This window comes from Triticum urartu, chromosome 5, assembly GCF_003073215.2.
Source record: "Triticum urartu cultivar G1812 chromosome 5, Tu2.1, whole genome shotgun sequence".
NCBI classification, from domain to species: Eukaryota; Viridiplantae; Streptophyta; class Magnoliopsida; order Poales; family Poaceae; genus Triticum; species Triticum urartu.
The window spans coordinates 621,327,207-621,399,295 of NC_053026.1; the positions used below are offsets into that span (position 1 = coordinate 621,327,207).

The 72,089-nt window shown below is 47.4% G+C and overlaps 1 protein-coding gene across 1 annotated transcript; it reads right to left on the reverse strand.

The window, feature by feature from the left end:
• Positions 1-32,493: 32,493 nt before the first annotated feature.
• On the reverse strand, positions 32,494-39,338 carry LOC125511331 (actin cytoskeleton-regulatory complex protein pan1). Its single transcript, XM_048676677.1, has 13 exons — positions 39,093-39,338; positions 37,583-38,924; positions 37,082-37,300; positions 36,748-36,956; positions 35,952-36,023; positions 35,694-35,765; positions 35,427-35,525; positions 35,243-35,314; positions 35,030-35,144; positions 34,822-34,890; positions 33,941-34,256; positions 33,299-33,407; positions 32,494-33,225 (listed from the first exon to the last, which is right to left on the reverse strand). The coding sequence occupies exons 1-13, from the start codon at positions 39,219-39,221 to the stop codon at positions 32,794-32,796; spliced, it is 3,255 nt and encodes a 1,084-aa protein (XP_048532634.1). The 5' UTR covers positions 39,222-39,338; the 3' UTR covers positions 32,494-32,793.
• Positions 39,339-72,089: the final 32,751 nt, after the last annotated feature.

The following is a 72,089-nucleotide window of genomic DNA, read 5'->3' on the forward strand; positions in this document are numbered from 1 at the left end:
CATGCACCTTAAAAATGTCTTGAACAGCCATCTGAATGATTCTGCATCCTCATCTCTTATCAGGGCGAAACCAAAGAATGTAGTCTGGAAGTGGTTGTTAGTACCGACAAACACCCCAAGTGGCATATGGTACTTGTTGGTCTTATATGTGGTGTCAAATGTTACGCAGTCACCGAAGTCCTGATAGGCCCCTCGGCAGCTTGCATTCGCCCAGAATATGTTCTTAACTCTGTCAGACTCATCGAGTTGCATGTCACAGAAGAATTCCCTGTTTATAGCTTTCATCTCCCTAAAGAAGTTGACAGTCTTTAGGACATCGTCCACATCATCCATCCTTGAATTTTTTTTTTCTTTCCTGGATATTAAAAGTGAACAGTCATTCAAAAATGCATGTTGAACTGGCGTCAGGTCATGCATTGCGTAATATGTTTGTACTAACAGAGGAAAAAAGACATAGGCGGTTTATGGGAGGAGAACAAGTTTGTACTTACAGGTTAATCATGTCTTTGGCATTCATTTCGAGGAAGTAGCTACCAGGGTCATCACCGCCCAGTATGCTCATGATTTGCACGTGTTCAATGCCTTTGAACTGCAGGTACTTGACATACTCCAAGATTGTTTTGTCAAAGTTTTTGTGGGAGTGCAAGAAGACAAGCATTTGCGGAGTGAGCTGTAGCCTGTGGTTGTGTTCCCAGACTATCTCTTTTATGACAAGCGTTCCATCCTTTTCAATCTTCAGCCTCATTTTAGCACCGCAGTTAGTCCTGGATGTCGTTTTGTTCCGCTGTCTATTTGCTTCAGACACCTTCGAATGATAGACAACATAGCACGTGCAATAAAGGTAGGTTCTGGTCTTAAACTTGGAGCCTTCCCTGATAGCAAAACCCGCATGCTTTGCATAGAGGTTGTAGAAGTTCTTTGCTTCTTCAAAAGTTTCAAAGCGCATCTCTAGCCTTGGCAGAACATAAGCTTCAATGTTAGGTGGCTGTTGGGGATATTACTACTGGAGGTAAACCGGCCTTATGTAGCCGGGTTGACTCTTTGAAGATTAGAAGCCCATGAAGATGTGAGGATAATGGCGCTTTAAGGAAGGCCCAAGGCCCAAAGGCGGGTTACAGCCTGTAAATGTAAACCGACCTAGTCATATAACTTGTATGGTAAGATAGGGAGAGTAGAGACCGAACCGGACACATTTATGATCCGGCTTCAGGACTCTGTAGCCCGGCGGGCGTCAACCTATGTATATAAAGGGACGATCCGGTCGCGGTTTAGGGACAGACAACAACAACTCGAGAGCCAGACAAAGCGGATTCGCTTCCTGGCCTTCGAAACCCTAGAAATACCAATAACAACTAGACGTAGGCTTTTACCTTCCTCGAAGGGGCCGAACTAGTATAAAACTCCCCGTGTCCCCTTGTCCGGTTTAACCCCTTAAGCTAACCCGTAGCGATGGCTCCACGACTAAGTCCTTTCACAAGGACATCTGCCGTGACAAACCGACAGTTGGCGCCCACCGTGGGGCTATCGCACGATGGTTTTGAGTTCTTGAAGGGCAGCTTTGATGGACTTAAGGGATACGTTGCGGGCCGGATGACGAAGAGTCGTCGCGGCAAGCTCTACATCGACAATGCAGGATGGGGTCCCAAGGCCGATTCAATCGAATACGGGTACCGGGTCCCCTTTGGTGGGATTCACATCTTCATCAGCAAGATCGGCGAACCGGCCCCCGAGCCAGACATCTGCACCGACATCATTGAAACGGCTCGGCGTGCAAGTTCTTCGCCGGTTCCGCCCGAGACAAGGCATGTCTTCGTGGGTGTCATCCATGGATCGAGGTACGAGGACGAACCGGTGTCCGATGGAGAGACCGTGGTTCGTTCTGACGACGAGTCTTCTGGAGAGACAGAATCACTTTACCAGTTGCGGGACGACCGGATTGATGGAGGATCCGAGGGCAACAGTATTCCGGATTCCCCAGATCTGCCAAACCGGGCCGCCATCTTCATGGCCGGCACACAATCAGCGCCTCATTCATCTACCGCCGCAGCAATGCTCTCTGGTTCAACTACGGCCACACCGGCAGGGGCAGGAAGCTCACCGCCACCTCCGGCCCAAGTCCTGTCTGATTTGTTCGACGCTTTGGCAACGTTGATGGCCGCAGAGGTGGATGCAGCAGCCAGGGATCAACACAATGTGGAGATTGCAAAGGTGAAAGATCAGATAGCCCAGGCTAAAGCAGATCTGGCAACATAGAATGCTAGGATGGTCGCAGAGCGGGCTGAATTGGAAGCACAGGCCTACCGGATTAGGCTGGATCAGAATGCTTCAGAGGAAGTCATGAGAAGAAGATACCGATCGCATCTCCCGTCGGTTTATGAGCCGCAGAATCTCTTCAACACGCCAGGAGCAGGAGCTGGTAACCAACCCAGATCAAACTGGGTGGACGCACCGGGAACAGGAGCGCCGGTTCAACCGCGCATGATGGACCCGCCTCACTAGAACAACGTTGTGCCACAGTATGTGCTGACGCCTCCTGGGCATTATTCCAACCCGTTGGACAACATCATGGCCGCTGCTTCACGCCTAGCGGTCCTCCCAACCGACGGCGAGTCACCAGTTGCAGTGGAAGCACGTCAGGCCAGGGATCTCCTTCAAACAGCACTAAATCAACAGCAGGCGTACTCACACAGTCGTGAGAGGATTCATTCCACTCCCCGTCCAAGCTGGAGCTACAGCAGACACGTGGAGGATGAACCAGCCGTATCCAGTAGTGCACGTCGCCGAAATTCACCACGAGGAAACAACCCGGCAGGGGGAGGCGCTAATGCGCAGGATGTTGTGGACCATGGCCGCGCACGACGGGAGGCCGAGTTGGCAGCTCGACACGCAGCACGACAACATACTCCGGTTCACCCTACGGCCTCGGTGTAGCTAGGTGTGGTGTTCAGTTCTTTAGGGGTGCCGTGTCTTACCCCCGCTTTGCGTAATGTGAGACTGCCCAAGGATTTCAAGGGACCTCGTAAAGTACCAAATTACACCGCAGATTTGCAACCAGAGGTGTGGGTGGAGAGCTATGAGATGGCAATGGAAATGTTAGATGTGGATGAGGCAGTGTGTGCTAAATATTTCACCATGATGTTGGAAGGAACAACTCGCACTTGGTTGAAGAGCTTACCAACCAATTCTGTCGGATCATGGGCTGAGTTAAAGCACCGGTTTATCCAGAACTTCAAAGATACTTGTAAGCAGCCGATGTCAATCGTGGATCTGGCCGCTTGTGTCCAAGAGGAAGGGGAGTCTACAACCCATTGGGTCAAGCGGGTTTCAGCGATTTTGCATTCATCAGATCGTATCAATGCGGACACTACAGTGTTAACATTGGAGGGCAATTGCTGTTTCTTACCGCTCAAACAGAAGTTGGGAAGACTCAAACGTCACTGTAATGATATGTCAACGCTCATGGCCACTTTGGTTAAATACGCCGATTCAGATAATACCAAACACCCGGACTCAGAGGAGGATAAACTGGGGAAAGGTAAGAAGAACGGCAATACCAAGGGTTAGTAGCATAATCCGGCAGGCCATGGAAACGGCGGTAAGCGCAAGGCCGACAACAGCTTGGACTTTGTTGCAAATACCAACGCGCAGGAGAATGGCCAGCGCCGTAAGGGCAAGCAGCCCCAGAGGGGTGGAGGTTCAGGCCCCCATTTGGAGCGCTTGTTGAATCAGCCCTGTCCAAAGCATGGATCGAAGGAAAAACCGGCATCACATCTTTGGAAGGACTGTTATATCATGCGGGATTTCAAGAATTCCAGTATGTTCCAATATGACAATGGCCCGCCCGGCGGTTCAGGAGGAGGTTTCCACGGGCCGGGTTACGGAGGTGGTGGTTCCGATTTAGGGTTTCAAGGCAACCAAACCGGACACGTCAATCAAGGGCACCAAGGCAACCAGGGAGGTTACAACCATCAGGGGAATCAGCAGCAGCATGTCGGTGTACTAGAGTAGGGGTACCCTAGTATCCCGAACTTGTGCACGGGCAGTCGCAGCATCCCGCGGCAAGGCTTGCCGGGTGACCGCCAAGATCCTCCGTGGTTCCTTTGGAGCCATTCAAGAACAAAGTGTCCAAGTCAAGAAGACAAGACCCCAGCAAGAGGAGCTTGCCGGGAAGACCACTCAAGGCATTTCAAGGAACTTGCCGCGGCGCACCACGCGTTCCGGCAAGACCCGGTGAGCGACAAGCTCCCGGACGCGACAAGACGACGACCGCGGCAAGGCGCTTGCCGCGGTAAGCCACCTCTCCGCGCCCGCGCTCCAGCACATCCACCAACGTGTCGCTCTGGGGCCCTTCCAGGCGTACGTGGCGGAAGGCTGTGCAGCTAGGGACGTGCGGTGGCAAGCGGCGCTGACAAGATCGCCATCGTGGCGAACGGTGGCGTCCCTGGCGGTCCCTTTTCGCACTGTTTAGGCGACACAGACGGGCATTTAAGACCCTTGTCCCCTGCCGTCAGGGTTAGGTATGATACACTATAGCAGGTAGCTGTGCCTACCACAGCACCTTTCCATTTTTGCCCTTTACCTCCGTTGCCACCTATCGGTAGCCCCTTGAGCATATAAAAGGAGGCCCATGTGCAACGTAGAGGGGGGTTAGCCAGTTCGAACACTCACGCTCGGTCTTGCTAGCCGCTGGTGTGTACTGTAGCACTCCGCGCTCCCGAGCTAGAAATCAATACAAAACCACAAAGCAGGAGTAGGGTTTTACGCATCCGTGCGGCCCAAACCTGGGTAAATCGCTCGCGTGCTTCGCCTCGATTTGCTCTTTGCACGATCTCCGCCCCCGCCGAACCGAAAGGGACCCGGCCCGCCGGTCCCATAGGTGCCCGTGGATCAGTACCCCGGCATCTTTGGCGCGCCAGGTAGGGGGCGTCGAAGTTGTGTGAAGCAGATCCGGCGTTCTCGCGAGCTAGATCTTCATCATCTTCATCAACATGCCGCCGAAGAAGAAAGTTTCGGAGGCAGCTGCTCCGTCCGCGCCGAGCCAGCCACCGCCGGAGCAAATGGTTGGTGGGGCAGGCGCCGGCAGAAGGACACGCGTCGACGAGGGAACTCACGGTGCTGCCAGGTCCCAGGACAAGGCTGCGCTGCCCATCGGCGGCGTAGCCGGCTCCCACAATGACCGGGCGCACTCCAAGACCTCGGCGTCCGTGCATGCACCGCGCCCATCTCAGGAGGCGTGGGACCGGCAGCGTCATGGTACTCACGGTACCATGGGTTCGCTAGATCAAGATTGAGCTGGTGGATCTCGGAGTGCTCAGGACCACCATGCACGTCAACCTGCTGGCGCGAGCGAGACACGGTCGCCTGGACGAGATACTGCTCCTTCTAACGTAGTTAGAAGTCCGAGCATATCCCGCTCCTTGCACCGTTCGCCACCGCCACCCGCCACCGCAGCAGAAGCTCTGGCGCGAGCTCAGCTGCTCTTAGACTACCCTCCAGCGGCGGACAAGATCGACGACTGGAGGGCCACTATCCAGAGTCTCATCGGCTTCGCCAACGGCGACACTCCACGGCAGCCGAGCACGTCTCAGCCGCGGCAAGCCAGCCAGGCACGAGCCAGACACGACAAGACTGGTGGGGGTGCAACTACTGTGCACTCTCCACCCCGAAGGCCAAGATCGCCGACTCGCCGGGTCCACCTCGACAGCGACTCCACCGCGTCGTCAGATCCGCGAGCTCGTCGCGATCAGCGCCAAGTTCTTCAAGAACGACAACAAGAAGACGCTCGTACTCGCATCGAGCGCCGGAGAGAAGCGCGGCGTCAATCAGACCAGCGCGCTGGGCCCTCTGTTGACATGCATGCGCCAGGGGAACCAGGTGACTTGCCGTACGCGGTAGGTTGCCCTGCGTTCACTCGTGAGCTGTGGCAAGTCCAGTGGCCCAGTACGAAGAACTTCAAACCAGATGTACCAGAGAAGTACGATGGCAAGTCGCATCCGTCGGAGTTCCTCAGCATCTACACCATCGCGGTGCAGGCTGCTGGGGGCGGGACGACAAGATCCTTGCCAACTACTTCCCGTTGGTGCTCAAGCCCAACGTCAGGTCCTGGCTCATGCACTTGCCGGACAACTCCATATCCTCCTGGGCTGATCTATGCCATCAGTTTGTCGGCGCCTTTACAGGCGGCCACAAACCTCATGGCCAAGAGAGTGATCTTCATCTACTCGTCCAGAAGGAAGGAGAGCCCCTGCGCAAGTATATTCAGAGGTTCAGTCGTGTACAGTACAACATCCTAGACGTCCACCCCACCGCGGTCATCAGCGCGTTTCATCAGAACGTGCGTAACCGCAGGATGCGGGAGGAGATGGCGATGTGCAGGATCAGAGACGTCAGTGAGCTATATGCCCTGGCCGACAAGTGTGCACGCGCTGAGGAAGGGAGGAGACTCCCCGGAGAGAAGACGGGAGCAGAAGGATCTGACAGTGAGGATATTGCCCCGGCAAAGAAAAACCGGCGGCGGAACAGGAAGAAGAAAGGCAAAGAGGTGCTAGTCGTTGAGCAGCCCGGCAACGAAGGTGGCGCCAAGAAGGCCAAAGTTGGTAGCTCCGGCAAGGAGATTGCCGCGTGCGCCAACTGCCAGGCTGTGGCAGCCGCCAACAAGCAGGACGGCTCCGACAAGCAATACTACAAGATTCACCGCACCAAGGGCCATGACCTCCAGAGCTGCAAAAAGGTCGAATAGCTTGTACAGCAGCAAAAGGCTGAGTACGAGCGGCGAGACAAGGAGAGGGCCCAAGGTGGCGCTGCAGAATCTGGCAAGAAGCGCGCCGGCCGAGGAGGACGCCGCGGTAAGGCCAAGCAGCGGCAAGGAGACAGACCTCCCCGCGGCCGCGACAACGATGAAGACGACGACGATGACAAAGACATGGATGATGTCGAGACCAGTGAGCAGGAGTTTCAGAAAGCCACAGAGGTCTTGTGCGTTGACGGCGGCGCTTCCCTGCACACTTCACACCGCCAACTCAAGCAGTGGGTGCGGGAAGTCAATGCAGCGGAACCACCTGTCGAATCGCGCAAACTTCTGAAATGGTCCAGCACGCCTATCATCTTTGACATTGAGGACCACCCTGATCGCACAACTGCGGTCGGGTGTTTGCCGATGTTGGTTTCACCAACTATCCGCAACCTCAAGGTCACCAAGATGCTAGTTGACGGCGGGGCCGGCTTAAACCTGATCTCCTCCACTATACTCCAAAAACTCTAGATCCCCGACAGCGAGCTTGAAGAGACCGGCACATTCCAAGGAATCAATCCGGGAAGGAGCAAGCCGAAGGGGGAGGTCACGCTGCCGGTAACATTTGGCAGCGAGCTAAACTTCAGGACTGAGAAGGTCACATTCGACGTTGCCGATATTCCATTGCCTTACAATGGGATACTTGGCCGTCCAGCACTCCCCAAGTTCATGGCAGCCTCTCACTACGCATATAACATGCTGAAGATGCCAGGCCCGATAAGCGTCATTTCCGTCCCCGGCGACAAGAAGGATGCTCTTATCTGTGCCGACAAGATCTACCGGGAAGCAGCAGCCGCGGCAGATCGCGATCCACTTGCCGCTGAAGCTCCCGGGGGGAAGAAGACCAAGTCCGGCAAGAGTTCTGATGCCCACTCCGGCAAGCGCACCTCTTCGGAGTGTTGCGCTGCCGTCGAGGACGCACCATCGAGCTCCACCGGCAAGTGCAAGAAGACGATGGCAGCTCCGCCAGAGACGAAGAAAGTATCCGCCAAGGAGGACGGCACTGGTGGTACCTTCACCATCAGTGCCACGCTCGACCCTAAATAGGAAAGCGCGCTTGTTGCTTTCCTGCGGGTGAATGTCGACGTGTTTGCATGGCAACCGTCTGACATCCCCGGTGTTCCCAGGAAGGTCATTGAGCACCACCTTCCGTTTGTCCCCATGCGTGGCCCGTCAAGCAGAAAGTCAGGAAGCAGGTAGTGGAGCGCCAAGAATTCATTGCAGAAGAGATCAAGAAACTGGAAGCGACAGGCCTTGTCAGAGGAGTGCTCCATCCCACGTGGTTGGCCAATCCTGTAGTCGTGCGCAAGGCAAACGGGAAATGGAGACTTTGTATCGATTTCACCGATGTTAACAAAGCTTGTCCCAAAGACCCATTTCCTTTGCCGCGCATTGACCAGATTGTTGACTCCACCGCCGGATGTGATTTGCTTTCATTTCTTGACGCATACTCAGGATATCGTCAGATCTTCATGGCAGAAGAGGATGAGGAGAAGACTGCATTTATTACTCCATGTGGCACGTACTGTTTCGTACGGATGCCTTTCGGATTAAAAAATGCTGGTTCGACATTTGCAAGAGTAGTCCATGTTGCTCTTGAGCCACAAATACACAGAAATGTGGAAGCCTACATGGATGATATAGTAGTCAAGAGCAAGGATAGAGCAACCCTGATTCAAGATTTAGACGAGACCTTTGCAAATCTGCGCAAGATCAGCCTCAAGCTCAACCCAGAGAAGTGTGTGTTTGGAGTTCCCTCCGGCAAGCTTCTCGGGTTCTTCGTGTCTCAGCGGGGAATTGAAGCCAATCCCGACAAGATCAAGGCCATTGAGCAGATTGAAGCACCAAAGCGCGTCAAGGATGTACAGAAACTTGCCGGTTGCGTGGCTGCTCTCAGCAGGTTTATCTCTCGGTCTGCTGAGCGCGCCCTGCCGTTTTTCAGATTATTGAAAAAGGCAGGTCCAATGAAATGGACTCCAGAAGCGGAGGCTGCGCTGCAAGACCTGAAGAGATACCTGTCCTCCCCTCCAATACTTGTCGCACCTAAGCCACAAGAGAAGTTGCTGCTATACATAGCGGCAACCAATCAAGTGGTTAGTGCTGCGTTAGTAGCAGAGAGGGAGGCAGATGATGAGCCAACAACCGCGGCAAGCGCATCCAGCGACAAGCAGGGAGCCTCCCCGACAAGCTCTGGTCCCGACAAAGATGGATCTGCGCAGATACACGACGAGATACACAAGAAGATGGTGCAGCGCCCAGTTTACTTTGTCAGTTCCCTTCTGCAGGGGGCTAGGTCAAGGTACTCTGGTGTGCATAAATTGCTTTTCAGCCTTCTCATGGCCTCGAGAAAGCTGCGCCATTACTTCCAAGCACATGAGATCACAGTTGTCACTCGCTTTCCGCTGAAGAGGATACTGCAGAATCCAGAAGCGACAGGCAGGATTGTTGAGTGGGCACTGGAACTGTCAAGCTTTGGCCTCAAGTTTGAAAGCACTTCAACTATCCAGAGCAGAGCATTGGCAGAATTCATAGCAGAATGGACGCCAACACCAGATGAAGAAATTCCAGAAACGAGCATCCCCGACAAGGAAGCAAGCAAAGAGTGGCTGATGTACTTTGATGGTGCCTTTTCGCTGCAAGGCGCCGGCGCTGGTGTGCTGCTTGTCGCACCCACCGGTGAGCACCTCAAGTAAGTAGTCCAGATGCACTTCCCCAAGGAGCAAGCAACGAACAATACTGCAGAATATGAGGGCTTGCTTGCCGGTCTCCGGATCGCCGCAGACCTTGGGATCAAGAAGCTCATTGTCAGGGGTGACTCACAGCTTGTCGTCCGCCAAGTAAACAAGAGTTATCAGAGTCCGTTGATGGAAGCTTACGTCGACGAAGTGAGAAAGCTAGAAGAACACTTTGACAGCCTACAAATGGAGCATGTTCCAAGAGCTCAGAACGCCATTGCTGATGGCCTGTCAAAGTGTGCCGCACTTAAGTTACCTGTGGAACCAGGGATCTTTGTGCTCAATCTGACTCAGCCGTCCGTAACGCCATCAACTGGACAGAGCAAGAAGAGGAAGTTGGTTTCTGGTGACTATTTGCCGGCAGAGCTCCCCGAAGCCGCCGCCAAGAAGGTCCCCAAGATCAACGCCAAGAGTGCTGAGGAGCAGTCTGCTCCGGCAGACCCTAGGGTTTGTTCCGTTGAAGCAAGAGCTCCCGACAAGTTTTGCTCCGGCAAGCTTGCTGGGGAACGTCACGCTCCGGCAAAGCCGCAGGTTCTTGCCGTAGAAGCGGATATTCCCGCAGCAGTCTCCAAGATCAACACCAAGAGCGCTGAGGAGCAAGATGCTCCGGCAAGCCCTAGGGTTTGTTCCGTTGAAGCAGAAGCTCCCGACAAGTTTTGCTCCGGCAAGTTTGTCGGGGAACGTCAAGCTCCGGCAGAGCCGCAGGTTCTTGTCGTGGAAGCGGATGTTCCCGCAGCAGCAGATTTGCCTTTAGTCCTTGTTGTCGAGCCACAAGCTCCAACATGGGCACAGCAGATTGTCCATTTCCTTCAGACAGGAGGACTTCCCGAAGAGCAAGAAGAAGCGGAGAGAGTAGCCCGGCAGTCAAGTATGTACCAGTTTGTCGACAAGACACTGTACAGAAGAAGACTCAACGGTGTGAAATTGAAGTGTATTCCCCGGGAAGATGGACAAAAGCTGTTGGCAGAAATACATGGAGGCATATGTGGTCACCACATTGGCGCAAGAGCACTTGTCGGTAAAGCTTTCCGGCAAGGTTTCTTCTGGCCAACAGCCCTCCAGGATGCAACTGCACAAGTAACCAAGTGTGAAGCGTGTCAGTTTCATTCCAAGCAGATACACCAACCAGCTCAAGCTCTCCAGACGATCCCTTTATCCTGGCCATTCTCGGTCTGGGGGCTCGACATCCTCGGCCCCTTTCCCCGAGCTATTGGGGGCTTTGAGTACTTGTACGTTGCAATCGACAAGTTCACAAAGTGGCCGGAAGTGGAACCAGTGAGGAAGGTGACAGCACAGTCAGCAGTCAAGTTCTTCAGGTCAATTGTTTGCCGCTTCGGGATCCCTAACAGGATAATCACCGACAACGGCACGCAATTTACGAGCCGCACCTTCACGCAGTACGTCCAAGATCTTGGCGCCAAGGTCTGCTTCGCTTCTGTTGCTCACCCGAGAAGCAACGGTCAAGCGGAGAGGGCAAATGCTGAAGTGCTGCGCGGGCTCAAGACCAGAAGTTTCGACAGGCTGCACAAGTGCGGAAGAAACTGGATCGAGGAGCTTCCGGTGGTTCTTTGGTCGATCAGAACGACGCCAAATTGAGCCACTGGATAGACACCTTTTGCTCTAGTCTATGGAGCAGAGGCAGTTATCCCCACGGAACTCTTATACGGGTCACCTCGAGTGCTCGCTTATGATGAGCTCGAGCAAGAGCGGCTGCGACAAGATGACGCGCTGCTCCTTGAGGAAGACCGTCTTCAGGCTGCTGTGCGAGTTGCTCGCTACCAGCAAGCTTTGCGCCGCTACCATAGCCGCAAAGTTAACGCCAGAAGTCTCGAGGAAGGCGACCTTGTTCTTCGGCGCGTTCAGTCCGCCAAGAATTCCAACAAGTTGACGCCGAAGTGGGAAGGCCCTTACCGGGTGAAACGAGTCACTAGGCCTAGCGCTGTCCGCCTTGAGACCGAAGATGGCATTCCGGTGAGCAACTCCTGGAACATTGAGCATCTTCGTAAGTTTTACCCGTAAGGCGCGGTTGTCGGAACCTGTTCCGACAACCACCTTTTGTACAAGTCTTGCCGCTGTTGCATGTAATCCTTTGTACAAAGCCGGGCGCAGATCCCGTGCATAAGTAAAGCTCATGTGCTCCACACATTTTGTCAATTTTATGCTTTCTATTTTCTGGCATATATGATCTGACACTTTGTGCAGCACCTACTCCACGGTAAGCAATAACGAGCCATAAAGCTCCATATCTGTATCGTCTCTTCTTCCTTTTGGAAGCAAGGTTCCCCTCGCCCACAAGTTTGCCAGGGGGGAAAGGAGAAGACGATGGATGGTATGGGCCAGGCGTCGTTCAAGAAAGTTTCGCCTTGCCGGGAAGCAAACAACAGAAAAGCTAAGCTGCCAAAGTTTGAGCAATCAAATTTTTTAAATTTTAAGTTATCTCCCTTGAACGTCCACACTTTGTATGGGAAATCTGTGCGTGGAGGAACCAACTCATAGCTAGTTGCGCCCCTACTTTGTTTCGAGTCCGCTCAACAACTTAAGTGAGCTGCTAGCGCCCTTACTTTGCTTCGAGTCCGCTCAGCAACTTAAGTGAGCCGCTAGCGCCCTTACTTTGTTTCGAGTTCGCTCAGCAACTTAAGTGAGCTGCAACTAGTTGCGACAAGGTTTCTTGCCGGTAGCAGCACCGCCAGCAGGCTGCTGACGTTCCGCACTCAGCGCTCGCGGCTCAGGTGCCTGCACCGGCAAGTTCCCTAAAAGCATAGGGCAAAAACATACAAAGGGAGGAATCAAGTAAAGGGAGTAACATTGCAATCATTACCCACAATCAAGTTACATTACAAAGATAGCTTGTCGCAGCTCTAACAGATTGTTTTCATGACATGATGGGCAACGACAAGTAAAGAAGAAATGAGCGGCCTAATCTACGCGATCGCCTTCGACCCGCTTGATCCCGCTCACCTTGTCCACAATGGGTGCGACAAGGGCCTTGAGCTCCTCCAGATCAGCTTCTGGCGGCAAGGACCTGAGGATGTTGGTGAGGCGGAGGCCCGGATTGTGGAAGGCCACCTTCATCAACACTTTCTCAAGGGCTCCTGCGCAGATCTCGCGTGACTCGTCAGCTAGTTGCTTGGGGATCCTCTCTCGGAGTCGTTGAAGGGCCGTCGCCACGCCCTTGAAGAATAGGACGAGCTTGGCGCTGGGCTGGAGGTTGTCGTCGGAGGGATACCCAAGATCTTCCATCCCCAGCTCCGCCAGCTCCTTGTCGATATCTGTGGCGGTGTTCACCAGACTCTCTGTCCAGTGCGTCACAGTCTCCTTGAAGGTGTTCTGGGCGGTGGCAGCGCTCTCCAGCAGCGCCTTGTCGGCCTTGATTTCCTCCTTCAAGGCCGCCTCCCGCTTCTTGGCGCTGTCCAAAGTCTTGGTCAAAGTGGCTAGCTTCAACTCAAGATCCACGTTGGAGACCTTGGCGGCGCTGAGCTCGTTGCCCTTCTCGGAGAGATCGGCCTCCAGCCGCGCCACCTTCGTCTTCAACTCCTCCTTGGCGGCCTCGGCGGCGACGGCAGCGTCCTCCGCTTGCTTGAGGGCTCCGCCAAGCTTCTCCTCGCGCGAGGCAAGCTCCTCCTCGTGGGCGTCGACATTGACCTTCCGCTGCACCAGCTCGCCCTCTTCCGCGGCTAGCTTCACAGCGGCAAGTCGCTGGCGCTCTTCGGCTTCAGCCTTCTCGAGGAGAAAGACCTTCCGCGCTTCAGCGAGCTGCTCCCGCTCCTCCGCCAGGGATCGGAGGGCTTCCCGGTGGAAACCTCCGAGCTCTTCCGCGCGCTTTTCAATGTCTGCTCCCGCCTTCGCGACAAGCGCCTCGCGGGACTCCAGCTTGGCTTGTCGCGTGCGGTAGAGCGACATCAACCTGCGCAGCAGGCGCTCTTCTTCGGGCTAGTTGCTGCTGCTGCTTGGCGCGTCGACCAGCTTCAGCCCCGCGGAGGCGAGCACTTCTCCATCGAAGACCTCCCCCTCGACCGGCGCTCTGGAGCTTGATGCCCAGGGAAGATGGATGAAGACGTCGTCGCCGGCCTTCAAATAAACGCCCGGCTGGGGCTCCTTGGAACTTGGCGCTGCGGCTTTGGCGGATGGGTCGGCGGTCGGCGTAGCGCCTGGCGCTCCTGCGGCCTCTGGGCCGTCAGTACGATCGCCAGATTCCTCGCCAGTTGCTGCGGCATCAGCCTTGGCGGCCTCTGCGCCGGTGGCGTCTCCAGCACCGGCTGCTTCATCGGCGGCGACCTCTGTCTCCATCTGCACCGCAGCGGATGGATCTGACGGCCGGAAAAGGGGAGAAGAGTCAAACAGATTCCAGCAGAAACCCATAAAGATCAAGAAAAGAAGGATCCAAGAGAAGTTTTGAAGCAAGGGGAGTACCTGCACCAGGCTCTGCGGTTGTGGTCTCCGTGGTCGGGGGGCCGCTGGCGCTGTCCCTCACCGGAGAACCCTCCCTTGCCGGAGACTTCTCCCTCACCGGGAAGCCTTCCCTTGCCGGAGAATTCTCCCTTGTCGGGGGATTCTCCCTTGGCTCTTGGTGGGGCTGCTCGGCTCCTACACAAGTCAACAAGCAGATATCAGCAAAGACAAGTACCCATGCGCGCCTCGCCGCGGAAAATAATTCACACACTTACGTTGGGGGCTGCCATGGAGGAAAGTCGCTGGCTCCGGCAAGGTTGTCTCGGGCACGCCACCTGTTGTCGCAGTGGGCTCGTCCTCGATGATGATCACCGGGGCCTTAGCTCTCTTTGCCGCTCTCTGGGCTAGAGTCCTAAAGAGGAACAGATTCAGGGAAAAGCAAGTGAGAAACAAGACCAACAGCAAGAGTTGAAGAAATGCAAGTACAACAAAAGAAGCTTACTCTTCTTCTTCTTCCTCGTCGGAGCTTAACGCGGAGGAGTCGAAGCCTGGCGCCCGCCCAGAGCGAGGAGGCGGAGGAGAAGCTTCCCTTGGCCGCTTGGCGGGAGCAGTGGCGGCGGTCTGAGACGACCCCGCTCCGGCTGTCGGCGCGGCGTGAGTAGCGGCAGGGACTGAAGCGGTGGTCCGGCTAGACTCCGCTCCAGTTGCCGTCGTAGCATGAGGCGCTCCCGCAGCAACGGTGTTTGCCGTGGTCGAGCGTGTCACGCGGCGTGGCGACTGTTGGCCCGCTTGCCGCTCCGCCACATCATCAACCTTGCGGAGACGCCTTCTTGGTGGGGATGGAGGCTCTGCTTCTGGTGGGCTGTCTGAACACGAGGTGGAAGAAGAGTCGATTTGCAACGAGCCGCTCGCGTCCTTGGCGGGCTCGCTCGGCTCGGTGTCTTGCCCGGCAAGCCCCTTCTTGCCGGCAGGCTTCCCTCGCTCGGCACAGCTTGTCGCTTCTGCTGCATCGGCCTCCTCCACAGTGAACCCGAACTCGCCCGCGGCTGCGGTTGCCGCTGCCTCCTCCAGCCTAGTGGCGATGAGCGCCATCTCTGCATCCGTGGTGTCGCGGGTGAGGCCGTCCTTCTCGTCGAGGCGGATTGGCACTTCCACCAAGTCGTCGAAGAACTGCTGCACGACCTCGTCTGCAGGCTCCTGCCAAGTTGGCACAATCCCGTGCGAGTCGCACTCTGGCATCATTGCACGGATGCGGTCGAGCGCGGAATTGTTGCACAAAGGCATGACGCCCCCCGGCAACCTGAACACCTCGGGATGCTGGGGGTCATATTTGAACAGCTCCTGCAGCATCGCGTTGAGCTCCAGGACTGTGAAGTTGTAATTGAGGCCTGGCCGCAGCCTCATGATGTCTGCCGCGTTCTTGAACTCCCAAGTGGGCCTCCCCCGTTCCTGCAGGGGGGCGATGCGGCGGCGAAGGAAGTCTGCGCCAACAGCGCCAACAGTAAGCCCGGCAAGCCTCAGGCGCAGGATCCTGGTGACGGCAATCTTCAGCCTGGCGTCCTCCGGAGCCATGTCACTCCAATCGCTGCCGCGTGCTACTGGGGTTCGGCGTCGGACGGTGAATGGCTGCGGGCTCTCCTCGTCGATCCAGCACCAATCAGCTCTCCACTCCTCCCACTTGCCGCAGAATTCTCCCTCCAGATAGGTCTCCTTCTTGCCGGGCCTTGAGATCCAGGCGATCCCGCCGGATAGAGGCTCTCCTCTCTCTACTCGGGGTATGAAAAAGTGGCGGAAGAGGGCTACGTTGGGAAGGACTCTGACAAAGTTTTCGCAGAGGTGTGCGAAAACTGCCATTGTCAGGACGGCATTGGGGGTGAAGTCAAGGAGATGGAATCCATAGGTGTTCATGATGTCGCAGAAGAAATCAGAGAAGGGCGGGAAGAGCCCGCAATAGAAGAACAATGCGAAGAAGGGGTACCCATTCGGAGCCATCTTCCAAGCGGCGGCGGGGAGAACCTTTGTGCGCGGATGCGCGCGCGTCTCCGCCGACCAGAACAGATAGTAGTTCTCCCTCAGCTCCTTCGCGCCGAGCTTGGGAGGGAAAACGGACCGCTCCTTCCGCAGCGCCGCGAGCCACTGCGCCTCGGTCGTCTTCACGGTCTTCCCCTTGTCGGCTTTTGGAGCCATGGCGGAAGTAGTGGAGGAGGTCAACGGCGTTGGTGGTGCTAGTGGCGATGGGGGGCGGAGCGCTGCTCTCTCTCTCTCTCAGCTTTGGGGAGGCAAGGGAGTGGCGGAGATTCCTGAGATTGGGAACGGCAACGGGCGAGTGGGCCAACTGCCCCTGTTTCCCCTGCTTATAAAGGGGGAGGGGGCGGACGTTCCGCATTTCCGAATAAAGAAACCCCCACGACCTCTCCCACGACGCCGCATTCAACGCGTGCCGTTCGGGGAGGGCGCGGTGGATACGGAGTGAGATACGGCGTAACCTAGGCCGCGCATGCCCGTGCCCTGTTTTGGGCCTGGCCCAACAGCGCTCGGCACCATGTATGGCCCAGGCCCGGGGGCTCCTGTCGGTGTACTAGAGTAGGGGTACCCTAGTATCCCGAACTTGTGCACGGGCAGTCGCAGCATCCCGCGGCAAGGCTTGCCGGGTGACCGCCAAGATCCTCCGTGGTTCCTTTGGAGCCATTCAAGAACAAAGTGTCCAAGTCAAGAAGACAAGACCCCGGCAAGAGGAGCTTGCCGGGAAGGCCACTCAAGGCATTTCAAGGAACTTGCCGCGGCGCACCACGCGTTCCGGCAAGACCCGGTGAGCGACAAGCTCCCGGACGCGACAAGACAACGACCGCGGCAAGGCACTTGCCGCAGCAAGCCACCTCTCCACGCCCGCGCTCCAGCACATCCACCAACGTGTCGCTCTGGTGTCCTTCCAGGCGTACGTGGGGGAAGGCTGTGCAGCTAGGGACGTGCGGTGGCAAGTGGCGCTGACAAGATCGCCATCGTGGCGAACGGTGGCGTCCTTGGCGGTCCCTTTTCGCACTGTTTAGGCGACACAGACGGGCATTTAAGACCCTTGTCCCCTGCCGTCAGGGTTAGGTATGATACACTGTAGCAGGTAGCTGTGCCTACCACAGCACCTTTCCATTTTTGCCCTTTACCTCCGTTGCCACCTGTCGGTAGCCCCTTGAGCATATAAAAGGAGGCCCGTGTGCAACGTAGAGGGGGGATAGCCAGTTCGAACACTCACGCTCGGTCTTGCTAGCCGCTGGTGTGTACTGTAGCACTCCGGCTCCCGAGCTAGAAATCAATACAAAACCACAAAGCAGGAGTAGGGTTTTACGCATCCGTGCGGCCCAAACCTGGGTAAATCGCTCGCGTGCTTCGCCTCGATTTGCTCTTTGCACGATCTCCGCCCCCGCCGAACCGAAAGGGACCTGGCCCGCCGGTCCCATAGGTGCCCGTGGATCAGTACCCCGGCACAGCAGCAGTCGGGTTATCAGAGCAATCCCAAACAGCTGAACAGCGGGCAATATCATGTCTTCACTACTAGTTTGTGCAAACGTGATCAGAAGCTTCAGAAAAGGGTAGTAAACTCTGTTGAACCGGCAGTACCTCAGTATTTATGCTGGTCTGAGCAACCTATTTTGTGGAGTAGAGATGATCACCCACCCCGGGTTGATAATCCAGGTCACTTGGCCCTGGTGGTGGCCCCTCAAGTTGGGGGATACAAGTTTACCAAAGTACTCATGGATGGGGGAAGTAGTATCAATATTTTGTATTATGATACATTCCGCCATATGGGGTTGACAGATAAGGATCTTAAACCGTCAAATACGGTCTTTCATGGTGTGGTGCCTGGTAAGTCTGCATATCCTGTTGGCAAGATAGCTTTGGAGGTATCTTTTGGAGATGACTATGATTCAAGGTCAGAAACATTGACATTTGAGGTGGTAAAGATCAAAATTCCATACCACGCCTTGTTTGGGCGGCCGGCTTATGCTAAGTTTATGGCAAGGCCATGTTATATTTATCTACATCTTAAAATGCCAGGTCATAAAGGGACTATCACAGTACATGGGAGTAGAAAGATTGCTTTGGAGTGTGAAGAAGGTGATGTGGTTTATGCTGAGTCGGTTTGTGCCACGGAGGAGTTGAAATTCTATAAGGAGCAAGTTGATCCGGCAGACATGACCTCTTTGAAGAAGCCGACTACAGAGCATGATCCGGCGTTGAAGTTCAAATCGGCTACAGACACTAAGATGGTTGACTTTGTTCCTGGCGATTCATCCAAACAGTTCAGCATCAGCGCTAACTTGGATCCCAAATAGGAAAGCGCGCTCATCGAGTTCATCCATGAGAATCAGGACATCTTTGCATGGAAACCTTCTGACATGCCAGGTGTACCGAGGGAACTCGCTGAGCACACACTCAACATTGATCCTAAGTTTAAACCGGTCCGACAGTTCCTCCGCCGTTTCAGTGAAGAGAGACGTAAGGCTATAGGTGAAGAGGTAGCCCGTCTGTTGGCCGCAGGGTTTATTGTCGAAGTTTTTCATCCAGAGTGGTTAGCCAATCCGGTGCAGGTTCTTAAGAAAAATGGTACTTGACGCATGTGTGTGGACTACACAGATTTAAACAAGGCTTGCCCTGTAGACCCCTTTTCTCTCCCTCGCATTGATCAGATAATTGATGCTACAGCAGGTTGTGACCATTTGTGTTTTCTGGATGCTTACTCTGGTTATCATCAGATCAAAATGGCGGTTAAGGACCAGGAGAAGACAGCTTTCATAACTCCCTTTGGAGCCTTCTGCTATGTTTCCATGCCTTTTGGACTCAAGAGTGCCCAAGCAACTTACCAGCGATGTGTTCAGATCTGCCTTCATAAACAAATTGGGCGCAGTGTTCATGCATATGTGGATGATATTGTGGTCAAGTCCAGAAAGGAGGAGACATTGATACATGATCTATGAGAAACCTTTGACAATCTCCGGGTTTACAAGATGACGCTCAATCCGGAGAAGTGTGTCTTCGGTGTCCCGGCAGGCAAGCTCTTAGGCTTTCTGGTATCAAACAGAGGCATTGAAGCTAATCCGGAAAAGATTGCAGTAATCACATCCTTGGCTAAACCAGCATGTATTAATGATGTTCAACATCTAGCCGGCCGGATTACCGCCTTGAGCCGGTTTATCAATCGCCTTGGAGAGAAGGCTATCCCCTTATATCAGATGCTCAAGAAAACAGATAACTTTGTCTGGAGTGAGGCAGCTGATAAGGCGTTCGAGGATTTGAAGAGGCAGCTAGCTGAACCGCCCGTGCTTGCAGCACCGACCGATAAAGAGCCATTATTATTATATGTGGCTGCTAATGCCTGGGCTGTTAGCGTAGCCATTGTGGTAGAGCGCAAGGAGCTTGGCAAGGAATATCCGGTTTAACAGCCGGTTTATTATATCAGTGAGGTGCTCATTGAGTCTAAGCAGAGGTACCCGCATTGGCAGAAGCTGGTATATGGGGTGTTCATGGCGAGTCGGAAGCTTAAACATTATTTTCAGGGTCATCCTATCACAGTGGTCAGTTCAGCTCCTCTGGGCGACATCATTCAAAACAGGGAAGCAACTGGCCGGATTGCCAAGTGGGCTATTGAGCTTGGACCTCACGGGCTCAAATATATACCCCGCACAACGATCAAATCCCAGGCACTCGTGGATTTCATCAATGATTGGACGGAGTTACAGGCACCTGAAGAGAAACCAGATAATACATATTGGACTATTCATTTTGATGGATCCAGACAGTTGGAGGGCTCGGGGGCTGGAGTCATACTAACTTCCCCACGAGGTGACAAGTTTTGTTATGTCCTCCGTTTAATGTTCCCTTGTACTAACAATGCAGCTGAATATGAGGCTTTGCTCCACGGTCTTCGGATGGCTAAGGAGATGAATTTGAGCCCGGTTAAGTGCTTCGGCGATTCAGATCTAGTACCTCAGAAGGTGTCTGGCACTTGGGATTCTAAGGACCCACTCATGGCTGCATATCGGCAAGAGGTGGATGCAGTGGCTGGTCACTTTAAAGGTTATCAGGTGGACCATATAGACCGGCGGAAGAATGAAGCGGCGGACGCTTTAAGTCGTCTTGGTTCTCAGCGTAAACCGGTCCCGCCTAATGTCTTTCTTGATGTATTGCATAATCCGTCAGTCAAAGTGCCAACCGAAGAAGATTTGGTTGTTCCTGATCCGGAGGCTCAGTTGGTGGCAGCTCTGCATGCCATATCGGATTGGACGATCCCATATCTGGCTTACATGAACCGGGGCGAGTTACCAGACGATGAAACGTTGGCTCGACAAATAATCCGGTGTTCCAAGTCCATGACCATACTCAACGGGGAGTTACATCGTTACAGTGTTTCAGGAGCAATTCAGCGTTGTGTTTCTCCTCAAGAAGGTTGTGAGATTCTACGAGAAATCCATGAAGGGGATTGCGGTCACCACGCCGGTTCAAAGTCGTTGGTTGCCAAAGCTTTTTGCCACGGTTTTTACTGGTTGACGGCGCATGCTAATGCGGAGGATTTAGTCAAGAGATGTGATGGATGTCAAAAATTTGCCCGTCGTGCGCACGTCCCGGCTCAAGAGTTGCGGATGATTCCAATTACATGGCCGCTTGCAACTTGGGGGCTTGATATGGTTGGACCCTTCAAGCGCTCTAAGGACAAAAGACCCACCTGTTAGTAGCAGTTGATAAATTCACTAAATGGGTGGAGGCAGAGCCAGTCAGCAAGTGTGATGCAGCCACGGTGGTTCAATTCATCAAGAAGGTGATATTCCGGTTTGGCTTTCCACATAGCATTATAACAGATAATGGTACTAATCTGTCAAAAGGGGAGATGGAAGAATTCTGTCAACGTGAGCACATCCGGCTTAATCTAGCATCGGTGGCTCACCCCCAATCTAATGGTCAAACAGAAAGGGCAAATCAAGAAATTCTACGGGGTATCAAACCAAGGCTTATGGTTCCCTTAAAGCGGATGCCGGGTTGTTGGGTTGAGGAGCTACCTTCTGTGTTATGGAGCATCAACACCACACCCAATAGGTCTACGGGTTACACACCTTTCTTCATGGTTTATGGAGCGGAGGCAGTTCTTCCTAGCGACATCCGTCACGATTCACCTCGTGTGGCAGCTTATGTTGAAGCTGATAATGAGAAGGCACATCAGGATTCTCTGGACCTGTTGGATGAAGAGCGTGATCTTGCAGCAGCACATTCGGCGATTTATCAACAAGATCTTCGACGTTATCACGGCCGCCGGGTTAAAACCAGAACCTTTCAAGAAGGTGATTTGGTGCTCCGGCTTATCCAGGATCAGACTGATATGCACAAGTTATCCCCCCCTTGGGAAGGACCCTTTGTGGTCAGCAAAAATCTGCACAACGGATCTTACTACCTCATTGATGTTCGAGAGCATGAAGACTCACGTCAATCGGAGGAGGAGACAAAGCGGCCATGGAACATAGCTCTCCTTCGGCCTTACTATACTTGAAGCCATAGGCTCTTCATCTGTACATATTTACGACAGTGTATATATCATATAATAAACCAGAGCCTCCGTTATAAGCGGGGTATCTGTTCTTTCTTATATCACGTGTGTGCTTTTACAAGTTAACTGACAAAGAAGAGTCTTTGTTAAACCGACTTTAGCAGCTGCATAGATATAAAGAGAATCACTAGGGGGCTTGGTCATATTTGAACTACAGCTACACCTCTTGATCGGTTTTTAAACCATGAAGGGATATCACTAGGGGGCTTGGTTATCCTCACACCATAGCTACACCTCTTGATAGGCATTTAAGCCACACGGAGAAAAATTGGTGGAGCCAAAGAGAGTGTTGTACACAGTACAGACTCAAACATGGGCACACACTGAGCATTGCTCACAAAGTTACTTGGGGGATCTTTTTGCAAAGCAACAAAGAGTTTGAAAGGACCCTCGTAATTGGCTATCAAGTCACGGCTTGGAAGCCTGGTGTATTCACCTAAAAACCCGGGTTAACCTGCCTTCATCAACTAAGCCACTCCTGTCCAGGTAATCCTGGTATGACCCATCGAACGTTTGACAAGTCAATCTTTTTACAGACCCTGAACTTGTCATAGTTAAAACGATGATTGGTTAATTGGAGGCCCATCTTAAAAGGCTTTATTAAATGGTTTAACTCAGAGGCCTGGCAGCCCATGAAAAGCCTCGATTTGGAGCCTGGCAGCTCGTAAAAAGCCTTGCATATTTTTCCTGTTTGAATTTTGCTTGTTGAAAATCATAAGTATTTTTTGATAAACCGGTGTCCTTGACCTAGCTTGCTTTTCAACTACCAGTTGTTGCCACATGATCAATTATAAACCGGTGTTCATTGACCCGATCCGGTTTGACTAAATCACCAGTGTTATAAAGAAAATCCGGTAGTTATTCCGGTCCGGTTTAATATATAGACCGGCATTATGAAGATGGAGTTATCAACGTTCCGGATTGGTATTAACACCTTTGCTGTATACACGTTTGGTCAACCAGTGAGGTATGTTCTGTACATTACTTTTTGTACAAACACTTGATTATTCATCTAGGTACTATATACTTCTTGAACATCATGACACGTCTAGCGGTCAACCAGTAGATACTTTTAAGTTGTTATACCCAGGAACGCCATTCATCATGGGATTATGCATAAAAATATTCCAAAGGGCGGCACAGATTGTCACAAATTGTTACGAAACATGCTCGATGGCATGGCAGATAAACGGAGTTTCAGCTATCCTATTACATGAAGCTTCAAAGCGGCTCAAACAGTATCATTGTTTTTCACAGTAGCCATATAAACCGGCGACCGGATCAGGATTCTTCATTGCGACGGTTTGACGGTTGAGGGTCAATTGGTGTAGGCACTTCTTCATCCCTCCCCAGACGCTGGAAATCAGCCGTTGACCAATCGATTCCAGTTAACGCTTGGAACACTGCTTCCTCATGGATAAGATTGGAAGGGTTAATATCAGGGGCATAAGTGTGCTTACGAATCAGAGGCACAAGTTCTTCGACTTCATGGATGTCGGCCGGCTATCTTTTCCCTTCTGCATCATAAAACGGTTGAAAATGGGGCAAATCGGTATCTTCAGCCAACTTGCTGGCCGCTGGCCGCATCTGTTTGGTCAACCGCCGAAGATCATCGTTGTCGAAGTTTGAACCGTCTTCTTTAATGCCTGGGTATCCTTTGATGATATCCTCCGCTTCAAGGTCTGGAATCCAGGCTTTGGCTCGAATAAGGGCGGTTAACGCTCCTACTCTGGCAGCTGCTCTCTTCAACTCAGCAATACGGGTTGGTAACATGCCCATCTTCTCAAGGGTTTCCTTAATCAAAGTTGGAGCCGGTTTGTTATAAGCTGCCGTGCTAATAACCCATTGAGACCCAGAGTATAGCTGTTCCACTAAGGTATATGCCGCTTTGAGCTTCAGCCGCATATCTGTACCAAGATGGGCGATCCGAGTGCCTGCCAAAGATTTTATCAACATTTTTGTCAGTTATAAGATTCATCAACTGGCGCAACATACATAAGCAGACACTTACCAAAGATAGCAGAGGTCATAGCATTGATTTGGCATTTCAAACCGGCTAGTTCTTCAACCACTAGCTTCAGGGCTGCCTCGGCGTCTACAGCTCTTTTGGTTAAACCGCATTTCTCGGTTTCCCATTCAGCACGTTCTTGGTTGAAGGATTCTTTCAGTTTTTCCATTCCGACCAGGGCCTGGGTCAGCTCTTCTTTGGCTTTTGCAGCCTCGGCTTGTTGTGACTTCACATTTTCTTGCAAGTCAGAATTTCGGGCATCTTTGTTTCTCAGTTTAGCCTGCAACGTTGAAGGTATGTTAAACAAACAGCATATATCTGTGCTAAAGTACAAAGCGTATAACAAAGTTATGCACTTCATACTTGGGGGCTAATGCCTATTTGTTCTCAAGTACTACATTTTATACAAGTCTCCAGAAAAAATGCAAGCATTATCCTTGACACTTGGGGGCTAATGTGTGTCTGTTCTAAAAACGGATGTGTGAATTAAAAACCGGATTAACTTGCCAAGTTAAACCGGCCTTTGGGGGCTATGCTGCAGAAAGTTGTCTAATTTTTTCAAGATGAGTCTTATCTATTATTAGCGATCTGCCATTGCAACGATCAAAGATGAGATGCTTAAAGTATTACAAAGACCCGGTTTGTGATTAGCAATCATAAAACGGCCCTTGGGGGCTACTTGGGATAGTGTTTCAGCTATAAATCAATATACAAAGGGAGAGGAATTTACCTCATATCGCTCTTTCATCAAGTTCACCAAACCGGCTTCATAATCCCGGTTTGAGTGCAGACGGTTCAAGAAGCCAGAATGAAGCTCATCAGCGTTAAGATGAGCACAGTTTGATAAGTCGCTGCTCCATTTACCTTTATCCCGGGCAATTTGCTCTTCTTTGGCACTATGCTGAGCTAAAATGACGGGATGGCCAGGAGAGCTGTGGCCTATTCCAGTAATAATAACATCATCACCTTGGCCTTCAGGATTTTTGGTGGATGATGCTGGAATTTTAGTGTCTTTCACCGGACTAGCCCGGATTGGCTCTGCCAGTTCAGTATCGGGTGCGGCAGGCTCAGCATCTGTTGGTTCATCGGTATGTTGGCCTTCAAGGGGTGGATCATCAAAAGTAGCTTCTGGATGGGGGTATTTCGGTTCACCAGTCTGTTCCGGTTCACCTCTTGGTTCTTCTTCTTCGGCGACAGGGTCTTCTGGTGGATTGGTGACCCGAGCTTTCTTGCTGGGTCTGGCTTTGGCCCTGCAAACAGAATACAAAAGGATTAACATCCTATTCAAAGGATTTATGGCGCATTGAAAGGAAAGGTTTTTACAACTCACCCGGCCACAGTTTTCAAAGGGGGGAGTTGAGTTGCTGTCGATTCACCAGAAGAGGGAGGAGGTGTCACCTGATAATTTGAATCGGACGGATTAAGAGGCTGTCTGAAATAATCTGCCTTGGGGTAAGAATGGTCAGAAGTAGGAGAGACCTCAGACCGGCACTTCCGAACCGGAGTGTCAGGTAAACCGGCTGAAGTGACCTGTTGGCCACTGTGCCGGGTTGTCCGGCGAGCTTCATGCTGTTGAGTCTTCAAAATAAATGTTGGATCCAAGTGAGCAAGAGGATGAGAAAATCTTACTTTCCGGACTGCTTGGCGAGTTTTTTGTGTTGGCATAGAGTCTGAACCGGAGGAAAGGGTAATTACCTCTACGTCATCAGCTTGACTAGCTTCTGCATCCTCCTGAGGAAGATCATTGTTAATGAGATGCATAAAAAGAGAGCCAAGTGAGTCAAGTTCTACCTCAACTTTTGGATCATCAGTATCATCATCAAGCTCCATATTAATCCGGTCAGCCGTTTTCTGCTTTGACGTCCGTTTTACGGCTTTGGTCTTTGGGCAGGATGGCTTGACCGCTTTGTCTCCAGTCGGCTTTGCCGCTTTCTCTACAGTTTTCCGTTTCCAGAAGGGGTCATCACCCTACATATAAATAAGAAGGGTTACAGGTTGCATAAGTTCAAGATATTAGAGATAAAGAGGGAGTATAATGCTTACAGCAGGCGGTTTGTTCTTGACATAGAAGGGACTCAGACTGGTTTGACTACAGATCGGTTCCGACTCATTCAGAATCTTCTTTACACCTTCAGTGACTTCTTCCTCATATAATTGGATATTGCAATGGCGTTGAGGGTCGTCAACCTCACCGGTATATTCGCACATTAAACCGGGACGCCGGCTTAGTGGTAAGATACTCCAGGATATCCAACAGCGCACAAAGTCCATGCATGTTAAACCGTTTGCCATAAAGGCCCGGAGTTTGGCGAGTTGAGGAGCATATTTCGCCCTTTCCGAAGAGCTCAGACATTGTGGCATTGGGTGAGTATTTGATAGTCTGTGATCACGAAAGTCGGGGAGGGGATTTTCACCCTCAGGTGAAGTGTCTCTGCAATAAAACCATGTTTGGTACCATTCCTTTGGGTGGCTATGATGTTTTGCATGAGGAAATTCAACTTCTTTCCGCTTTTGAATCGAGACGCCACCAAGTTCTGTGTTCGGACCATTTACAAACTCTGTATGCCGGTTTAAGTGAAAGAAATCACGAAACAATTCTGCAGTTGGTTCTTCTTGTAAATATACTTCACAAAAGACCTGGAAGTTGCATAAGTTGGAAACCGAGTTGGGACCAATATCTTGTGGATGAATTTGGAAGCTGGCAAGCACATCTCGATAAAATTTTGACCCTGGCGGTTTGAAGCCACGGCCTATATGGTCAAAAAAACCACCACCTCGCCCTGCCTTGGGGTTGGAGGATTTTCTGTTCTGGGAACTCGCCATTTGATTTCAGTTTTCTTAGGCAGGGAGCCGATGCTAACCATCTCATTCAATTGAGCCTCGGTAACCCGGGAACGAGCCCAGTTGCAGGTAGTGAATTGTTTGGCCATTGCAAAGCAAATAAACTGAAAATGAAAGGCCGGTTTATAAATTACGCATGATCATATGCAAGAGACAAGGGAGTAAGAAACATACTGATATGTGAAATAGTATGAACCAGAGACTAATGCAATAAGGGAAAAAAGTAATACTAGCACAGAATTACTCAGACATTGTTAAACCGGAGCATAATTATGAAGGAAAAATGCTCCTCCGGTTTATCAGAGGGCTAATGGCATAGACTGCTTATACAAGGTTAAACCGCCTATGTTGGTGTAAGGAGAAACAGATCTCACAGTGATATATAAATTTTTTGGATCTAAGGTAAGATGGAAAAGCAAAAATAATTGGATCTAGAAGAGGTGCAGAACCGAAGCAATTTATGAAGGACTAGATCAGTTCTTTGCGCATAAGGGTTTGTGATGATAATGGAAGGTTAGCTACGGCAAGGGATACATCAAGCACGAAGTGACCATCTACAGACTAAAGGCAGAACAAGGAAGAACATCACTGACGCGCTGATGAACTGCAGAAGAACTGCGAAGAATGTCGAAACCCTAGAACAGATCTGTGGCGAAAAAAGCAGGGAACTTACCGGAGCTGGTGAGGAAGCGGAAAGGTGTCGCAGTATTCTGGTGCGTTCAGGGTGATGCAGCGGCCAGGGTCGGTGCAGAGGCGACGGTCGACGGTGGCGGCGGAGCTCCAGAGGCTGAGCGGCGCAAGGAAGATGACGCGAAGAGGCACGAGGGGGAAAAGGTGAAAATGACCCCTTGGTCCTATTTATAAGGCGAAGCGATAAAACGGCAAGTGCGGGAATCGAGGAGCCCAAAAATGGATAAGTTAATAAAGGTGTCGCCTCGATGACTGAATATATATTAAATGAAGGTAATCTCCGAAATCAACGGATGGATGACGTGAGGGCGGTTTATCATAATTTTGAAGTATGACATCACGGCGGTTTACAAGATCAAAAGTGAAGATAGGAGAGAAGATTTTTTCTAAGTGTGAAAGATTGACATGAACAAGTTCAAACCAATCTGGGGCCTAATGTTGGGGATATTACTACTGGAGGTAAACCGGCCTTATGTAGCCGGGTTGACTCTTTGAAGAATAGAAGCCCATGAAGATGTGAGGATAATGGCGCTTTAAGGAAGGCCCAAGGCCCAAAGGCGGGTTACAGCCTGTAAATGTAAACCGACCTAGTCATATAACTTGTATGGTAAGATAGGGAGAGTAGAGACCGAACCGGACACATTTATGATCCGGCTTTGGGACTCTGTAGCCCGGCGGGCGTCAACCTATGTATATAAAGGGACGATCCGGCCGCGGTTTAGGGACAGACAACAACAACTCAAGAGCCAGACAAAGCGGATTCGCTCCCTGGCCTTCGAAACCCTAGCAATACCAATAACAACTATATGTAGGCTTTTACCTTCCTCAAAGGGGCCGAACTAGTACAAAACTCCCCGTGTCCCCTTGTCCGGTTTAACCCCTTAAGCTAACCCGTAGCGATGGCTCCACGTCTAAGTCCTTTCACAAGGACATCTGTCGTGACAAACCCACGACAGTGGCTGCACGCAACAGTGAGCAAACAAAAACGCAGTTATGAAAATGTTTAGATGGGGTGGTCATAGTACCATGGTATGGACTGTGCTTGTATGGTTTTTTTCTGAATGTGGATACTTACATGTGTATAGCTCTGTGCTGCCTCCGGTGTTTGCTGTTCACCCTGGTGTATGGGCGCGGGTGGTGTCACCCTTGGCACATGAAGCAATGCATCTCTTGGAGGGAGCAATGTTGACGAAGGTCTCCGTCTCTCATTGTACGGCCGTCTCCCCTCAGATTCGTTGTGAGGTTGCTCCTGTCCATATGGCTCATATCTTGTACTTTGGAACCTGCTAGAGCGGCCAAAATTTCTGTCTCTTTGGCCTGGTCTTCCCATCGTAACCACTTTTGCAGCACGGATGATTGATGTTGATGGAGCGACTGGTGGAAGCCTTGTTGCAACCCATCCATGGCTTCCTGTCCTTGGCTTTCTGCATGTGTTAGGGAAGGAAAACATTTGTTGTTGGGGATATTGCAGGCCTTGTTGCAACCCATGAGTGACATAGCTTGTATTCCCAGATATTGGTGTTTGCTGCATAGAAGAACTTGTCTGTGCTTTTGATGATTCCGGTGTATCTTGAAATCTGCCTGTATTGTTGAAGTATCCAGGTGGTATTTCTGGTGTTACCCAACCAGGTGGTGCCCCATATCTGCTTGGCTCATCAAACGCTCGCTGCGTGCGCCGCCTTGCTCGCTTCTGCAATGACATTCAACAGTTTTGGGATTAATCTTTTCTGTATTTTTCTCGTATACATGCTATGGGTAACATGTCATGCACTGAAGGCATTGTAGAAGTTGAACTTGCATCGATGGTTGTTATTTAAACTGTTGTTCTCTATTTTGTATCTGGTTCCGTTTTCGGTCGAACAGTATAACCGTACATGTTACACACTGATGTACCGATGTACTGTTTTTTAGCACTGCTTGTAAACTGAACATTGAACTTCAGAGATGTATGGATATGCATATATATAACTGATGCATGTCTTCTCTTTTGTTCATCTATAATTTATGCAACTACACTAGAAGTACTCCTAGTTTATGTATCATTGAACTTACTGTGTAGACATTACCTAAAGTTGAACTTGCATCGATGGTTGTTGAACTTCCTCTTCTTCCTCTCGTGGTCGGCGTACTGGCATGTTCTTGGGTGGCGGTGCCATTGATGCAGCGTCTTGCGGGGATCACTGCCCCGGAGAAGGAGCCTCGGCGATGGAGGGAGGCAAGAGGCGGCGGATCACGGCCCCGTCGGGCGGGGATGGCGGTGCGCGGCGGCAGAGGAAGGCTGGGATGGCACGCGGCAGCCACCGGAGGCGGGGACGGACCGGCGAGCTCATCGAAGGGGGGGCTCTGCCGCAACTACAATAGCAAATCCTCCATCGCAAGCTACTCATTTGTGCACAACAAAAAATGCGAAAAGAAAGCCAGTCAGCTGCTCGACAGAGCCAATGTTGTCGTTGCGCCAGATCAAAATGGCGTAGTAGGGCCTCCTTGATGTCAAGAGGTTGAGTTTCTGGCCAAAAAAAATAGCAATAGTGTGCTGTTGCAGCCATCCGAATCAACGGTGGCTCCGCTCCGCTCGGTCGCGGTGGGCATATGGCCAACACCGTAGTGTCCATGGCACGACCAACGGAGGAGCTGCGACTGGGCCATTAGGGGTGACGGAGGGCCAGCGACACCAAAATCGGTCTGAATCGGGTCCGGTGCCGGATCTCAAAAATACGTCGACCCGCATGCTGCAAATACACCGACGCTGCCATTTTTTTAGCTGCTTATTTATTTGTTTTTGATCCAAAAGCCCTAAAAATGGTTATACTCTATTATAGGGTTGTGTTGAAGGTGCTCTCAAGTCCCGTACTCCGCCTATCTTCGCAGTTTGTTCCAGTTTGGCTGTCATTGTGTGGCCAAATTTCGTGTTTTGGCCATTTTCGCATAGAAATTCAGGATCTGACCCCTGTTGGAAAGAATTTCGGGATCTGACCCTTTTTCCTACTGCCAGAACCTGCGGCGGTAGGATACTTATCCATGTCAGCAGCGTTAACGGTCTCCGTCCCACCCTACCGTCGCTGGTCCTTGCGGTAGGATGTCTAACCCTACCGCCAGAACCACTGGCGGTAGGGATTAGGGCAGTTATAAGCCATGGGCCGCCCCACCCCTCCCCCTTCTCCCCCCAACCAGCCGCCCCAAGAACAGAGGAGTTCTTCCTCTCACCCCCTCTCTCATCTCCTCCACCCCCCCCCTCTGATCTTCGTCGTTTGTTCACCGTTTTTGCGGATCGAGATGGCCCCGAAGAAAGCAAAGTAAGCGCCTTCGATCCCTTCAATTAGTTTTAGTCAAATAGCTTCCGATTCGTCGTATTTTTTGATTCAAATCACTCCCCTGCACTAGATTTAATTATTTTGAACCCTAGGAATGATTTAGGTTGATTCTAGATGTTATATTGTGTTAGATATGAACTCTAGTCACTAGTTGGTATGGTTATGTGAAGATGAACCCTAGTTCATATTATTTTTGGAGGATTTTTTGGTATGATGCATGTTGGAGGAATTTATTGTGATATGATGATGCATGTTGATATGCTATGATGCGAGTAGTGGATATAGTTGGAGAACAAATGTTGAACCCTCAAGATGAACCTAGTTCATAATTTTTTGTGTTAAAAAAATGTATGATATGATGAATATTGGAGATATGATACATGTTGGATGTGGTTGGAGAAATATGATATGGTATGATGCATTTGACGACATGATGAACCCTAGGTTTAGATTTTTTTTTCAAGGTGATTAACCTTTGTGTGATGAATCTATATGTTTAGGTCCGAAAGCTTGGAGCAAGCACTACCGACTCCATCACCGCCTGCTCCTCCCACTCCTCTCCAGCACATTCCGTCAGAGATGCCGCTCCCGTACATGTACGAGACCTTCCCCGAGCTTCTACAGATGGTGGGATCTGTCTCAGACGAGCTCCTAGAGGCCACGAGGGCAATGCGGTGGAACGAGAGGGCAGAGCGGATCATTGACGATGGCATGGCTTGGTCGCAGAGCGTGAAGGAGTGGAAGGAAGTGAAGGCAAAGATGGAGGCAGATCCAAGTATCTGTTGTGTCCGTCAGGAAGCGTGCATTGAAGTTGCGCAGAATTACGCCAGCTATCTCCTGAGCAATTTGGGCCGGAGAATCTACTTCGAGAGCACTGCGGAGGAGAGAGCCAGGATGCCGCCCCCAAGTGCATCTGCGTTCGATATCATCAACTGGGGAAGGGCGGAGGCGAAAACTCCAGCGGGCAGGGCAAGGTGGGAGTGCTTGAACGGTCGGATGCCGACCAGCGTTCCGCCTCCACCTGAACCGGTGGATCCGCTGCCGTTTCTGTCTCCACGGCCCGGACTAACATACGAGGAGCTCTGAAGATGATGATGTCTGCCCGCTCTTCGAACTTATCAGCAAATCGTCCTATTAGTTTGTCTTGTGTCTTTCAATTATGTTCTCGATGAATAATGAAACTATGTGCCTCTTGTAATGCCATTTGTTCATTATCTATTCAGTTTGAACATTAAGTTAACTTCATGCCATTTGTTCTTGTCAATATGAGTATACTTTCATGGTAAAAGAAATGAGTATATACTTTCGTGGTAAAAGATATTGATTTTGAAAAGAAGCAATCAATTAAACTTGAAACTCATAAAACACATGACCCTCCCGCCATGGACCCTGGCGGTAAGGTCACACAACCTACCGCCAGGGCACTTCGATATTTCGTTATAGAAACTTTCCAAGGCAAAAACCAGCAACCACCTACCGTCAGGGGTTCTGGCGGTAGGGTTAGACAGGCTACCGCTAGGGTCTCTGGCGGTAGGATACTTATCCACGTCAGCTCGAGCAAACGGTTGCCGTTCCCCTCTGTCGCACCCTGCCGCCAGGTGCCTTGGCGGTAAGATGTCTAAACCTACCGCCAGAACCCCTGACGGTAGCGAAAGGGTCATATCCCGAAATTCTTTCCAACAGGGGTAAGATCCTGAATTTCTATGCGAAAAGGGTCAAAACACGAAATTTGGCCTCATTGTGTGGCCGCTGCTGTCGGCCAGACCTTCAGGTTTCTTGTCGCTCAACGAGATCAGCGGCATAGGCTCATAGGTTTGGACATGAAGCCAAACTGCCAGCACATGTAACATGGGAAACTCGTGACTTGGCAGCGATTTGTTGTATGCCTTTGTAGACCCCGAATCCTGCTTCTTCCGTATATCAAAAGAAAAACACCAAACGGCGAACAACATTGGAAGTTTGGAACCCCTAGCTTGAATTACATATGGACTATGGAGACAGCACAAAAGATACTTCGGCTCTCGGTTTCTTACAGCTTGATGCAAGGGAGTTATCTTCTACTCCCTCCGTAAACTAATATAAGAGCGTTTAGATCACTACTTTAGTGATCTAAACACTCTTATATTAGTTTACAGAGGGAGTACAAATTTAACTTTTGTATTGTACAAAAATATAAAAAACGATGAGTAGCTGTTGTTCCAAAGATACAGGCCACTATAAACAGAGAACAATCTCGGGATACTTTACAGAGCACAACCAAAAAATGTCCACTTTGTACGTGGGGGGTGGAGGACAGGACAAATGCACACAAGGCCAACACAAGAGACTTGCCAACCAAAAAAAATGGATCCGCTGTATTGTACTTTCCTCGAACAATCCGAGCCTTTGTATCGACAGATGAGCCCGCAAGAGACAGATCCTCGTAATACCACAAATGAATATCAGAATTTGGGGGGCGACCGCGCTCCTGATGCTTTAAAAGGTCCAGTCGAGCCGAAAGGATCAGCTTCATCAAAAGAATCGAACCGGCCGAAATTTCTCGAGCTGTTGGATGAGTCAAATCCCGCTGCGCTCTCGCCTTTGGAGCTGCTTACAGAGTCAAACCTGGAAAAGCGGCTTTCCTGTGGGACGGCGCTGTCTTGGGATCTGAAGGAATCGAACCTTCCAAAGTTATAGGAGGAGCTATCGTCACGACTTTCACCGAACTTCGGTGAGAACCCAGACGTGTATGCAGGGGAACTTGGAACAGAATCGTCAAAGAATGTGCTCTTCTTTCCATAGGCACTAGCGCCACTTGGAGAGCCCACTCTAACAGGGTCTACATTGAAGTCATCTGACCCAAAGAAAGAGTTGCTTCCATGATGTCCAGGCTCCTGTATCAAGATAATTCATCAGAAATGATGGGTGGACACCACAAAAGTCCAGAAATAGGAAGACAAAGCTTACATTCATTGCATTAGATCCCCAAACTGATTCAGTATCTTGGTCATCAAAGTTCCATGTAGTTTCATCACCATAATTATCTCCAAAAACGGACTCAGAGCCACCGTGGTCACTGTTACCAAATAATGATTAATGACACTCACATCAAACTCAAAATGTATAACTTCATAGTTGAAGACCATATTTGTGCTTTAAATCAAATATTACTTGTAATATTTTTTGGAGGATATTAAATATATGCACTGTATAGATTAGAAAGTAGGAAACAAGGATGATTGTCATACTTTAAGTAATAAAAATGAGAGGGAATCTCTCCAGTGTCAAGTAAATAAATCTACTATGTATAAACAAAAAGTTATGAATAAACATCCAAAACATTCAGGCGATAAGAACCGATAAATCTTGGTCAGCTAGTGTTGCTGGAGATTACAGTGGGGTTTGCTCAAAGGAAGGCTCATACTTCTAAAGGCAGGAATAGCACCAAAGAAACAAACAGGTCATCATTTTTGAGTTCATCAAGCAAATAAAGAAACGGAATATAGCTCATCATGTTGTTCATTCATGTAGGACTATGCCTGATATATCTCAGTTCATTAAACTTTGAGAAAAAGGACTCTACATGAAAAAAAATGCGAAAACAAGCACCTGTAGGTTCCTTTTTTGGTGGGAGACGAGTCATGCACCCCAAAACGAGAAGACTTAAATGGACTCCCAGAGGCACTTCTTCCAGCACTGCCCGGGCTCCTTACAGATTCGTCACCAAAATCATATGCTAATTCGCTCTCAGGCGCTTGATCACCAGCTCTGTAATGTCTCACATCCTTGATATGACCATTAGAAGATGCAACAGGGGACATCCCATCCGTAGAGACACCGTCATCCCAAAGAGATGATGCGTTTGCATTTTCAGCAGAAGCTGGGTTTTCGACAATTGTACCATTGTCCTTTACAAGACCAAACCCTGTTATGACGAATGGCATAGTTAGAAATATAACAAGATCAGCCAAAAATGGACGAAGTAGGCTGCTGATGTGGAAGACACCAAATCTGATCAAATAACTGATTGTGGGATCAAGGTCAAATATATGCGCAATAGCAATTGTGCAGTTAGAAAGGTTTCCCAGTAAGCAAGCTGACACTTCCATAATATCTGGTTACATGAGGTAGCGGACGGAAAATAATGACAAGACAGAAAAATACACTAGTGCTCAATTTTATCTACATAATTTACATTGAAAATTATTTGACAACAGCGAAATAGATTAGGATTATAAATACAATCATGCTTTAGTTTCTTTTCAGAACAAAACATAAATGGTGTAAGCACGAAGTCCAGGATTGGGAAATGGTCTGCATGAGATGAAAAGTACCATTTTCTGCCCTATAAACAGAGAATTACCAACTTCGAAAGGAAATCAGCACTTTTATTTTAGATAAAGGCCCATGGCCACACTTTTAATAAAGTTACAGTTCAAAACAAGCACAATATAGTGATGTAAGGCAAGATGGATCGAAAAGTATCTGACCTTCATCCTCAAATTTATCCCAGTCTTCATCCCACTCAACTGCTCCCTCTTGCTGCCCAGGTTCCCAACCTGGCAAACAAGGATATAAGCGATCAATAGATTTATGGATTGTAATATGAAGTGAAAATAAGGGCATAATTTGATCTATAGAAAGTAAACATGAAGATGAAAGTCTCAACAAATATTGGAAGTTGGGAAAGTTGGGTACCAAATGGAAGCTCGACTGTTGCAGAAGGCTTGAATTGCAGTCCAAAGTGCTTGCACCGTTCGTTAAAAGCTTTCTCCATCTCCTCTAATTGATGTTGGATTCGATCAGCTCGAACCTAGGTATACGGTTTGGTGTTGTTTAGAGAGACAAAATAGAACTGGTTGAAGGTATGAGATACTGCCCGCAAAAAGTAAGGTATGAGATAGAACATACCTGAAGCAAACCATCAACACTTCCACCTTGTACCATTTTAATTAATGCATCATTCAGCTCAACTTTCCTCTCCTGAAAAAGATTATTAAGAAAAGAAAGTCGGAATGAAGATATGACCATCAAAAATTGTAATCACAATAAGAATTGCCAGATGACATTTTTCTAAGGTGTAGTGTTACAAAACCTGAACATCACGGAAAGCAGCTTCCTCAACTGCCAGTTTGGAAGCTAACTCTGCCACTTGCTTGTATTTTTCTTCATATTTCTTAGACAACAATTCCACCTGAATTGAGTTAAAGACCATCCATCATTTTGCAAAGAACCCACAAAAAAAGACACCTAACAACCAATTTCCATGTCTGCACCACTAGCATGAGAAAAATAGGGCTAAAGGAAGAACTACAATGCTGGCATACATCAGATATGATAAGCATTACACGGTAATCTGTACCTCACGTTTATCAGAAGATGCCCTTTCCGTGATCTCATTCAGTCTATTGTCACACCGACTTTTATACAGAACCTTTGACAAAAGAAGAAGAATAAACAGATTTCAATACAACATGTAATTATATCAACTTTTGTTGACCTAAATAAGACCAGTAAATGTAATGATAGATCACAAGCTGCATACGAGTCAGAATTTATTTACTGAGTCCTAATAATTGTAATACTATGAAAACAACTAACAAGATAGAAACATGCTTACAAGATCTTGCATTTTCGTGCGGTAGTACTCTAGTTTCTCTCTGGAGTCTAGGACCTGCTTCTCCACCTCAACCTTCATAATGCAAAAGAGACCCAAAAAAAGGACAAATGTTTCAGAGTTCACTAACTAGGATTAATAGAAAGTTGTTGCAACTACATAGCATGAGAACAACCCCTTCCTGCTGTCTATAGGAAATTGCTTGTTTAAGTACATAAGAGAGTATAATAGAGTAACAGAAAAAAAGGCTATGCTGAAATAAAGTTTCCAAAAATAGTTCTGGACAAAAGCATGAGAAGTAATCCCTCCCTCCTTAAGTGACGTTTTAGAGAAGGTTGCTTACAAAGAACTAATTGAAGATTTTGTATCAAGGATTGCCAGAAGGATGACATGTTTCTGCTAAAGTATATAGTAGTTCAGACTTCAGAGTTCCAAACTTTGCATCTTGGTAAGATGTAATCCTTCGAACAATTGTACTGCCAGTATGATATATACAAGAGACGATTTTTTTTACTGCCGGTATGATATATAAAAGACTTGTCTATATGGCTTTTCCCTAGGCCTAATTTTAGATTTTGCGCCGGTCCTTCAATTTCTCAAATACAACTGGTCAATGTTAAATCATGTCTGCGACATGATTTGAATACACCATTCAGCTGTACTTGCTTAACTGAATAACAAGAGCAGCTTAAATTATTCTCGATGTAATCAACTGGTGCTGAACACCACAAATCCAGTCTGGGCATAGTGGATCAGCAGTTCAGCACACTGATCCAGATTTGAGGAACAGGTCCAATACCTTCTTAGGAGCCTCCTGTGCAGCTGAGTTTACCCCACTTCTGTCATCTGTAATTCCTTGAGCTGCAGCATGATTATCCATACCAGGCATGTGAGGTCTTGGTTGCCCTGGTCTTGTAGCTCCATCAGTCTGTGAATGCATTTGAGGCAAGGGTGGCCGTACACCACCAGTAGGCAACCCAGGTGCGCCAGGGCCCCTATGTGGTAATCCTAGCCCAACATCAAATACCTTGTAAGCGGCAGGCCAAGTAAGCTAGACAAAGTATGCGTGGTTCAACTTGGACTACAGTTATATCATGTAATAACTAAGATCTGGCAGCCAATACAAATATTACCTTGATTAGGCTGCCATGATGGGGCATTGTAAGCTGTAGAAGGCAAGCCTGTTGCTCGTAACAGTGTCTCATCAAATTTAAGAGAGTCAGGGAGCGATGGAGGCAGAGGAGTTCCAGCTCGGTTCCTCTCCATTAAATAAAGAGCAATGCAAAACTCTCTCAGAGAAAGCATGCCGTCATTATCTTGGTCAGACAAGTCCCACACTTGCTTCAGTACATCTACAAAGTATAATGAAACAACAATTGCATTAGCCAATGGCAATGGTATTCATATGGTGATATGTTCGCACATCATATGAAAACCATCATAGAAACAGAAATAAAATACAATGATATCATTATGGAGAAACAATGACAGAAATAGCCAAATAGGTTTCAAACAAGGAGCTCAACCAATAAGCATTGTAAAGGTACCCCGTTACCGCAATACATTAGGGTATCTTATAGACAGAAATACACATATGCATGATTAGGAAAGTAAAGTTGGTGATGAGATCCCACCTCTTGGAAGTTTCCAACTGAGAAACAGAGTGCGAGCTTCTGCACCAGTTATTTTGCCATCTCTGTCCCTATCAACATCCCGAAAGACTTTCGTGTACTTCTGGATATCAGATTGATTAACTTTTGGCCATTGAGAAGTGGAATTAGAAACCCCGGCAGAAACACCTGGAGATGGAACACTTGGCTTTGTGATGGGCTGCGTCTGCTGAGGTTGGCTGGTGCCGTAACTCACTGTTGGAGTACCTTGGAGAGAACCAGGCTGTGTTAGATTAGCAAAGTTCTGGGAGCCAGTCGGCTTGGACATAAAGCTTGATGTGGTCGGAAGTGCAGGTGTGGATGTACTTGGCTTTGGCTGAGTAAGAGCAGAGAAGATGTCAGTGCTTGCTCCTGAGCCACTGGCAGGGCCATTTCCAGATAGCACCAAAGCTCTTGAATCTGGAGGCAATACAGCACTGTTGCTCTGTGGAGGCAACGATGAAGAGGACATAGCATGTGTCTGCTGTCCAGGAACCATGCCCATTGAGCTCGACATTCCAAGACCAAATCCACCTGATGTTGTCTGTGAAGGAACAGCTGCTCCTGGAGAGGGTTGAGAGAAACCTCCAAGTGAACCAACATTACCCCCTTGCCAGCCAACTGAGCCTCCCATGCTGCCTCCATCCAGTGGACTTTGATTCATTCCAGTTGCTTGAAGTGATGTTGCAGGAGCTCCCACCTGAGGTGGTGGCCTCATGAAACCAGTGCTTGAAGTGAGGAGCTGCTGAGCATAACCCATGTTGGGAGATTGTGACTGAGTGCCCCTCGGCCCCGTGAACTGATTTGGCGGCATGGCTCCACCCTGACTTGCAGCCGGCATCATCGAGTTGACGCCTTGGGGTCTCGGAACAGCTCCAGCGTTCGCCTGCGGTGCACCGGCAAATTGAGTTGAAGTCGGCATCATACCACTTCCCTGGGGCCTCGGAGCAGCAGCAGAAGTCGGCATCATACCGCTTCCCTGGGGCCTCAGAGCACCAGCAGAAGTCGGCATCATGCCACTTCCCTGGGGCCTCGGAGCAGCGGCTGCCGGATTCATCTGCGCAGCTCCAGCCTGCCCCGGAGCGGGCGCCGGCGCAGCAGCATTACCTTGGGGCCTAGGAGCACCGGCGGCAGCCTGCGGAGGGGCCGGCCCGCCGGCAATCTTCGGAGGCGGGATTCTGGCGGCGGCCGGGCCATACAGCGCGGACTGCACTATGTCGGGCGTGAGCTGGCGCCCGCTCTGCGCCACGGTGACGAGCCGCAGGGCGTTGAAGAACTCGGGCCGGCCGAGGAAGCCGGTCTTGCTCTGATCGGCGTGCATCCACACCTGCGCGCACAAGGTCCGAACATCACCAACCAACCAACCCTTAGCTTCCATCGGATTAATTCGCCAGAGAGGGGCTCTGATCTAGAGCTGCTCTACGGAGATCACACCTAGAATTTGGGAATGGCCGGCGGGGGCGCGGATTGGGCGGGGGGGTTTAGGGGCGCTCACCTGGGCGAGGACCTGCTGCGGAAGGCTGGCGCCCTGGAAGAAGGCGACGGCCTCCTGGCCGCTGATGCGGCCGTCCTGGTTCAGGTCGGCGCGGCGGAAGTAGGCCTCGAAGGCCTCCATCCCCGCCATGGCCGGGATCCGGGGCGGGGATCTCGCCGGCCGCGCGGATCTGCTGCCGCGGGCTGTGGGGAGATCTCGGGGGAGCGTGTCGCGGGCGGGCGGGCGGGCGGGCGGCTCTCTCGTGTGTCTGCGAGCGAGGGCAGTGGTTGGGGGTCGGTCCTCCGGGCGGGCGCCCCGTCCAGATGGTGTGTGAGCTGCCTGCTGCAAAACTTTTTGCTAAGTGCCCCCCTCCCAGTTTACATCCCTTCTAACCAAGTTTATTTTTTCAAACAAACTAGAAGGTTTTTTTTTGGATAAAGGCCATTTTTATTATCTCAAAAGGTAGCATCAAGCGGATGCAAAACATTATTAGTAATATTCAGCCTCTGCATAACGAGAATGCACGCAGTCAAACACCAAAAGTTTGACAAAAAGAAAGGGAAACAACCGACACATCAACAACAGTAGAACTATAGACTGACACTATATCTATGTCCAGAGGGGTGGTGGACCGACCCGGAGATTATGTTGTCATCCAAGTTGGGTAAAAATCTTCGTAGCCACCTGCTCCAACTAAACTAGAACGTTCTAATCAAGTTTATCACGGCTAAATCGTTGATTACTATAATGGTTGATCGCGCTTTGTTGTATCGTTGGTGTTGTTGGGATTCCATAACTTTTGTTTATTATTTGGTTTGGCCCATTTGAAAGATTGAGTGTTTTTTTATATACAGTGTTTTGATGCGCTTTCTTGGTAGTGTGATTCTGTGTATCCGCTAATCAACTCATACTTATCTGGGGAAGTTTCGTGCTCGTGCTCGTGCTCGTATGTATTATTTTGTTGATGCACATTGGCGCATTTTTCTAGGTGGTGAAATGATGCGCAAAGCCGGTTTGTTTTTAGGCTAGTTGTTGTTGTTGCTTGATGTCTACTACACAACCTTCTTCTTGTAGACTTTATTGGGCCTCCAAGTGCAGAGGTTCGTAGGACAGTAGCAAATTTCCCTCGAGTAGATGACCTAAGATTTATCAATCCGTGGGAGGCGTAGGTTGAAGATGGTCTCTCTCAAACAACCCTGCAACCAAATAACAAAGAGTCTCTTGTGCCCCCAACACACCCTATACAATGGTAAATTGTATATGTACACTAGTTCGGCGAAGAGATGGTAATACAAGTGCAATATGGATGATAGATATGAGTATTTGTAATCTGAAAATATAAAAACAGAAATGTAACTAATGATAAAAGTGAGCGTAAATGGTATTGCAATGCTAGGAAACAAGGCCTAGTTACATCTACATTTGCATGATCTGTTGGAGTTGCACTTTTACATCACCAATTTACATCTTCTGTTGGAGTTTCCTCTTTCTTGGAGATGTAAAAAGCACTTTTTGGATATGTAAATTTTACATTCCCTTTTTTACATCTCCAAATTTGCATCTTCTATTGGAGATGCTCTAAGATCATGCTGCCACCCATATCGGGTAAAAATATCCCTCGCCGTGGTCTCCAGTCATGTACACACATCCGTAAATAGGCCTCGATTCTCGTTATGAAGAGGACCGTAAACGAAGCGTCTCGGTACATCTGTAGATAACCTGCATAAGAGAAATAATATTATCGTTAAAAGCCTTATCATTTCTACATAGCCAAAGTGACCAAATCACGACCTGCGCTCCCACCCTGAGAAGAATTCTGAACTTGTGATCAGTCTCATGTAACCAGTTGCCAAATATATTAGCAATACTACAAGAATGATACAAGCCAGAAGCAATTTGAACGATTGGTCATATAGAACGAGCTAATTTACATAGGAAAAACAAAAGTCTTGTTGTCGCGTCATGCAGACAAAAGACACATTGCGTACTTCCATGCCAATTCTTCTTAATAAGGTTATCATTAGTAAGAATGCTCCGCAAGATTCCAAAAACTTGGCGATAGTGTCACCTTTGTGACGCACCATATTGTATAGAGCTGGATATTGTTCCCGGATTGTAGCATTACCTGGCCATTTATTGAAAGTGCAATCATGCCCTTAATCGTATTTTGATGTTGACGACAGTATACACATAGGGGACTAACAGTGTTTGTCATGTATATCTTGGGTTTAGTCCCCTCAGGATCGTGTGTGTGTGTGTGTGTGTGTGGATCATGACTACGAACATACATATATTGCTCAAGAACGAAGAAACAAGACTACTAGCTTAGGCATTTTATGTTTGTTCTTGAGTATAGGGATCCCGCACTATGAAGAGGGGAACATGGGGTCTCGCGAAGGACTTGCTCAATTTTCTTCTCCCCATTCATAGTCTGTTCTCTCTCTCTCTCTCTCTCTCTCAGATGTATGATGCTTGTCGAACGTCCGGCCATCCAATGCACACCAGACTACCTACACAGAGCCAAAACATCGGATTTCCGACCTCCATCGGAAATCTAGTCTGTCCCAAACAGATCCAAAACGTCAGTCATCTAGTCCCTGTCGGACATCCGGTGCCTCAGACGACTGACGTTCACCAGAAATCCGGTACTCACTATCCCAAGCCAAAATGTCAGACGACCTATCTTTTTCGGTTGTTCGGTACCATTCAAACAGAAAGTATATGTCGGTCGTCCGGTGTCTGCCAAGGCCTTAGACGGCCGGTAAGCCTCGGACATCCGACGGCTACTGCACTCAAATGGCTCCAGCGGCCACTTATTGAGGGATACTATAAATACCTCCCTCCTATTCCGTGAGAGCTTTGACCATTCACTTTTTGCATCCCCAAGAACACATTTCTCTCACACACTCATACACCAAATATTAGATCCCAAAGGGATTTGTGAGCATTAGTGAGAAATTGTCCACTCAAGTGATAGATCCACTCCTTCCCCCTCTTTGCACCAAAGGAATTTGTGATTTGAGCAAGTCTTAAGCTTTTCCCCATCGTTCTTGTTACTCTTGGAGGTTGGAGACTCCTAGGCGGTAGGAGTACTCCAGCGAGGAATCGTTCATTGTGATTACCCCCGGAAAGTTTATGAGGGTTTGGAGACCACCCCAAGGTCTACCTCTAGTGGTTGGGAATCTCCTTCGTGGTGATATCTCAAAGAGAGAATAGGATGAGCCTTCGTGGAGTTGGTGTGCCTTTGTGGTAACACCCACCTCTCGAAACGGTGACGTAGCTTCCCTCCAAGGAAGTGAACATCGGCATACATCCTCGTCTCTCGGAGTTGTGGTTATTACTAACCCTAGTTGCCTACTTGTGGTTACTTGTCTCTTAGTCTTTATTTGTCTCATATTGTGTTTGCTTACTCATATACTTGTGGTACTTGTTTTGAAGGAAATATGCCCTAGAGGCAATAATAAAGTTATTATTTATTTCCTTATTTCATGATAAATGTTTATTATTCATGCTAGAATTGTATTAACCGGAAACATAATACATGTGTGAATACATAGACAAACATAGTGTCACTAGTATGCCTCTACTTGACTAGCTCATTGATCAAAGATGGTTAAGTTTCCTAGCCATAGACATGAGTTGTTATTTGATCAACGGGATCACATCATTAGGAGAATGATGTGATTGACTTGACCCATTTCGTTAGCTTAGCACTTGATCGTTTAAGTTTACTGCTATTGCTTTCTTCATGACTTATACATGTTCCTATGACTATGAGATTATGCAACTCCCGAATACCGGAGGAATACTTTGTGTGCTACCAAACGTCACAACGTAACTGTGTGATTATAAAGGTGCTCTACAGGTGTCTCCGATGGTGTTCGTGGAGTTGGCATAGATCAAGAATAGGATTTGTCACTCCGATTGTCCGAGAGGTATCTCTGGGCCCTCTCGATAATGCACATCACTATAAGCCTTGCAAGCAATGTGACTAATGAGTTAGTTGCGGGATGTTGCATTACGGAACGAGTAAAGAGACTTGTCGGTAACGGGATTGAACTAGGTATTGAGATACCGACGATCGAATCTCGGGCAAGTAACATACCGATGACAAAGGGAACAACATATGTTGTTATGCGGTTTGACCGATAAAGATATTCGTAGAATATGTAGGAACCAATATGAGCATCTAGGTTCCGCTATTGGTTATTGACCAGAGACGTGTCTCGGTCATGTCTTCATAGTTCTCGAACCCGTAGGGTCCGCACGCTTAAAGTTCTATGACGATCGGTATTATGAGTTTTGTGTTTTGATGTACCGAAGGTAGTTCGGAGTCCCGGATATGATCACGGACATGACGAGGAGTCTCGAAATGGTCGAGACATAAAGATCGATATATTGGATGACTATGTTCGGATACCGGAAAGGTTTCGGGAGGTTTCGGACATTTACCGGAGTACCGGGGGGTTACCGGAACCCCCCGAGGAGTACATTGGGCCTAATGGGCCTTAGTGGGAGAAGAGGGGGGGCGGCCAAGGGCAGCCGCGCGCCCCCTCCCCCTCTAGTCTGAATTGGACAAGAAGGGGGGGCGGCGCCCCCTTTCCTTCTCTCTTCTCTCCCTTCCTTCTCCTCTCCTACTCCAACTAGGAAAAGAGGGAGTCATACTCCCCAACTAGGAAAAGAGGGAGTCATACTCCCAGTGGGAGTAGGACTCCCCCTTGGCGCGCCCTCCTCCTTGGCCGGCTGCCTCCCCCCTAGCTCCTTTATATACGGGGGCAGGGGCACCCCAAAGACACAACAATTGATCGATTGATCTCTTAGTCGTGTGCGGTGCCCCCCTCCACCATAATCCACCTCGGTTATATCGTAGCGGTGCTTAGGCGAAGCCCTGCGACGGTAGCTTCATCAACATCGTCACCACACTGTCGTGCTGACGAAACTCTTCCCCGAGCTCTACTGGATCGTGAATTCACGGGACGTCACCGAGCTAAACGTGTGCTGAACACGGAGGTGCCGTACGTTCGGTACTGAGGATCGGTCGATCGTGAAGACATACGACTACATCAACCGCATTGTCATAACGCTTCTGCTTAACGGTCTATGAGGGTACGTGGACGACACTCTCCCCTCTCGTTGCTATGCATCACCATGATCTTGCGTGTGCGTATGAAATTTCTTAAAATTACTTCGTTCCCCAATAGTGGCATCCGAGCCAGGTTATTGCATAGATGTTATATGCACGAGTAGAACACAAGTGAGTTGTGGGCGATACAAGTCATACTGCTTACCAGCATGTCATACTTTGGTTCGGCAGTATTGTTGGATGAAGCGGCCCGGACCGACATTAGCGTACGCTTACGCGAGACTGGTTCTACCGACGTGCTTTGCACACAGGTGGCTGGCGGGTGTCAGTTTCTCCAACTTTAGTTGAACCGAATGTGGCTACGCTCGGTCCTTGAGAAGGTTAAAACATCACTAACTTGACGAACTATCGTTGTGGTTTTGATGCGTAGGTAAGAACGGTTCTTGCTCAGCCCGTAGCAGCCACGTAAAACTTGCAACAACAAAGTAGAGGACGTCTAACTTGTTTTTGCAGGGCATGTTATGATGTGATATGGTCAAGACATGATGCTATATTTATTGTATGAGATGATCATGTTTTGTAACAGAGTTATCGGCAACTGGCAGGAGCCATATGGTTGTCGCTTTATTGTATGCAATGCAATCGCCCTGTAATTGCTTTACTTTATCACTAAGCGGTAACGATAGTCGTAGAAGCAATAGTTGGCGAGACGACAACGATGCTATGATGGAGATCAAGGTGTCGCGCTGGTGACGATGGTGATCATGACGGTGCTTTGGAGATGGAGATCAAAGGCACAAGATGATGATGGCCATATCATATCACTTATATTGATTGGATGTGATGTTTATCCTTTTTGCATCTTATTCTACTTTGTTTGACGCTAGCATTATAAGATGATCTCTCACTAAATTTCAAGGTAAAAGTGTTCTCCTTATGTATGCACCATTGCCAAAGTTCGTTGTGCCGAGACACCAGTGATGATCGGGTGTGATAAGCTCAACGTTCATCTACAACGGGTGTAAGACAGTTTTACACACACAGAATACTCGGGTTAAACTTGACAAGCCTAGCATATGCAGATATGGCCTCGGAACACTGAGACCGAAAGGTCGAGCGTGAATCATATAGTAGATATGATCAACATAGTGATGTTCACTATTGAAAACTACTCCATTTCACGTGATGATCGGTTATGGTTTAGTTGATATGGATCACGTGATCACTTAGATAATTAGAGGGATGTCTATCTAAGTGGGAGTTCTTAAGTAATATGATTAATTGAACTTAAATTTATCATGAACTTTGTACCTGATAGTATTTTGCTTGTCTATGTTATTGTAGATAGATGGCACGTGTTGTTGTTCCCTTGAATTTTAATGTGTTCCTTGAGAAAGCAAAGTTGAAAGATGATGGTAGCAATTACACGGACTGGGTCCGTAACTTGAGGATTATCCTCATTGCTGCACAGAATAATTACGTCCTGGAAGCACCGCTGAGTGCCAAACCCGCTGCAGGAGCAACGCCAGATGTTATGAATGTCTGGCAAAGCAAAGCTGATGACTACTCAATAGTTCAGTGTGCCATGCTTTACGGCTTAGAACCGGGACTTCAACGTCGTTTTGAACGTCATGGAGCATATGAGATGTTCCAGGATTTGAAGTTAATATTTCAAGCAAATGCCCGGATTGAGAGATATGAAGTCTCCAATAAGTTCTACAGCTGCAAGATGGAGGAGAATAGTTCTGTCAGTAAACATATACTTAGAATGTCTAGGTACCATAATCACTTGACTCAGCTGGGAGTTAATCTTCTGGTTGATAGTGTCATTGACAGAGTTCTTCAATCACTGCCACCAAGCTACAAGAGCTTTGTGATGAACTATAATATGCAAGGGATGGATAAGATGATTCCCGAGCTCTTTGCAATGCTAAAGGCTGCGGAGGTAGAAATCAAGAAGGAGCATCAAGTGTTGATGGTCAACAAGAGCACCAGTCTCAAGAAAAAGGGTAAAGGAAAGAAGAAAGGAAACTTCAAGAAGAACGGCAAACAAGTTGCTCCTCAAGAGAAGAAACCCAAGTCTGGACCTAAGCCTGAGACTGAGTGCTTCTACTGCAAACAGACTGGTCACTCGAAGTGGAACTGCCCCAAGTATTTGGCGGATAAGAAAGATGGCAAGGGGAACAAAGGTATATGTGTTATACATGTTATTGATGTGTACCTTACTAGAGCTCGCAGTAGCACATGGGTATTTGATACTGGTTCTGTTGCTAATATTTGCAACTCGAAACAGGGACTACGTATTAAGCGAAGACTGGCTAAGGACGAGGTGACGATGCGCGTGGGAAATGGTTCCAAAGTCGATGTGATCGCCGTCGGCACGCTACCTCTATATCTACCTTCGGGATTAGTTTTAGACCTGAATAATTGTTATTTGCTGCCAGCGTTAAGCATGAACATTATATCTGGATCTTGTTTGATGCGAGACGGTTATTCATTTAAATCTGAGAATAATGGTTGTTCTATTTATATGAGTAATATCTTTTATGGTCATGCACCCTTAAAGAGTGGTCTATTTGTGTTGAATCTCGATAGTAGTGATACACATATTCATAATGTTGAAGCCAAAATATGCAGAGTTGATAATGATAGTGCAACTTATTTGTGGCACTGCCGTTTGGGTCATATTGGTGTAAAGCGCATGAAGAAACTCCATATTGATGGACTTCTGGAATCACTTGATTATGAATCACTTGGTACTTGCGAACCATGCCTCATGGGCAAGATGAATAAAATGTCGTTCTCCGAAACAATGGAGCGAGCAACAGATTTGTTGGAAATCATACATACTGATGAATGTGGTCCAATGAATGTTGAGGCTCGCGACGGGTATCGTTATTTTCTCACCTTCATAGATGATTTGAGCAGATATGGGTATATCTACTTAATGAAATATAAGTCTGAAACATTTCAAAAGTTCAAAGAATTTCAAGTGAAGTGGAAAATCATTGTAACAAGAAAATAAAATTTCTACGATCCGATCATGGAGGAGAATATTTGAGTTACGAGTTTGGTTTACATTTGAAACAATGTGGAATAGTTTCACAACTCACGCCACCCAAAACACCACAGGGTAATGGTGTGTCCGAACGTCGTAATCGTACTTTACTACATATGGTGCGATCTATGATGTCTCTTACTGATTTACCGCCATCATTTTGGGGTTATGCTTTAGAGACAGCTGCATTCACGTTGAATAGGGCACCATCGAAATCCGTTGAGACGACGCCTTATGAACTGTGGTTTGGCAAGAAACCAAAGTTGTCGTTTCTTAAAGTTTGGGGCTGCGATGCTTATGTGAAAAAGCTTCAACCTGATAAGCTCGAACCCAAATCAGAGAAATGTGTCTTCATAGGATACCCAAAGGAAACTGTTGGGTACACCTTCTATCACAGATCCGAAGGCAAGACATTCGTTGCTAAGAATGCATCTTTTCTAGAGAAGGAGTTTCTCTCGAAAGAAGTGAGTGGGAGGAAAGTAGAACTTGATGAGGTAACTGTACCTGCTCCCTCATTGGAAAGTAGTTCATCACAGAAACCGGTTCCTGTGACACCTACACCAATTAGTGAGGAAGCTAATGATGATGATCATGAAACTTTAGATCAAGTTACTACCGAACCACGTAGGTCAACCAGAGCAAGATCCGCACCAGAGTGGTACGGTAATCCTGTTATGGAGGTCATGTTACTTGACCATGATGAACCTACGAACTACGAGGAAGCGATGATGAGCCCAGATTCCGCAAAATGGCTTGAGGCCATGAAATCTGAGATGGGATCCATGTATGAGAACAAAGTATGGACTTTGGTTGACTTGCCCGATGATCGGCAAGCCATCGAGAATAAATGGATCTTCAAGAAGAAGACTGACGCTGACGGTAACGTTACTGTCTACAAAGCTCGACTAGTTGTGAAAGGTTTTCGACAAGTTCAAGGAGTTGACTACGATGAGACCTTCTCACCTGTAGCGATGCTTAAGTCTGTCCGAATCATGTTAGAAATTACCGCATTTTATGATTATGAAATTTGGCAAATGGATGTAAAGACTGCATTCCTGAATGGTTTTCTGGAAGAAGAGTTGTATATGATGCAACCTGAAGGTTTTATCGATCCAAAGGGTACTAACAAAGTGTGCAAGCTCCATCGATCCATTTATGGACTGGTGCAAGCCTCTCGGAGTTGGAATAAACGTTTTGATAGTGTGATCAAAGCATATGGTTTTATACAGACTTTTGGAGAAGCCTGTATTTACAAGAAAGTGAGTGTGAGCTCTGTAGCATTTCTAATATTATATGTGGATGACATATTATTGATTGGAAATGATATAGAATTTCTGGATAGCATAAAAGGATACTTGAATAAGAGTTTTTCAATGAAAGACCTCGGTGAAGCTGCTTATATGTTGGGCATCAAGATCTATAGAGATAGATCAAGACGCTTAATTGGACTTTCACAAAGCACATACCTTGATAAAGTTTTTAAGAAGTTCAAAATGGATCAAGCTAAGAAAGGGTTCTTGCCTGTGTTACAAGGTGTGAAATTGAGTAAGACTCAATGCCCAACCACTGCTCCATGCTAGATAATATAGCACTCCGCATCAAAAATTCTGTTTTTATCATTTACCTACTCGAGGACGAGTAGGAATTAAGCTTGGGGATGCTTGATACGTCTCCAACGTATCTATAATTTTTGATTGCTCCATGCTATATTATCTATTGTTTTGGACATTATTGGGCTTTATTATCCACTTTTATATTATTTTTGGGACTAACCTATTAACCGGAGGCCCAGCCCAGAATTGATGTTTTTTGCCTGTTTTAGGGTTTCGAAGAAAAGGAATATCAAACGGAGTCCAAACGGAATGAAACCTTCGGGAACGTGATTTTCTCACCGAATACAACTCAGGAGACTTGGACCCTACGTCAAGGCATGTAACAGGAGGCCATGAGGTAGGGGGGCGCCCTACCCTACCAGGCGCGCCCCCACCCTCGTGGGCCCCCTGTTGCTCCACCGACGTACTTCTTCCTCCTATATATACCCACGTACCCCCAAACGATTAGATACGGAGCCAAAACCCCTAATTCCACCGTCGTAACTTTCTGTATCCACGAGATCCCATCTTGGGGCGTGTTCCGGAGCTCCGCCGGAGGGGGCATCGATCACGGAGGGCTTCTACATCAACACCATAGCCTCTCCGATGAAGTGTGAGTAGTTTACTTCAGACCTACGGGTCCATAATTAGTAGCTAGATGGCTTCTTCTCTCTTTTTGGATCTCAATACAATGTTCTCCCCCTCTCTTGTGGAGATCTATTCGATGTAATCTTCTTTTTGCGGTGTGTTTGTTGAGACCGATGAATTGTGGGTTTATGATCAAGTCTATATATGAATAATATTTGAATCTTATCTGAATTCTTTTATGTATGATTGGTTATCTTTGCAAGTCTCTTCAAATTATCAGTTTGGTTTGGCCTACTAGATTGATCTTTCTTGCAATGGGAGAAGTGCTTAGCTTTGGGTTCAATCTTGCGGTGTCCTTTCCCGGTGACAGTAAGGGCAGCAAGGCACGTATTGTATTGTTGCCATCGAGGATAACAAGATGGGGTTTTCTTCATATTGCATGAGTCTATCCCTCTACATCATGTCATCTTGCTTAAAGCGTTACTCTATTTTAACTTAATACTCTAGATGCATGCTGGATAGCGGTCGATGAGTGGAGTAATAGTAGTAGATGCAGGCAGGAGTCAGTCTACTTGTCTCGGACGTGATGCCTATATACATGATCATACCTAGATATTCTCATAACTATGCTCAATTCTGTCAATTGCTCAACAGTAATTTGTTCACCCACCGTAGAATATTTATGCTCTCGAGAGAAGCCACTAGTGGAACCTATGGCCCCCGGGTCTATCTTTATCATATCAATCTCCTACTACTTAGTTATTTACTTTGCTATTTACTTTGCCTTTATTTTACTTTACATCTTTATCATAAAAATACCAAAAATATTATCTTATCATATCTATCAGATCTCACTCTCGTAAGTGGCCCTATAGGGATTGACAACCCCTATTTGCGTTGGTTGCGAGGATTTATTTGTTTTGTGCAGGTACGAGGGACTCGCGCGTAGCCTCCTACTGGATTGATACCTTGGTTCTCAAAAACTGAGGGAAATACTTACGCTACTTTGCTGCATCATCCCTTCCTCTTCGGGGAAAACCAACGCAGTGCTAAAAGAGGTAGCAAGAAGGATTTCTGGCACCGTTGCCGGGGAGGTCTACGCAAAAGTCAACATACCAAGTACCCATCACATACCCTTATCTCCCGCATTACATTATTTGCCATTTGCCTCTCGTTTTCCTCTCCCCCACTTCACCCTTGCCGTTTTATTCGCCCTCTCTCTCTATCCTCCCTCTCTTTCTTTATTTACCTGTTTTTGCCCGCTTGCTTTTTGTTTTCTTGTGTGTTAGTTTGCTTGCTTGTCACGATGGCTCAAGATAATACTAAATTGTGTGACTTCACCAATACCAACAACAATGATTTTATTAGCACCCCAATTGCTCCTCTTACCGATGCTGAATCTTGTGAAATTAATACTGCTTTGCTGAATCTTGTCATGAAAGATCCGTTCTCCGGCCTTCCTAGTGAAGATGCCGCTACCCATCTTAATAGCTTCGTTGATTTGTGTGACATACAAAAGAAGAAAGATGTGGATAATGATATTGTTAAATTGAAGCTATTTCCTTTTTCGCTTAGAGATCGTGCTAAAGCTTGGTTTCCGTCTTTGCCTAAAAATAGTATTGATTCATGGAACAAATGCAAAGATGCTTTTATCTCTAAGTATTTTCCTCCCGCTAAGATCATCTCTCTTAGAAACGATATTATGAACTTTAAGCAACTTGATTATGAACATGTTGCACAAGCTTGGGAGAGAATGAAATTAATGATATGTAATTGCCCTACTCATGGTTTAAATTTGTGGATGATTGTTCAGAATTTTTATGCCGGATTGAATTTTGCTTCTAGAAATCTTTTAGATTCGGCCGCAAGAGGCACTTTTATGGAAATCACTTTAGGAGAAGCTACTAAACTCCTAGATAATATTATGGTTAATTATTCTCAATGGCATACTAATAAAAAGGTGCATGCGATAGAAGAAATTAATGTTTTGAGTGGAAAGATGGATGAACTTATGAAATTATTTGCTAATAAGAGTGTTATTCTGATCCTAATGATATGCCTTGTCTACTTTGATTGAGAATAATAATGAATCTATGGATGTGAATTTTGTTGGTAGGAACAATTTTGGTAACAATGCGTATAGAGGAAATTTCAAGCCTAGGCCTTATCCTAGTAATTCCTCTAATAATTATGGTAATTCCTACAACAATTCTTATGGAAATTGTAATAAGTTGACCTCTGATTCTGAATCTAATATTAAAGAATTTATTACTTCGCAAAAGAATTTTAATGCTATGATTGAAGAAAAATTGCTTAAGATTGATGATTTGGCTAGGAACGTTGATAGAATTGCTCTTGATGTTGATTCTTTGAAACTTAGATCTATTCCACCTAAGCATGATATCAATGAGTCTCTCAAAGCCATGAGAATTTCCATTGATGAGTGCAAAGAAAGAACCGCTAGGATGCGTGCTAAGAAAGATGCCTTTATAAAAGCGTTTTCTTCTAGTTCCTATGAAAATAATGATAAAGATCTAAAAGTTATTGATGTGTCCCCTATTAAATCTTTGTTTTGCAATATGAATCTTGATAATGATGGAACTGAATATGACCCACATTTACCTAGAAGGCGTTCCAAGAATTCTGAATATTTTGATTTTGATGCTAAATTTGATAAAAGTGGGATTGAAGAAATTAAAACCCTAGATGTTGCTAAACCCACTATTATGGATTTCAAGGAATTTAACTATGAAAATTGCTCTTTGATTGATTGTATTTCCTTGTTGCAATCCGTGCTAAATTCTCCTCGTGCTTATAGTAAAAAATAAAGCGTTTACTAAACATATCGTTGATGCCTTGATGCAATCTTATGAAGAAAAACTTGAATTGGAAGTTTCTATCCCTAGAAAACTTTATGATGAGTGGGAACCAACTATTAAAATTAAAATTAAAGATCATGAATGCTATGCTTTATGTGATTTGGGTGCTAGTGTTTCCACGATTCCAAAGACTTTGTGTGATTTGTTAGGTTTCCGTGATTTTGATGATTGCTCTCTAAATTGGCACCTTGCATATTCCACTATTAAGAAACCTATGGGAAGAATTAATGATGTTCTTATTGTTCCAAATAGGAATTATGTGCCCATAGATTTTATCGTTCTTGACATAGATTGCAATCTTTCATGTCCTATTATTCTTGGTAGACCTTTCCTTAGAACGATTGGTGCAATTATTGATATGAAGGAATGAAATAATAGATTCCAATTTCCGTTAAGGAAAGGCATGGAACAATTTCCTAGAAAGAAAATTAAATTACCTTATGAATCTATTATGAGAGCCACTTATGGATTGCCTACCAAAGATGGCAATACCTAGATCTATTCTTGCTTGTTATGCCTAGCTAGGGGCGTTAAACGATAGCACTTGTTGGGAGGCAACCCAATTTTATTTTTATTCCTTACTTTTTGCTCCTGCTTAGTAATAAATAAATTATTTAGCCTCTGTTTTGGTTGTGTTTTTTGTGTTTAATTAGTGTTTGTGCCAAGTAGAACCGTTGGGAAGACTTAAGGAAAGTCTTGTTGAACTTGCTGTAAAAAAACAGAAACTTTAGCGCTCACGAGAACTGCTGTAATTTTTATTTGGAAAGTGCTATTTAGTTAATTATTTTTGCAGATGATTAATAGATAAATTCCTCACGTCCAGCAATTTATTTTAGAATTTTTGGCGTTCCAGATCTTGCGCTAGCAACAGATTACTACAGTCTGTTCTGTTTTTGACAGATTCTGTTTTGCGTGTGTTGTTTGCTTATTTTGATGAATCTATGGCTAGTAAATTAGTTTATAAACCATATAGAAGTTGGAATACAGTAGGTATAACACCCATATAAATAAATAATGAGTTCATTACAGTACCTTGAAGTGGTCTTTTGTTTTCTTTCGCTAACAGAGCTCACGAGTTTTCTACTTTAAGTTTTGTGTTGTGAAGTTTTCAAGTTTTGGGTAAAGATTTGATGGATTATGGAACAAGGAGTGGCAAGAGCCTAAGCTTGGGGGTGACCATGGCACCCCCAAGATAATCTAAGGACACCTAAAAGCCAAAGCTTGGGGATGCCCCGGAAGGCATCCCCTCTTTCGTCTACTTCTATCGGTAACTTTACTTGGAGCTATATTTTTATTTACCACATGATATGTGTTTTACTTGGAGCGTCTTGTATGATTTGAGTCTTTGCTTGTTAGTTTACCACAATCATCCTTGCTGTACACACCTTTTGAGAGAGCCATACATGATTTGGAATTTGTTAGAATACTCTATGTGCTTCGCTTATATCTTTTGAGTTATATAATTTTGCTCTAGTGCTTCACTTATATCTTTTAGAGCACGGTGGTGGATTTGTTTTATAGAAACTATTGATCTCTCATGATTCACTTAGATTATTTTGAGAGTCTTAATAGCATGGTAATTTGCTTAAAATCCTAATATGCTTGGTATGCAAGATTAATAATAAAAATTCTCTTATGAGTGTGTTGAATACTATGATAAGTTTGATAGTTGATAATTGTTTTGAGACATGGAGATGGTGATATTAAAGTCATGCTAGTTGAGTAGTTGTGAATTTGAGAAATACTTGTGTTGAAGCTTGTGATTCCCGTAGCATGCACGTATGGTGAACCGTTATGTGATGAAGTCGGAGCATGATTTATTTATTGATTGTCTTCCTTATGAGTGGCGGTCGGGGACGAGCGATGGTCTTTTCCTACCAATCTATCCCCCTAGGAGCATGCGTGTAATACTTTTCTTTGATAACTTGTAGATTTTTGCAATAAGTATATGAGTTCTTTATGACTAATGTTGAGTCCATGGATTATACGCACTCTCACCCTTCCACCTTTGCTAGCCTCTCTAATACCGCGCACCTTTCGCCGGTATCATACACCCACCATATGAAGGAAATATGCCCTAGAGGCAATAATAAAGTTATTATTTATTTCCTTATATCATGATAAATGTTTATTATTCATGCTAGAATTGTATTAACCGGAAACATAATACATGTGTGAATACATAGACAAACGGAGTGTCACTAGTATGCCTCTACTTGACTAGCTCGTTAATCAAAGATGGTTATGTTTCCTAACCATGAACAAAGAGTTGTTATTTGATTAACGGGATCACATCATTAGGTGAATGATCTGATTGACATGACCCATTCCATTAGCTTAGCACCCGATCGTTTAGTATGTTGCTATTGCTTTCTTCATGACTTATACATGTTCCTATGACTATGAGATTATGCAACTCCCGTTTGCCGGAGGAACACTTTGTGTGCTACCAAACGTCACAACGTAAATGGGTGATTATAAAGGTACTCTACAGGTGTCTCCAAAGGTACATGTTGGGTTGGCGTATTTCGAGATTAGGATTTGTCACTCCGATTGTCGGAGAGGTATCTCTGGGCCCTCTCGGTAATGCACATCACATAAGCCTTGCAAGCATTGCAACTAATGAGTTAGTTGCGAGATGATGTATTATGGAACGAGTAAAGAGACTTGCCGGTAACGAGATTGAACTAGGTATTGATATACCAACGATCGAATCTCGGGCAAGTAACATACCGATGACAAAGGGAACAACGTATGTTGTTATGCGGTCTGACCGATAAAGATCTTCGTAGAATATGTAGGAGCCAATATGAGCATCCAGGTTCCGCTATTGGTTATTGACCGGAGATGTGTCTCGGTCATGTCTACATTGTTCTCGAACCCGTAGGGTCCGCACACTTAAGGTTTCGATGACAGTTATATTATGAGTTTATGAGTTTTGATGTACCGAAGTTAGTTCGGAGTCCCGGATGTGATCACGGACATGACGAGGAGTCTTGAAATGGTCGAGACATAAAGATTGATATATTGGACGGCTATATTCGGACACCGGAAGTGTTCCGGGTGATTTCGGAGAAAACCGGAGAGCCGGAGGGTTACCGGAACCCCCCGGGAGAAGTAATGGGCCATATGGGCCTTAGTGGAGAGAGAGAGGGGCAGCCAAAGGTGGGCCGCGCGCCTCCTCTCCCTTGGTCCGAATTGGACTAGGAGAGGGGGGGCGGCGCCCCCCTTTCCTTCTCCCTCCCCACTTCTTTCCCCCTCCTAGTAGGAGTCCTACTCCTACTAGGAGGAGGACTCCTCCTTGGCGCGCCATAGGGGCCGGCCGGCCTCCTCCCCTTGATCCTTTATATACGGGGGCAGGGGGCACCCCTAGACACACAAGTTGATCCACGTGATCATATTCTTAGCCGTGTGCGGTGCCCCCTTCCACCATAATCCTCGATAATATTGTAGCGGTGCTTAGGCGAAGCCCTGCGACGATAGTACATGAAGATCGTCACCACGCCGTCGTGCTGACGGAACTCTTCCCCGACACTTTGCTGGATCGGAGTCCGGGGATCGTCATCGAGCTGAACATGTGCTAAAACTCGGAGGTGCCGTAGTTTCGGTGCTTGATCGGTCGGGCCGTGAAGACGTACGACTACATCAACCGCGTTGTGCTAACGCTTCCGCTGTCGGTCTACAAGGGTACGTAGATCACACTCTCCCCTCTCGTTGCTATGCATCACCATGATCTTGCGCGTGCGTAGGAATTTTTTTGAAATTACTACGTTCCCCAACAGTGGCATCCGAGCCTAGGTTTTATATGTTGATGTTATATGCACGAGTAGAACACAAGTGAGTTGTGGGCGATATAAGTCATACTGCTTACCAGCATGTCATACTTTGGTTCGGCGGTATTGTTGGACGAAGCGGCCCGGACCGACATTACGCGTACGCTTACGCGAGACCGGTTCTCCCGACGTGCTTTGCACATAGGTGGCTTGCAGGTGACAGTTTCTCCAACTTTAGTTGAACCGAGTGTGGCTACGCCCGGTCCTTGCGAAGGTTAAAACAGCACCAACTTGACAAACTATCGTTGTGGTTTTGATGCGTAGGTAAGATTGGTTCTTGCTTAAGCCCGTAGCAGCCACGTAAAACTTGCAACAACAAAGTAGAGGACGTCTAACTTGTTTTTGCAGGGCATGTTGTGATGTGATATGGTCAAGACATGATGCTAAATTTTATTGTATGAGATGATCATGTTTTGTAACCGAGTTATCGGCAACTGGCAGGAGCCATATGGTTGTCGCTTTATTGTATGCAATGCAATCGCGCTGTAATGCTTTACTTTATCACTAAGCGGTAGCGATAGTCGTAGAAGCAATAGTTGGCGAGACGACAACGATGCTATGATGGAGATCAAGGTGTCGCGCTGGTGACGATGGTGATCATGACGGTGCTTTGGAGATGGAGATCAAAGGCACAAGATGATGATGGCCATATCATATCACTTATATTGATTGCATGTGATGTTTATCTTTTATGCATCTTATCTTGCTTTGATTGACGGTAGCATTATAAGATGATCTCTCACTAATTATCAAGAAGTGTTCTCCCTAAGTATGCACCGTTGCGAAAGTTCTTCGTGCTGAGACACCACGTGATGATCGGGTGTGATAGGCTCTACGTTCAAATACAACGGGTGCAAAACAGTTGCACACACGGAATACTCAGGTTATACTTGACGAGCCAAGCATATACAGATATGGCCTCAGAACACGGAGACCGAAAGGTCGAGCGTGAATCATATAGTAGATATGATCAACATAGTGATGTTCACCAATGAAACTACTCCATCTCACGTGATGATCGGACATGGTTTAGTTGATTTGGATCACGTAATCACTTAGAGGATTAGAGGGATGTCTATCTAAGTGGGAGTTCTTTAAGTAAATTAATTGAACCTAAATTTATCATTAAACTTAGTACCTGATAGTATCTTGCTTGTTTATGCTTGATTGTAGGTAGATGGCTCGTGCTGTTGTTCCCTTGAATTTTAATGCGTTCCTTGAGAAAGCAAAGTTGAAAGATGATGGTAGCAATTACATGGACTGGGTCCGTAACTTGAGGATTATCCTCATTGCTGCACAGAAGAATTACGTCCTGGAAGCACCGCTGGGTGCCAGGCCTGCTGCTGGAGCAGCACCAGATGTTATGAACGTCTGGCAGAGCAAAGCTGATGACTACTCGATAGTTCAGTGTGCCATGCTTTACGGCTTAGAATCGGGACTTCAACGACGTTTTGAACGTCATGGAGCATATGAGATGTTCCAGGAGTTGAAGTTAATATTTCAAGCAAATGCCCGGATTGAGAGATATGAAGTCTCCAATAAGTTCTATAGCTGCAAGATGGAGGAGAACAGTTCTGTCAGTGAGCATATACTCAAAATGTCTGGGTATAATAATCACTTGATTCAATTGGGAGTTAATCTTCCAGATGATTGCGTCATTGACAGAATTCTCCAATCACTGCCACCAAGCTACAAGAGCTTCGTGATGAACTATAATATGCAAGGGATGAATAAGACTATTCCCGAGCCCTTCGCAATGCTGAAAGCTGCGGAGGTAGAAATCAAGAAGGAGCATCAAGTGTTGATGGTCAACAAGACCACTAATTTCAAGAAAAAGGGCAAAGGGAAGAAGAAGGGGAACTTCAAAAATAACAGCAAGCAAGTTGCTACTCAAGAGAAAAAACCCAAACCTGGACCTAAGCTTGAAACTGAGTGCTTCTACTGCAAGCAGACTGGTCACTGGAAGCGGAACTGCCCCAAGTATTTGGCGGATAAGAAGGATGGCAAGGTGAATAAAGGTATATGTGATATACATGTTATTGATGTGTACCTTACTAATGCTCGCAGTAGCACCTGGGTATTTGATACTGGTTCTGTTGCTAATATTTGCAACTCGAAACAGGGACTACGGATTAAGCGAAGATTGGCTAAGGACGAGGTGACGATGCGCGTGGGAAACGGTTCCAAAGTCGATGTGATCGCAGTCAGCACGCTACCTCTACATCTACCTTCGGGATTAATATTAGACCTAAATAATTGTTATTTGGTGCCAGCGTTAAGCATGAACATTATATCTGGATCTTGTTTGATGCGAGACGGTTATTCATTTAAATCTGAGAATAATGGTTGTTCTATTTATATGAGTAATATCTTTTATGGTCATGCACCCTTAAAGAGTGGTCTATTTTTATTGAATCTCGATAGTAGTGACACACATATTCATAGTGTTGAAGCCAAAAGATGCAGAGTTGATAATGATAGTGCAACTTATTTGTGGCACTGCCGTTTAGGTCATATCGGTGTAAAGCGCATGAAGAAACTCCATACTGATGGACTTTTGGAACCACTTGATTATGAATCACTTGGTACTTGCGAACCGTGCCTCATGGGCAAGATGACTAAAACACCGTTCTTCGGTACTATGGAGAGAGCAACAGATTTGTTGGAAATCATACATACAGATGTATGTGGTCCGATGTATATTGAGGCTCGTGGCGGATATCGTTATTTTCTCACCTTCACAGATGACTTAAGCAGATATGGGTATATCTACTTAATGAAACATAAGTCTGAAACGTTTGAAAAGTTCAAAGAATTTCAGAGTGAAGTTGAAAATCATCGTAACAAGAAAATAAAGTTTCTACGATCTGATCGTGGAGGAGAATATTTGAGTTATGAGTTTGGTGTACATTTGAAACAATGCGGAATAGTTTCGCAACTCACGCCACCCGGAACACCACAGTGTAATGGTGTGTCTGAATGTCGTAATCGTACTTTACTAGATATGATGCGATCTATGATGTCTCTTACTGATTTACCGCTATCGTTTTGGGGTTATGCTTTGGAGACGGCAGCATTCATGTTAAATAGGGCACCATCAAAATCCGTTGAGACGACGCCTTATGAACTATGGTTTGGCAAGAAACCAAAGTTGTCGTTTCTGAAAGTTTGGGGCTGCGATGCTTGTGTGAAAAAGCTTCAACCTGATAAGCTTGAACCCAAATCGGAGAAATGTGTCTTCATAGGATATACAAAGGAGACTATTGGATACACCTTCTATCACAGATCCGAAGGCAAGAATTTTGTTGCTAAGTTCAGAAACTTTCTGGAGAAGGAGTTTCTCTCGAAAGAAGTGAGTGGGAGGAAAGTAGAACTTGACGAGGTAACTATACCTGCTCCCTTATTGGAAAGTAGTGCATCACAGAAAACTGTTTCTGTGACACCTACACCAGTTAGTGAGGAAGCTAATGATGATGATCATGAAACTTCAGAACAAGATACTACTGAACCTCGTAGATCAACCAGAGTGAGATCCGTGCCAGAGTGGTACGGTAATCCTGTTCTTGAAGTCATGCTACTAGATCATCATGAACCTACGAACTATGAAGAAGCGATGGTGAGCCCAGATTCCGCAAAATGGCTTGAAGCCATGAAATCTGAGATGGGATCCATGTATGAGAACAAAGTATGGACTTTGGTTGACTTGCCCGATGATCGGCAAGCAATTGAGAATAAATGGATCTTCAAGAAGAAGGCTGACGCTGACGGTAATATTACTGTCTACAAAGCTCGACTTGTCGCAAAAGGTTTTCGGCAAGTTCAAGGGATTGACTACGATGAGACCTTCTCACCCGTAGCGATGCTTAAGTCTGTCCGAATCATGTTAGCAATTACCGCATTTTATGATTATGAAATTTGGCAGATGGATGTCAAAACTGCATTCCTGAATGGATTTCTGGAAGAAGAGTTGTATATGATGCAACCAGAAGGTTTTGTCGATCCAAAGGGAGTTAACAAAGTGTGCAAGCTCCAGCGATCCATTTATGGACTGGTGCAAGCCTCTCGGAGTTGGAATAAACGCTTTGATAGTGTGATCAAAGCATTTGGTTTTATACAGACTTTTGGAGAAGCCTGTATTTACAAGAAAGTGAGTGGGAGCTCTATAGCATTTCTGATATTATATGTGGATGACATATTACTAATTGGAAATGATATAGAATTTCTGGATAGCATAAAGGGATACTTGAATAAGAGTTTTTCAATGAAAGACCACGGTGAAGCTGCTTACATATTAGGCATAAAGATCTATAGAGATAGATCAAGACGTTTAATTGGACTTTCACAAAGCACATACCTTGACAAAGTTTTGAAGAAGTTCAAAATGGATCAAGCAAAGAAAGGGTTCTTGCCTGTGTTACAAGGTGTGAAGTTGAGTAAGACTCAATGCCCGACACTGCAGAAGATAGAGAGAAAATGAAAGATGTTCCCTATGCTTCAGCCATAGGCTCTATCATGTATGCAATGCTGTGTACTAGACCTGATGTGTGCCTTGCTATAAGTCTAGCAGGGAGGTACCAAAGTGATCCAGGAGTGGATCACTGGACAGCGGTCAAGAACATCCTGAAATACCTAAAAAGGACTAACGATATGTTTCTCATATATGGAGGTGACAAAGAGCTCATCGTAAAAGGTTACATTGATGCAAGCTTTGACACTGATCCGGATGATTCTAAATCGCAAACCGGATACGTGTTTACATTAAATGGTGGAGCTGTTTGGTGCAGTTCTAAACAAAGCGTTGTGGCGGGATCTACATGTGAAGCGGAGTACATAGCTGCTTCGGAAGCAGCAAATGAAGGAGTCTGGATGAAGGAGTTCATATCCGATCTAGGTGTCATACCTAGTGCATCGGGTCCAATGAAAATCTTTTGTGACAATACTGGTGCAATTGCCTTGGCAAAGGAATCCAGATTTCACAAGAGAACCAAGCACATCAAGAGACGCTTCAATTCCATCCGGGATCTAGTCCAGGTGGGATACATAGAGATTTGCAAGATACATACGGATCTGAATGTTGCAGACCCGTTGACTAAGCCTCTTCCACGAGCAAAACATGATCAGCGCCAAGGCTCCATGGGTGTTAGAATCATTACTGTGTAATCTAGATTATTGACTCTAGTGCAAGTGGGAGACTGAAGGAAATATGCCCTAGAGGCAATAATAAAGTTATTATTTATTTCCTTATATCATGATAAATGTTTATTATTCATGCTAGAATTGTATTAACCGGAAACATAATACATGTGTGAATACATAGACAAACGGAGTGTCACTAGTATGCCTCTACTTGACTAGCTCGTTAATCAAAGATGGTTATGTTTCCTAACCATGAACAAAGAGTTGTTATTTGATTAACGGGATCACATCATTAGGTGAATGATCTGATTGACATGACCCATTCCATTAGCTTAGCACCCGATCGTTTAGTATGTTGCTATTGCTTTCTTCATGACTTATACATGTTCCTATGACTATGAGATTATGCAACTCCCGTTTGCCAGAGGAACACTTAGTGTGCTACCAAACGTCACAACGTAACTGGGTGATTATAAAGGAGCTCTACAGGTGTCTCCAAAGGTACATGTTGGGTTGGCGTATTTTGAGATTAGGATTTGTCACTCCGATTGTCGGAGAGGTATCTCTGGGCCCTCTCGGTAATACATATCACTTAAGCCTTGCAAGCATTGCAACTAAATGAGTTAGTTGCGGATGATGTATTACGGAACGAGTAAAGAGACTTGCCGGTAACGAGATTGACTAGGTATTGGATACCGACGATCGAATCTCGGGCAAGTAACATACCGATGACAAAGGGAACAACGTATGTTGTTATGCGGTCTGACCGATAAAGATCTTCGTAGAATATGTAGGAGCCAATATGAGCATCCAGGTTCCGCTATTGGTTATTGACCGGAGACATGTCTCGGTCATGTCTACATTGTTCTCGAACCCGTAGGGTCCGCACGCTTAAGGTTTCGATGACAGTTATATTATGAGTTTATGAGTTTTGATGTACCGAAGTTAGTTCGGAGTCCCGGATGTGATCACGGACATAACGAGGAGTCTCGAAATGGTCGAGACATAAAGATTGATATATTAGACGGCTATATTCGGACACCGGAAGTGTTCCGGATGATTTCGGAGAAAACCGGAGAGCCGGAGGGTTACCGGAACCCTACCGGGAGAAGTAATGGGCCATATGGGCCTTAGTGGAGAGAGAGGGTCAGCCAGGGTGGGCCGCGCGCCTCCTCCCCCCTGGTCCGAATTGGACTGGGAGAGGGGGGCGGCACCCCCCTTTCCTTCTCCCTCCCCACTTCTTTCCCCCTCCTAGTAGGAGTCCTACTCCTACTAGGAGGAGGACTCCTCCTTGGCGCGCCATAGGGCCGGCCGGCCTCCTCCCCTTGATCCTTTATATACGGGGGCAGGGGGCACCCCTAGACACACAAGTTGATCCACGGTGATCATATTCTTAGCCGTGTGCGGTGCCCCCTTCCACCATAATCCTCGATAATATTGTAGCGGTGCTTAGGCGAAGCCCTGCGACGATAGTACATCAAGATCGTCACCACGCCGTCGTGCTGACGGAACTCTTCCCCGACACTTTGCTGGATCGGAGTCCGGGGATCGTCATCGAGCTGAACGTGTGCTAAAACTCGGAGGTGCCGTAGTTTCGGTGCTTGATCGGTCGGGCCGTGAAGACGTACGACTACATCAACCGCGTTGTGCTAACGCTTCCGCTGTCGGTCTACAAGGGTACGTAGATCACACTCTCCCCTCTCGTTGCTATGCATCACCATGATCTTGCGTGTGCGTAGGAATTTTTTTGAAATTACTACGTTCCCCAACACCATATACCTTCCTCAAAACAGCCACCATACCTACCTATTATGGCATTTCCATAGCCATTCTGAGATATATTGCCATGCAACTTTCCACCGTTTCGTTTATTATGGCACACTCCACCATTGTCATATTGCTTAGCATGATCATGTAGTTGACATAGTATTTGTGGCAAGGCCACCGTTCATAATTCTTTCATACTTGTCACTCATGCATCATTGCATATCCCGGTACACCGCCGGAGGCATTCATATAGAGTCATATCTTGTTCTAAGTATCAAGTTGTAATTATTGAGTTGTAAGAAAAATAAAAGTGTGATGATCATCATTATTAGAGCATTGTCCCAAGTGAGGAAAGGATGATGGAGACTATGATTCCCCCACAAGTCGGGATGAGACTCCGGACGAAAAAAAGGAGAAAGAAAAGAGGCCAAAAAAAGAGAAAAGGCCCAAATAAAAAAAGAGAAAAAGAGAGAAGGGACAATGTTACTATCCTTTTACCACACTTGTGCTTCAAAGTAGCACCATGATCTTGATAGTAGAGAGTCTCTCATGTTATCACTTTCATATACTAGTGGGAATTTTTCATTATAGAACTTGGCTTGTATATTCCAATGATGGGTGAGGGAGTCCTGGATTAGGGGTCTCCGGACAGCCGGACTGTATCCTTTGGCTGGACTGTTGGACTATGAAGATGCAAGATTGAAGACTTCGTCTTGTGTCCGGATGGGACTTTACTTGGCGTAGAAGGCAAGCTAGGCAATATAGATATGTATATCTCCTCCTTTGTAACCGACCTTGTGTAACCCTAGCCCCCTCCGGTGTCTATATAAACCGGAGGGTTTTAGTCCGTAGGACAACAACAATCATACCATAGGCTAGCTTCTAGGGTTTAGCCTCTTCGATCTCGTGGTAGATCAACTCTTGTACTACTCATATTATCAAGAACAATCAAGCAGGATGTAGGGTATTACCTCCATCAAGAGGGCCCGAATCTGGGTAAAACATCATGTCCCCTGCCTCCTATTACCATCCACCTTAGACGCACAGTTCGGGACCCCCTACCCGAGATCCACCGGTTTTGACACCGACACTGGTGCTTTCATTGAGATTTCCACTGTGTCATCACCTTAAGGAAGGATGCCTCGTCTCGTTGTTAAAAACAACATTACCGCCGGGGGAGCCCTGGCTGTCGGCCAAACTCTCCGGCTAGGCAATTTCATCATGACCGCCCGTTCGGCTGCTGCACCGACGATGACTTCTCGGGTCATCGAAAACAGCCTCCACGTCGGCTCAGAATTTGCTGAGCAGATGGATCCAATGGAGCTCTCATACCTAAACGAGCTCTTGGATCGCATCGCCGCCTTGGGAGTCGCTACGGACTATGATCGGATTGGGCTTAAACCCGATCAATGGGAGATTAACTCTCCACCGGTCACCCATCATATTGCGGTGGTGGAGGAACAATGCGGCGATTCTTCCTCTATCTTGAGGACTAACTATGTCCGGATTCCTGAGCTCTCCGAGTCGGATACCCGTTTACGGGAGGACATCACCCAAGGCCTGAACCTAGAGTCAGGCGGCGGGCCAAACTTATCGGGCAACATCCCGAAACCCAAACTTCCAAGATTGGAAACTCCTCGGCCCCTGGGTCTCAGATCGGGTAAGGGTTCGGACTCAGAGCCACCCACCCACCCAAGCATAAACGATCTTTCCCACATCAGGCAAGCGCCCCAGGAAACACGGTGTCAAAACCGGCGAATCTCGGGTAGGGGGTCCCAAACTGTGCGTCTAAGGCAAATGGTAATAGGAGGCGGGGGACACGATGTTTACCCAGGTTCGGGCCCTCTTGATGGAGGTAATACCCTACGTCCTGCTTGATTGATATTGATGATATGAGTATTACAAGAGTTGATCTACCACGAGATCGTAGAGGCTGAACCCTAGAAGCTAGCCTATGGTATGATTGTTGTTGTATATCCTCTATCGACTAGCCTGGCCTTGGTTTATATAATGCACCAGAGGCCTAGGATAACAAGAGTCCTAGCCGAATACGTCGGTGGGGAGGAGTCCTTGTCTTGATCGCCAAGTCTTGTGGAATCTTGCTTGTATGCGGCAGCTGTCCAAACTGGCCCATGAGTATACGGCCATGGGGGTCCTTGGCCCAATCTAACAGATCGGGAGATGACGTGGTGAGTACCCCCTAGTCCAGGACACCGTCAGTAGCCCCCAGAACCGGTCTTCAAGTTAGGGACGCTCCTCGATTCTTCCGAACTGTTCTTCATCTTCGGTCGTCGGTCTTGAAAACTGGTTCAACAAATCTTCTCATCTTTGATCTTGAGGATCGCCAAAGTGAATCCGAAGAGTTTACACGTCGGGTATCCGAGGAGCCCCCTTAAGTTTCCGGCCTTTATCAATGCCTTGTTATTTTTATGCCACACCTCAGGTTTGAAGTTGTTCCCGGGAGGCAGTGTCCTCTTGCGTCCGAGCTCTAACGCCGGACTGCATTTGAGGTATCTTTTGTAGCCGAGCACCAATGCCGGACTGCTTCCGAGCTCCAACGACGAAATGTATCCGAGCTCCAACGTCGGACTGTGTCCAAGCTCCAACGACGAAATGTATCCGAGCTCCAACGCCGGACTGTGTCCAAGCTCCAACGCCGGACTATATCCAAGATGTCATAGATCATCTTGGTCCAAAAAAGTTGAAGGAGTTTAGCCGAGCTTAATGCCGGAAATGCCCTGTATGGAGCTAGCCGCTAGTGCCCGAGCTTTATGCCGGACTGCTTCCAGGTGGTGCACCACCCCGACCGCGGGCTGTTTTTTTGTGAATATTTTTAACTAGTGCAGTTTATTCTCTGCCGATGTATATCCAGTGGCCCTCAAGGTGTGTATTAGTCTAAAACCCGAGATGCACCTGAAGGCAAGCATAAAACCACTGTTCCCAGTAGCCCCTGAGACTCGGGTCGATGCGCGAAATCGGCCTGAGGATCAACTCCTGGCTCGGCATCATACATAGGAATAAAAACGCAGTGTGATATATTAGAGACAATAGTGATCGGCGAACGGGCCCCTGAGAAAGGGTCGTGAGAAGTCGCCATGATATATTAGCTTGATGCCAGATAGGTCCAAATGGTACTTATTGTTGTCCGAAGACGCGCTTTCCCATAGTTTGATCAAGCCGAACACTGAGCCCTTTGAATTTTCTGCATTGAATAGGCAATGCAGTAGCCCCTGAGACACTGGGCGGGTGGCAACACCAGATCAGGGGATCGATGTGCCCCTTTAATATTTGTAAATAATGAGCGCAAAGCCTAGTAGCTCCCGAGCCTTAATGTGGGCACGGGTGGCCAAATTAAGGATCGATATCCAAAGTAAAATCACAGATTATGTGTAATGATTCTATGTATTCAAGTACTTTACATCATTATTTTGACTCCATTGCGACCGTTTATCAGTTTAAAGTGGCCCATCGTCGGCCTCTACCCCTTGGTAGATACTACGTAGGGTGTTTCCGCAATAACAAAACAACCCTTAGCCGACGTCTCGGTGCCCGAAGGTGGTTGTATTAGCGGAAACGAGGCAATCAGATATGCGGGGTTATAAGTTTCGCTTAGTCATAGGAGCTTTAAACTGGGGAAGCTAGCTATGAGCCCCCGGTTAGTGTTCGGCGACATCCGAGGTCAAGCTGTAAACACTTCGGCCAATGTTACGAACGACCCGTCATTTAACATAGTCATCGGATCGCTGACCAGTTTACGCCTATTGTGACAGTCAGTTTTCAGCTTTCTCCACTGAGGTACTTAACCATGCGAGCTAGAAGCACAATCGCAGTGGTTCTCCCTTTGCACACCTAGTCGAACAAAGCGGAACGTAGGAGGCAAGCACAGGAGCCGGGCGACCCAACTATTGACCGAAGACACAATTCGAAACCGATGCATATATGGCAATATCCGAGAGTGTTTTTGCCAAATCTCTAAAGGTGTACGGCGTTGCACTACGAGACTAATGCTGAAAACACACAAATAGTTTAAAAGTGCCATAGGCTTGGAAAACCAAAAAACGTCAGTGAAAACCTGACGTCCAAATAAGATGAAGTGTTCGGTGCCAATCTGAAAATTGGACTTTAGAAAAAAAAGTGCTTCTGTCGTGCTTTATCATGACACATCTTATTTCAAGACCTCAAGCGGGTCATCCTACGGCTTCAACCTCCTATCCTGAAGGCGGAGTACTTCTCGTTAGGCCAGCTTAGCAAACTAAACTCTAGCGGCTTTGAGAGAGAAATTAGGCTCCCCAGCTAGTGACCACACACTCGTGTCGAAAAAAGGAGTGATAAATAATAATAATAATAATAATAATAATAATAATAAAACTTTGCAACGAGTAAGAAAAAGAACGCTTATTATAAAACGACTCATATAAATTTAAGAGCCCCCAAGTGACTTGGGTAAAGGAATTTTATGTACAATGAATGTATGTACCAAAGTACTTATATCATATCTGTGTTCACCCGAACTTTATACGCGTCTTAACCGACTGTCGGCTTCTCCCTCTTCGGTCAAGGGCCGAAGAGTGTTATGTACTCCAGCTGTTGAGAATATCGACGGTGTTTCCGATAACCAGGCAATCAGGCCATAAGGCTGTAATAGACAAAGCGCGCTCAGGGAACTTATGCTATATTACTGACGAAGTGTAAGAAGCATCTTCGAAGAAAATAGTACCCCTACCGATACCTTTCTTCGGTGCTCATTGTTACTATGAGACTTGTGCAATAGATTTTTTGTACTCATGAGTTCCGTTGTGTGCCGACCATAATTGAAAACAATAAGAGCGCTAGCTTTCGGCTTCACCCAGTCTGAAGTGTGGCTCGGATGACCCGATTGTGACAATCGCAGAGGTGCTCCCTTTACTCCCTAGCCGAACAATCGGGAACGTAGGGGTAAACACAGGAGCGAGGCAACCCAGCTTGCAAATCGCTTAAGTTAATATGGTGCATATTATGGCGTAATACATGAAGAAGGAACGAAGCCGTACAAGTATAATCATATGCAAGAGGAAAAGGCTTCATGAAGGAAGCCCCCAAGTGAACTGGGTATTTGAATTTGTGTGTCACAAACAAAGTTTTGACAAGGAGATTTTTTACAAGCAACTTTTTTTCCAAAAAAGTATAATGCTTGGTCGAACCGAACACAAGTTAAAAAGTTTAAAACTTCGAGCATGAAGGCAACTTAGCTGGGTAATGTGTTCGGTATTGATGACGCGGTCCGAGCTTGATGCGGGACAAGGTTCCATCCCCCAAGCCGGTCCCGAGGTGGCGGAGCGAAGAGCTCGGCACTCCGAAGTGGTGACATAGCACAGTCAATGCAGGCCAGCAAAGTGATGCCGAAGTCCCCGTCATGGGGTAATGAAGTGCTGACGAAGCCCCCCGTCCAGCCGAGGTGACGTGGTATGTCAGTACGCCGAGTTGACGATACTGCCCAACACACAGCCTTAGAGCATGTTGGGTACTCCGGCATGTGGCCAAAAGTGGTGAGGATCTTCTCATCCCAGATGCCACATAGCACCATCCCGGGGATAACAATACGGTATTAACAGTCTTTGAGACCTTCGCATCAAATAATAGGCACAAGCGAACACTCTGCAACCTTGCCGAAATCTGCCACGTGGCAGCAATAAATCCATGGAGTGACACGGCTATTACCTTCAATGCCAGTGACGAACCTAAATTCCGAACAGCCCGAGCACCAGCTGCACTGGTCCTCAGCCCAATTGTGGACAGCTTTCGACTCACCAAAGTACTCATGGACGGTGGCAGTGGATTAAACCTCATCTATGAGGAAACTCTTCAAAAAATGGAAATAGACTAGAACCGTATTGAGCAAAGCAGCACAACCTTCAGAGGAATCATCCCCAGTCGGGAAGCACGCTGTGCTGAGAAAATCACACTAGATGTGGTATTCGGCACGCCGGAGAACTATAGGTCTGAAGAAATTACATTTCAAGTGGCCCCCTTCAGAAGCGGATACCACGCCCTTTTAGGGCGGGAGGCGTTCACGATCTTCCAAGCTATACCCCATTACGGGTACATGAAGCTCAAAATGCCCGGGCCCAACGAAATCATCACTCTCGCTAGTGATCCGGACACAGCACTCCGCGTCGAAAATAAAACAGCCACATTGGCCCTCGAGGCATTATCCGAAGCCCTTGCGGCCGAGGAATTAACCGCGCTGCGCTCCACAGTGGACAGGGACGACGTGATACTCGACAAGGGATCCAAGTCCACCTATTTTAAACCAGCGGATGAAATAGTCAAATTCCAAGTCCACCCAACGGACCCTACAAAAACAGCCTCCATTGGGGCACAGTTAAATCCCGCTGTGGACGCCGCACTATGAGAGTTCCTGCGCAAGAATTGGGACATATTCACCTGGCACCCCTCAGACATGCCAGGAATCCCATGCAGGCTGACCGAACACAGCCTTAATATTCTAAAGGGATTCAAGCCGGTCAAGCAGACTCTTCGGCGTTTCTCTGAACCTAAGAGACACGCTATGGGAGAGGAACTAGCCAAGTTATTGGAGGCCGGATTCATTAGAGAAATAAAACACCCGGACTGGCTAGCAAACCTGGTGATGGTACCAAAGAAGGACAAATCCTGGCGCCTATGTGTCGATTTCAAGGACCTCAACAAGGCTTGCCCAAAGGATCCCTTCCCCCTCCCCCGCATCGATCAAATTATCGATGCTACCGCAGGACACGATTCATTGTGTTTCCTCGACGCATACTCCGGCTACCACCAAATCAAGATGGCGGAGTCCGACCAAGCCGCAACAGCATTTATCACACCATACAACCCCTTCTGTTTCAACACAATGCCTTTTGGGCTCAAAAACGCCGACGCAACATATCAGCGCATGATTTAGACATGTCTGGAGAAACAGATCGGCAAAACAGTAGAGGCATACGTAGATGATGTGGTCATCAAAACCAAACACGTCGACTCTCTAATAGACGACTTAAAGCTCACATTCGACAACCTCTGAACATATGACATCAAGCTCAATCTGGAAAAATGCGTTTTCGGTGTACCAGCCGGAAAGCTCCTGGGTTTCATTGTCTCCAGTAGAGGAATTGAAGCAAATCCGGCCAAAATCCGAGCTCTGTCACAGTTGGCTATACCAACAGACCTCAAACAAATCCAGAAATTAACCGAATGTGTGGCGGCTCTAAGCCGCTTTATCTCCCGCTTAGGAGAAAAGGCATTACCCCTTTATCGCCTCCTTCGGCGCATCGAACACTTCGAGTGGACGGACGCTGCCATAGCCGGATTGGAAGAAATAAAAGCCATACTGGCAACCAACCCAATCCTGGCCGCGCCAAACATCGGCGAACCAATGCTGTTGTACATTGCGGCAACTCATTGGGTTGTAAGCGCAGTGCTCGTCCTCAAACGAGAAACGGACGGACATAAATTCCCCCTTCAAAAGCCGGTATATTATGTATCCACTGTCCTCACTCCATGCAAATCACGGTACCCACATTATCAAAACATAGCCTATGCGGTATTCATGGCATCCCGGAAGCTGTGGCACTACTTTCAAGAGTGTTCAATTACAGTAGCCTCGGAAGTGCCACTTAATGATATTATAAACAACCGCGACGCCACGGGCCGGATTGCCAAATGGGCCATTGAGCTCCTCCCGTTCGACGTAACATACAAACCCCGGCGAGCCATTAAATCGCAAGTATTGGCCGACTTTGTCGCCGAATGGACGGAAGCCGAACTCCCTAAAGAGTACGACGCATACTCCAATTGGATCATGCACTTCGACGGCTCCAAAATGCTGGCTGGTCTGGGGGCTAGCGTTGTCCTGACGTCCCCAACCGGAGATACAGTTCAATACGTACTACAGATACTGTATACAGACTCCAACAACGCAGCCGAATACGAAGCCCTGTTACATGGTCTTCAGATGGCAGTCTCCATGGGCATTCAATGCCTGGAGGTGCATGGGGATTCGAACCTCGCAATATCCCAAATAAATGGAGACTTCGATGCCAAGGATCCGAAGATGGCGGCCTATCGCAACGCCGTCCTAAAGATGCCAGCTCGGTTCGAGGGGCTCGAATTTCACCACGTGGCTCGAGAAAACAATCAGGCAACGGATATCCTCGCCCGCATCGGCGCAAAACACGATGCGGTCCCCCCCAACATCTTTTTGGAGAGGTTGTTTAAGCCATTCGTGGTATGGGAAGGGGACACCGGTAACAATAGTCCGGACCCGGCCAAAATGCCCGATACCAAACACTCTGACATAATCGGAGACTCTGCCACCGAAATAACACCTTCAGCCCACGTAATAATGGCCATCATCGCCCCGTGGGCAGAACCATTCCTGGCCTACCTAACTAGGCAGGAACTTCCCAAGGACCAAAATGAGGCACGCTGCATAGTGCGGCGATCTAAAGCCTACAGGGTCCACGAGGGAGAGCTGTATAAAAAAAAGCACTACCGGAGTCCTTCAAAGGTGCATCTCCGAAGAGGAAGGGCAGAAGCTTTTGGCAGAAATTCATGCCGGACTCGGTGGCCACCACGCCGCAGCCCGGGCCCTTGTAAGCAAGGCCTTCCGTACAGGTTTCTATTGGCTGATGGCCCGGGTAGATGCACATGACTTGGTCCAACGATGCGTCGGTTGCCAGCTTTTTGCAAACCAAAGCCACATGCCACCCACCGCCCTCCAAACAATCCCCATTACCTGGCCCTTCGCGGTCTGGGGGCTTGACATGGTTGGACCCCTTAAAGGGGGAACCCATAAGAAAAAATACTTACTGGTCATGGTGGATAAATTCACCAAATGGATAGAAGCCAAACCTGTTAAAACGGCCGAATCCGGACCGGTGATAGACTTCATATCCGGGGTTGTACACCGTTATGGCGTCCCCCACAGCATCATCACTGACAACGGCACGAACTTTACGGCCGACGAGGTAAAACTCTGGTGCAGCAACATGGGCATTAAGCTCGATTATGCCTCTGTCTATCACCCACAAACTAACGGCCAAGTTGAGCGAGCAAATGGTCTTAT

Bases quoted from the DNA above. Each gene is read 5' to 3' on its own strand.
- LOC125511331 (XM_048676677.1), bottom strand. From the start codon at position 39,221: ATGGCGGGGATGGAGGCCTTCGAGGCCTACTTCCGCCGCGCCGACCTG. The intron at 36,024-36,747 runs GTATTGGACCTG...TGCATTATGAAG, and splicing joins CACAGGAGGCTCCTAAGAAG to GTTGAGGTGGAGAAGCAGGT. The intron at 34,257-34,821 runs GTCAGATACTTT...TCGTCATAACAG, and splicing joins GGATAAATTTGAGGATGAAG to GGTTTGGTCTTGTAAAGGAC.